This window comes from Geotrypetes seraphini, chromosome 6, assembly GCF_902459505.1.
Source record: "Geotrypetes seraphini chromosome 6, aGeoSer1.1, whole genome shotgun sequence".
Classification (NCBI taxonomy): domain Eukaryota; kingdom Metazoa; phylum Chordata; class Amphibia; order Gymnophiona; family Dermophiidae; genus Geotrypetes; species Geotrypetes seraphini.
This window is the reverse complement of record NC_047089.1, coordinates 91,812,867-91,884,955: the sequence shown is the minus strand read 5'-3', so window position 1 is coordinate 91,884,955 and position 72,089 is coordinate 91,812,867. Positions and strand designations below refer to the sequence as shown.

The window sequence follows — 72,089 nt, the reverse complement described above, 5'->3', positions numbered from 1 at the left end:
ATCTTTTAAGAAGTGGGCTTCGAGTTTGGATTTGAATACCGCCTGAGACAGTGCCTGACATATTTTTTATTTTTGTTGTGTCGTCCATTCTCCTTTCTTTCTCCATGACCACTGATTTCTCCATGACCACTGATTGCCTCCCCACTCCTTCCCTCCCTCCGGTTTCTCCTTCCCTTCTTGGTAATTGAAATTGGTTTCATTATACTTGTCAATTAATTCTCTGTATCCTTGCTATATATGTAGTCTTTTGCACTATATCTTCGCTGAATATGTACAGTCTCTTTGCATTGTAAACCGCTTCAACTGCATTATACAGTCTCTTGCATTGTATCTTCGCTGTATATATATGTTCGCTGCTTATGTACAGTCTCTTACATTGTAAACCGCTCTCAATTGCATTGTTCAGTCTCTTGCTTTATATCTTCGCTGTATATGTACAGTCTCTTGCATTGTAAACCGCTCTGAACTGTTTGTGGTATTACAGTATACAAAAATAAAGTTATTATTATTATTATTAACTGTGTTTGTATAATTATATGCACCATGCCTGCATAAGTGCTGAGATAACTGGCCCTTACTGCCTCTTTTACAAAGCCGTGCTAGTGTCTGCTGCGAGGCAACAGCCCCAAAGCCCTTTAACTCTCTATGGGCTTCGGGGCCGTTAGCGCGGCTTTGAAAGAGAGGCCATTAATGTACATGTGCACTATGCATTATCCTACAAAGTAGCACATAACTGCACAGAAATGTACAAATGATTTTTTATTTCACTTGATATGCTGCCTTACCTGAGGACGTAATAAGGCAGGTACAAACTAAAGGGCCCTTTTAACAAACTGTGCTCATTCCTGCGCACTAAGGCCATTTTAACTGCTGGAGTAAAATTGCTGATTTTTCTATTTTCCCTATTAATGGTCTCAGTCTAATTTTCCCATTAGTTGTGGCCATTAGCTTTTGAGCCCTTACCACCACCCATTATGTAGACGGTAATGCGGCAATGTAGCTACACTAACCAATAGTCCAGAACATACCCATTCTCCACCCTCAGCACTAAAAAATAATTGTTATTATTTAGCACATGGGTAGCACATACTAATCGCCAGGACGTCCAAGTTCCGATAATCAAAACCATCTCTCTGTATATCTAGGAAGGTGTTCCAGCCTTTGTATATTCAGAGTATGAGATGGGCATGGTGGAGGTGTGTTATGGCGGGCTTTGGGCAGTATCAAGGGCGGGTTAGACATGGATGTCTTGCTTTGATAAAACATTTTGTAAGACATCCTGGACAGAACTTATACGTTTGGAACTAGACCTGTTTTAGAAGGGTCTACGTGAACAAATAACCAAACAAATAAAGGGTCTACTGACCAGATAACCACTGCATGCATCAAGGTAAGATACCCACACACTCCCCAAGTGTTCATGGACTCACTCACACCCACAAAGATCAGAATACTAACATACATACCTGTCTCCAGAACATCAGCACCTGGAATAGGAAAGCCTAGTAGAGCTCCACACAAGTGTCTTAAGTAGCCTCGTGGGTGGACTAGTTACATTACATTACATTACATTACATTAGTGATTTCTATTCCGCTTGTGCCTTGCGGTTCTAAGCGGATTACATTAGAAGATGGCTGGACATTTCCAGGCGATGACAATACAATTATTTGTATAACTTTACAAACTTTGCAAACCTAACTTTACTTAACTTTTCGTACATAACTTTACATAACTTTACGTACATAACTTTACATAACTTTACGTGGAGTTACTTTGTGTTACTTTACATTGTCCTTACCGTGCTTGCATAACTTGCATTAAGTTTACATAATTTATCTTACATAATTTCTTACATAACTTTACAAGACTTTACGTAGAGTTATTTTATGTTATTTTACCTTATTATTCCAGTACATTGCATAACTTACATTACATGATATTACAACGCATAACCTTATGTTACTTTACATAATATTACAACGCATAATCTTATGTTACCAAAAAATCGTCTGTTCCTAGGTTGCTATATCTGATTTTTTCGGTATTTGGGGAGACTGTGTTTCTAGATATGAATTGGCTTTACGCCCGATGCAGCTAGATTAGATGTTGCCTATGGGGACGAAGTTGCAGTTGGTTGTGAGTTGCAGTAGGTTATGAAGGGAGAGAAGATGATGGTAGATTATAATATTGGGATGTGTTTTTTGAATAGTATGGTTTTTATATCTTTTCGAAACGCTTTGTAGTCCGTAGTTGTGGTCAGCAGCTTGGATATGGTGGGGTCAATTTTCGCGGCCTGTGTAGCAAGTAGGTTGTCATATAGCTTTTTGCGTTTTGTGCCTTTGAGTGAGGGGTAGGTGAATGGAGTCTGGGTTCTCCTTACTCTAGTTGAGAGGTTTCGGGTTAGGCGGCTGTTTAGGTAGAGAGGTGCTGTTCCGTTTAGTGCTTTGAATAATAAACAGTATAGTTTGAATTGAGTTCTTGCTTGTATCGGTAGCCAGTGTGAGTCGAGATAGGCATTAGTGATGTGATCGTATTTTCCTAGCGAGTAGATAAGTCTGAGTGCTGTGTTCTGTACTGTCTGTAATTGTTTGGTCATGTAAGCGGGGCAGGGTAGATAAAGGCTGTTGCAGTAGTCTACAAGTCCTAGTACAAGTGATTGGACTAAGATCCTGTATTGAATTTTGTCAAAGAATTTTCTTATTTTTCGCAGGTTGCGCATGGTGTAGAAGGCTTTTTGGATGGTTTTGTTAGTATGAGTCTGCATTGTGCATCTCCTGTCTATTGTTACTCCCAGGATTTTGAGTGCTGGCTGTATTGGGTATGTGATTGCATTTGTCGTCAGATCAGTTAAGGTAGGTTCTTTGTCTTTTTCTAGCAGCAGGAATTTGGTTTTATCCGTGTTCAGTTTCAGTTTGTGGTTGGTCATCCATGTTTCTACCGTTTCCAGAGTTATTTTCAGTCGTCCTGATGAGTTGGGGTCTTGGGTATTGAAGGGGAGAAGGATTGTTATGTCGTCTGCGTAGCTGAATGAGACTATATTTAGGGAGTCTAGAGTGGTGCCCAGTGAGGATACGTAGAGGTTGAAAAGTATGGGTGATAATGGAGATCCTTGTGGTACTCCACAGGGGTTTGACCAAGGGTCAGATATGTGGTCTTTTGTCTTTACTTTATAAGTTCTAGTTTTTAGAAAGCCTTGGAACCAGTTGAGTACCAAACCTGTGATCCCTATGGCGTCTAGTATCTGGAGTAGTATGTTGTGATCCACTAGGTCGAAAGCTGCTGAAAGATCTAGTTGGATAAGTAGTATCCTGTTCCCTTTGCTGAGGTGTTGGTGGGCTATATCCATTAGAGATACAAGTAGTGTCTCTGTGCTGTGGTTTTTTCTGAAACCTGATTGTGATGGGTGTAGTATGTTGTGGTCTTCTAAGTAGTTGGTGAGGTATTGTGCTACAAGACCTTCTTGTAGTTTGATATATAATGGGATTGAAGCGATGGGTCTGTGGTTGGCTGGATTATTGTTTGGAGCTTTGGGATCTTTCGGTATGGGGGTGATAATAATCTCGCCTAGTTCTGGTGGGAAGTGACCATCTGTGAGCGTGGATTGTAGCCAGTTCATGAGGTTAGCTTTGAACTTGATGGATGCGGTTGTTAGCAGGTACGATGGGCAGCTGTTTAGGTCACAAGAAGTTTTACTATATTTGTTGTATAGTCGAGTCATGTCGTTCCATTGTATTTTGGGGAAGTTAGTCCACGTTCTGTCAGCTACTAAGGCTTCATCTATTGTTGGTGTTGTTATAATCTCATCGAGGAGGGTTAATGAATTGTTGAATGTGGATCTGATATTGGTGATTTTGTGCTTGAAGTAGTCTGCTAATTGGTGAGCTGAAGGAGATTGGTTTCCTTGAGTAGCTAGGAAAGGTTTGGTGTCTGTGAGTTTTCTTACAATATTGAAGAGTATTTTTGAGTCTGGGTTTTCAGTGCCTATTAGTTTGGAATAGTATGCTTTCCTTTTTTCCTTTAGTTTGATGTTATATTGTTTGATTTGGATTCTCCATGCTACTTTTGTTTGGTCTTGTTTCTGTTTTTTCCATATTCTTTCGAGGTGTCTGCATTGTCTTTTTAAATGGAGAAGTTCAGCGTCGAACCATTTGTCTGAAGGTCTACAGATTTTGTTTTTTGTTTTTATTGGTGCTAGCTCGTTCAAAGTAGCTTCGCTAATGGTACGCCAGTGAGTTACAAATTCTTTGGGGTTGATTTGGTCGAATGCTGGATCTACCTTCTCCCAAAATGTAGTAGGATTGATTTTCTGTCGTGTGTTGATGTGGATTTTTTGGGGTGCGGGTTTGTGGTTGTTTTGAGCCCAGTTTATGGTGAAAGTGTATTTGTAGTGGTCTGACCAGAGGGAGGGGTGCCATATACCGTTGGATGTGTGTATGTTTTGCGTGTCAAGATTATGGGTCGTGAATGCTGCAATGTCCAGTTGGTGGCCTTTTTCGTGTGTGGGTTCGGGGTTAAGTATCTGATAGGATAGGGTATCGAGATATGAGAGTATTCCCTCTACTTGTTTGGAGGAGTGGTCTTCTAGATGGAGATTTAAGTCTCCGAGGAGTAAGTTGTGGGTGGAAGTTAGTGAATTCTGGAGAATGAATTCTTCGAGTTCTTGTTTTGATGTGGACCATTTCCCTGGTGTGACATAGCATAGAATGCAGGTCAGGTTTCCAGAGAGAGTGTTATCTGAGAGTTGACATGCTAGAAGGTCCAGGTGAGGGGATGAGTTCTTGGCTAGGACTTTTAAGTTAAAGTTGTTTTTTACTATGATGGCTAACCCTCCCCCTCGTTTGTTTTCTCGACAGACAAGCTCTAATTTATATCCTTTTGGGCAGAGATCTATTATGCTTGGGTCGGAGTCTGAAGTGATCCAGGTTTCAGCTAGGAATAGGCATCCTAGATGATCTTTGATTAGCCAATCTTTGATTAATTCCACCTTTGGATTGATTGATCTTATGTTCATGTAAGCACATTTTATTGGTGTGAAATTTGTGAAGGAGAGTTGTGAACTGATTGAGTTGAGGAAGATTCTTGGGGGTGTCAAGTGTTTATGGTTGTTTATCTTGGGTTTTGGCGGAGGTCGTTTACCCCAGAATGTTGGGATGCTTTCTAGGCTGGAATTAGGACATGGTGTCAGAGTTCTGAAGGAGTGGAGTTTCCTGGCTGGTGGAGTTTGCCTGAGGTCTGTTGTAATGATTGGGATGGAGTAAGTATGGAAGCCTGCTGTTTTCCAGTTGGATATGAGGAGGGCGAGCAACAGAAGGACAAGCAGGGTTTTAGGAAGGCGGGTTGCCATTGTTGGTGAGTAGGGTTGCTGGGGTGTTGGTTGCTAAATAAACGATGTGAGTGATCTGATTGAAAGGATTATCTCTTAGCTATTGCTTTATCCTATTTAGGGGAGCTGGTGAGCTGCTTGTTTCTAGTTTGCTTCACTACTGCCGCTTCACGAAGGCGCTCACTAAGGCGCATGCGCCTTTGTCATGCGCCTTTGTCGGCGCGCCGAACGGCTGCGCGCCGTGGGTAGTCCAAATTTCACCCGATCTGTCCCTCGCTGGTCACGGGAGAGGGGCGGAGCGGAGCTCGCACGCTCTCCTCTCCTCGAATCTCCGTCGGCTGAGATGGCCCTGCAAAATGGCTGCGCGCCGTGGGCAGTCCAGATTTCACCCGATCTGTCCCTCGCTGGTCACGGGAGAGGGGCGGAGCGGAGCTCGCACGCTCTCCTCTCCTCGAATCTCCGTCGGCTGAGATGGCCCTGCAAAATGGCTGCGCGCCGTGGGCAGTCCAGATTTCACCCGATCTGTCCCTCGCTGGTCGCGGGATCTCCCTTCCCCTTCACTGTGCTGGAACAGGGAAAAAGGCCCGGTCTGCAAAGCCCTTAAGAGGGCTGGAAAAGCAGGCCAGGTGCCTAAGTGGCTGCTGGGGGCGGGGCAAACCGCCGAACGCGTTGCTCCTCCGGTGCAGTGAAGGGGGACGACTCGATCTCCCTTCCCCTTCACTGTGCTGGAACAGGGAAAAAAGGCCCGGTCTGCAAAGCCCTTAAGAGGGCTGGAAAAGCAGGCCAGGTGCCTAAGTGGCTGCTGGGGGCGGGGCAAACCGCCAAACGCGTTGCTCCTCCGGTGCAGTGAAGGGGGACGACTCGATCTCCCTTCCCCTTCACTGTGCTGGAACAGGGAAAAAAGGCCCGGTCTGCAAAGCCCTTAAGAGGGCTGGAAAAGCAGGCCAGGTGCCTAAGTGGCTGCTGGGGGCGGGGCAAACCGCCGAACGCGTTGCTCCTCCGGTGCAGTGAAGGGGGACGACTCGATCTCCCTTCCCCTTCACTGTGCTGGAACAGGGAAAAAAGACCCGGTCTGCAAAGCCCTTAAGAGGGCTGGAAAAGCAGGCCAGGTGCCTAAGTGGCTGCTGGGGGCGGGGCAAACCGCCGAACGCGTTGCTCCTCCGGTGCAGTGAAGGGGGACGACTCGATCTCCCTTCCCCTTCACTGTGCTGGAACAGGGAAAAAAGGCCCGGTCTGCAAAGCCCTTACGAGGGCTGGAAAAGCAGGCCAGGTGCCTAAGTGGCTGCTGGGGGCGGGGCAAACCGCTGAACGCGTTGCTCCTCCGGTGCAGTGAAGGGGGACGACTCGATCTCCCTTCCCCTTCACTGTGCTGGAACAGGGAAAAAAGGCCCGGTCTGCAAAGCCCTTAAGAGGGCTGGAAAAGCAGGCCAGGTGCCTAAGTGGCTGCTGGGGGCGGGGCAAACCGCCGAACGCGTTGCTCCTCCGGTGCAGTGAAGGGGGACGACTCGATCTCCCTTCCCCTTCACTGTGCTGGAACAGGGAAAAAAGGCCCGGTCTGCAAAGCCCTTAAGAGGGCTGGAAAAGCAGGCCAGGTGCCTAAGTGGCTGCTGGGGGCGGGGCAAACCGCCGAACGCGTTGCTCCTCCGGTGCAGTGAAGGGGGACGACTCGATCTCCCTTCCCCTTCACTGTGCTGGAACAGGGAAAAAAGGCCCGGTCTGCAAAGCCCTTACGAGGGCTGGAAAAGCAGGCCAGGTGCCTAAGTGGCTGCTGGGGGTGGGGCAAACCGCTGAACGCGTTGCTCCTCCGGTGCAGTGAAGGGGGACGACTCGATCTCCCTTCCCCTTCACTGTGCTGGAACAGGGAAAAAAGGCCCGGTCTGCAAAGCCCTTAAGAGGGCTGGAAAAGCAGGCCAGGTGCCTAAGTGGCTGCTGGGGGCGGGGCAAACCGCCGAACGCGTTGCTCCTCCGGTGCAGTGAAGGGGGACGACTCGATCTCCCTTCCCCTTCACTGTGCTGGAACAGGGAAAAAAGGCCCGGTCTGCAAAGCCCTTAAGAGGGCTGGAAAAGCAGGCCAGGTGCCTAAGTGGCTGCTGGGGGCGGGGCAAACCGCCGAACGCGTTGCTCCTCCGGTGCAGTGAAGGGGGACGACTCGATCTCCCTTCCCCTTCACTGTGCTGGAACAGGGAAAAAAGGCCCGGTCTGCAAAGCCCTTAAGAGGGCTGGAAAAGCAGGCCAGGTGTCTAAGTGGCTGCTGGGGGCGGGGCAAACCGCCGAACGCGTTGCTCCTCCGGTGCAGTGAAGGGGGACGACTCGATCTCCCTTCCCCTTCACTGTGCTGGAACAGGGAAAAAAGGCCCGGTCTGCAAAGCCCTTAAGAGGGCTGGAAAAACCATAGTTAACCATAGAGAGGAGTAGCAAGTTCTATAAGCCACTCTAACCACTACATTCATGGTGGAAAATGTAAGCCCACCAAAATCCCTTCCTGCCATATAGGTGCCACCTGCATCCATAAGGGCTATTGGGGTTGTAGACAGGCGGGTTTAGTGGAATTTGGGGGTGCTTTTTGGTGGGCTTACCATAACTTATAAGGTAGTTCTGGTGAGATGTTTATATGGAACCCTTTATGTGACATTCACAGCAGTGCCCTCTAAGGTGCCCCACTGCTCTGTTGCCACATCTAGGTGGCCAGCCCATTACAGGACTGGGCCCCCCAATGTCCAAATGGTCTTGTTCTAGACATTGGGGACATCGATGAAATTTTGGTTGAAAATGTGGTATTTATATGGATGTCCTGGTGGTCTGGGCACCTCAATGGCCTGGACGTCCAGATAGAGGATTAAAAAAAAAAATTATTTCTAGACTTTCGAAAATAGTCATTTTCTTACTGCCGACTTTGGATGTCTAGCACCATTCATCCAAATTGGACTTAGACGCATGTTTTGAAAATGCCCCTCCACGGACGGAGTTCAAAGAAGCGTGGGATGAACACAGAGGATCTAGAATTGGAAAATAATAGTAAATATTGAAGAACTAAGGCCAGTACTGGACAGACTTGCATGTGTCTGTATATGGCCTTTTGGTTGAGGATGGGCTGGGGAGGGCTCAATGGCTGGGAGGGTGTGGATGGGCTGGAATGAGCTTTAACGGAGACTTCAGCAGTTGGAGTCCAAGTACAGTACCAGGTAGAGCTTTGGATTTTTGCCCAGAAATAGCTAAGAAGAAAAAAATTTAAAAAAATTTAAATTGAATTAGGTTGGGCAGACTGGATGGACCATTAGGGTCTTTATCTGCCGTCATCTGCTATGTTAATATAGAGTTTACAGGTTACAATTTGCCATAGTTATCCTTAACAGTGCAAGATTTTTCAATACAAGTTTTTATCCTAACTAGACACACACTAGGGATCTAATACATGGAGGGGCATAATCAAAACATAACCCCCTCCTTTTCAGACTGAGGTAAAAGGTATCCCTCTTGAAATAAGATTTGTTTTGTAGTCGTGCACACCGAGGGTTAAACTGATACCTTTCCCAAGGAGAAGGGGTGAATTACATAAACAAAATAATAATATATAATAATATGGAATAATATATAATAATATTGGAATAAATATAGTTATTAAACATATAATAAAATAAATATAAAGAAGCACTAAGGATTCAAAATTGAATATAGAAATAAAATTTAATAAACAAATTCTGTAAATCAAATCTAAGCAAAGAGATTCTACTTCCCCTCTGAAAAGTTCCTCTTTTTCCTCAGATTTGGTATTTGAGGCTTTATGTTCTTTCTATGTAGGGGTACCATGTAGGCGCGCTGTTGCTAGCAGACTCTCTTTTGCTGGAACCAACCTACTACTCTGACTTAAACAAACCTATAAGGGAAAACCCTATCCTAATCTAATAACCCCCAAATTGCCTAAATATACTTTCTAAGCTAAAAAAAAATAGATAATTGATGTTCCTTATACTTTTTCCCTCCCCAGAATTTCCTATATCTAAAATAACTCAACTTTCCTATATCTCAAATCACGCAGATTCTCAATAAACTTTACAACAGAAGTTCTCAGGAAAAGGTTCCCAAAACAGTTTACCAATTTTCTTTCATCAATATTTTCTTACACCATTTCACAGGAATCTGTCACAGGATCTCTCATAAAAATCTCTTCCAAAAATCAGCACCACAGAAGTCACTCAAAGATCCTCTCAAATATTTCCCAGAAGATTCTCACAGAATAGCAGACTGAAACTTTATTCAGAACTCAGCACCATATATTTCTTAGACAGGGAATCTCTCAAATATTCTGTACAGTAGCCGCTGCTTCCCATTACTTGCAAATCTGTAGAAGGGTGTCACTCCAAACCTCTGAACTCTTTCCATTCTGCAGTGGAGAACAGCTCCCTCTTCAGTTTGTACCAAAGCAATCAAACACCACAGAGTTCCGCAGAAGAAGGGGCACAAGGAACTTTCCCAGCAACAATTTGGACGTAGGATGCTAGTTTCCCAAAGTTGGCAGCGGGAAAATGTCCATTCTTGAAAAGTACATCTAAAAAATTTTTGTTTGTTTGTTTTAAAATCATCTATCTGGACATCCAGGCATTTGATCATCCAGACCACCACTATGTCTATCTTTATACCACATTCTTGACCAGAAATTCATCCAAGTCCCAAATGCCCAGAACAAGACCTTTTGGACGTGGGAGAGGCCAGCATTGTGATGGATTGGCCACCCAGACATGGCAACAGAGCAGTGAGGCACCTTACAGGGCAGTGTTGTGAACTTTACAAAAAGGGTGCCAGATAAATGTCTCACCAGAACCCCCTTATAGGTTATGGTGAGCCCCCCCGAACACCCCCAAAACCCACTATACCCACCTGTCTTCAACCCCAATAGCCCTTACAGCTGCAGGTGGCACCTATATGGCAGAAGATTAGGGTTTTTTTTTTAGGGGGGAGAGTTGGTGGGCTCACATGTTCACCATAAATATAGTGGTTAGAATGGCTTATGGGCCTGGGTCCTCCTTTCTATGGTTCACTAGCCCACCCCACCCCCAAGCTATTTAAGACACCTGTGTGCAGTTCTACTAGGCTTTCCTATACTAGGTGCTGATGTTCTGGAGACAGGTATGTATGTTTTAATTCTTATCTTTGCAGGGGTGTGAGGGGATCAGTGAGCATTATGGAAGTGTGTGTGGGGGTCTTTACTTTGTCTCTGCAGTGGTTATCTTGTCATTTTGGATACCTTTTGGGCACTTATACCTGTTGTTATATCATCTGCGTCACAACATATAAGTTCCATCCAGGAAGTCTTGTAAAACCTTCAATTATCCCTGCAGGACAACTAGTCTAGGTTGGCCCACATTCTGTCCTAACCACTCCTCCAGATATGCCTCTTTTAGCTTTGGACACACAGCAGCATTCAGAGGCCTAAAAAGTTCCTGGATATATCCAAAAAATAGGTTTATCATAAGAACATAAGAACATAAGAACATAAGAACTGCCATCTCCGGATCAGACCTTCGGTCCATCAAGTCCGGCGATCCGCACACGCGGAGGCCCCGCCAGGTGTACACCTGGCGTAATTTATAGTCCACCATATCTTTATATGCCTCTCTTAAGGAGATATGCATCTAGTTTGCTCTTGAAGCCTAGGACGGTCGATTCCGCAATAATCTCCTCTGGGAGGGCATTCCAGGTGTCAACCACTCTCTGAGTGAAGCAGAACTTCCTGACATTAGTCCTGAACCTGTATTGAATCAGCATTTGGATGACCCGTCTTTTAGGTCATCCAAGTGCCGACTTGGATGGGTTTTTAGATGTGTTTACATTTTGATTATGAGCCCCATAATATACAGTTACAGGTTAAATCTGCCATAGTTATAGTGGAAGATTTTTCTATACAAGTTTTTATCCTAATGTGATGCATACTGGAACCCAGTACCAATATACGATTCTTTGTAATCCATTGGTCATGGGCAGTGGAGTTAGGTGAAGAGATGTTTTTATTGCCTTCCTAAAGCTGAGGAGTCCTTCAAGGGATCTGATCTGCGGGGGCAGTTGATTCCAGTGGCTTGGTACGAAGTGGGAGTAGTAATGCAATTTGGCAGTTTGCAGTTGAAGGGCACGAACAGGAGGCATTTTGAGGTGTATTTCATCCTGGGAGTGGAGGGACCTGTTTGGCATGTACAGAAGAAGCTTTGCCATCATGTAATCTGGTGCTGTCGTGCAAAGATTTGAACACTAGCATCAGGTCCTTGAAGACACGTTTGTCTACTGTATGCATGTATCCTATTTGGAACAAACCTATGGTTTGTTTATATTTATAAAGCCACAAGTGGAGGAGTAGCCTAATGGTTAGTACAATGGCTTGGGAACCAGCAGAATCAGATTAAACTCTCACAGCAGTTCCTTGTGACCCAGGGCAAGTCACTTAACTCCCCATTGCCCAAGGTCCAAAAAAATAAAAGATTGTAAGCCCACAAGGAACAGAAAAAGTGCCTGAATATGTGAGAAATAAAATGCTTTGATTGTACTATAAAAAGGCAGTATATCAAATTCCTTCCCCCTTACAATAGATTCTGAGATGTTCAGCAAAGGGCTTTTTGAAGCTCCTTGCTAAATTATTTAAGAAAACAAAGAGTATCTTAAGTTGAGCAGAGGTTGTGAGAATCCCTTGATTTTAAAAAAATGAATACAATAATAATAAAAAAAATATTAGCAGTGGTGAGATATTGGCAGCTCATCCCTGATTAAATTAAAGCCACAAGGAATGTTAAAATCTATAATGCAATCAAGGCAAGCACAAGTCTTCCTACACTACCCACATCAGAAATACTGGAATGAGATGGACCACCTGGTCCCTGACCTGACCAAATTTCCTCTCTGTGTTCTTTCACTCCTCCTTGCCACTCTGTCTTCCCTTATCCATCCATTGCCACATTTGAAACATGAAGGCAGGTATTTCATGTACATGAAAGACACAGGAAATGCTTGCCCTCTGCTTTGAAATACATTCAAAGCGCTGGTGGCAGCAGGCGATTGATTACAAAAAGAGGTAATTTACTAACTTTGCATGTTAATTCAATTAGAGAACATTATTTACCACAGGCAGGGCCAGTCAAAGGTGTATCAATTTTGGCAGATAGGTGAATATCAGCTAAAACAATTGCTGAGACACTACAGATATCCAGGAAATGTATTGCGTGTATAATTCACAAGCATCTGGGTATGCAGAAACTGTTAGCCAAGTGTTTGAATGCTGATGAGAAATGACATTGAGTTTGCACGTTGATTTTGCAGCATTTTCAGCAAGCTGGTGTCAACTTTTTGGAATGACTAGTTATTGTTGAAACATGGTTATGCCACTATGATCATGAGACATACCAACAGTCCATGCAATGGCGGAACTCAGGTTCTCCAAGGCCAAGTAAATTCAAGATCCAAAAGTCAGCAGGAAGGGTCATGGCCATGGTGTTTTGGGATATGACTGACTATCTTCCAAGGGGTCAAACAGTTAATGCACTACTACTGCAACTTGCTATGCCAATTAAAGGAGGCATTAAAAGAAAAAAGGAGAGGGTTGTCTTTTTGTAAGACAATGCACCTGTTCACAAGGCTAGCAAAACGATGGATGTTTTGACACAGTTGGGGTTTTGGTGCCTAGACCAGCCACTCTATTCACCAGATCTTGCTCCATCTGACTATTTTCTGTTTCCAAACCTTAAAAGAGTTGGAAAAGGCAACAGTTTTCAAGTGATTCAGAGGTGATTGCAGCAGCAGAGCAGTATTTCAGTGACCAGACATTAGAGTATTTTTTGGAAGGATTACAGAAACTTCAGATATGATATGCCAAATGTGTTGAACTTAGGGGTCTGACATTGGCTGGCTCAGAACTTCCTCTCCAATGTCAGAACTGATATCGGGGGGGGGGGGGGGGGGGGGGGGAGGAAGGCTTGTGCAGTCACTGCATGAAGATGATCTGTTAGTGCGGCGGTGTCTTGGAGAAATAGGCAGTGGTGGCCCATTTTTAACTCGCCTGTTCCGTTCCTTCTGAAAATGGGACATTTTGGTGTCCCGAAGCTCTGCATGGGTTCAACGGGACAGGTGAGTTAAAAATGGGACGGTCCCATTCAAAACGGGACTTATGGTCATATTAACCATACTGAACTGAGAGAGACAGCAGAGATTGCTACTGCTACCTGGATTGATGCAGGTCTCATCACTTACTTGGACACTGCTATGGAGATTGATCAGAACAAGGTGAAGAGGACTCGGGTGAGAATCATGAAAAAACTGGATGTATAGTTTGAGGAGAAACTGCAGCAGAATAGCATCAGTTGCATTTTCTTTTATGACCGTTGTGATGATATCAGAGTCATGATAGAGACAGAAGAGAATGGCAAAATGTATCCAGGTATGGTGAAGGAGGAACATTACACAGTTTGTATGGAGCCAGGAGGCAGATATCTGTGGCATTTTGTTCCTGCAAAAGCAACTAAAGAGAAGACTCGTGCAGAAATAATTGCTGACAATTTGGTTGCATGTCTGAGAGAAAGAGGAGCAGACAAAACTCTTCAAGCTATTGGAGGTGATTCCTGTAAAGTAAACACTGATTGGGAGGGAGGAGTGATGTATTATGTTGAGGAGGCTGGTGTGGATTGTCTGTAACCTGCCCACAGGCGAACTACCATTCTGGCACTCGGTGACTGCTTTAAATGGCAAGACATTAAGCAACAAAATGTAGAAGAGAAATTCAGAATACAAACCACAAAGAAACGCAAAAGAAGCACAAAGGGTCTTCGAGTTCCGGGCAATTCTACAGGTTCAGAAAGTCTTGTACTTCAGTATAAAATACTTCTGTATAAAATACCGTAGCCACAATTAAAACAAAAAAAAAAAACAACTTTGCTCAAACTAGCTCAGTCTAACAGTTAAGCTACAAGCATACATTCTGCTGTGCAAATAAAACTGTCTTGCTAAAGGATCTGGCTTTGTTGGAAATAGAAAATAGCAGATGGCTCACAACAGCAATAAGGTTCATGAAAATATGGATTTCCAAGCATAACCTGAAAGGACAGAATCTTAACAATGTATGTAGAGGGCTGTATTGAGGTTTACGTGGTAAACTATTTCAATTTGAAAAATAAATATGAATTGGATACAAAGCCTCGGGCATCTCCTCTTCTATCTATACAATTGTTAAAAGAACAGTGTGAAGAGGTAAGGGAGACAGTCATACCTACTACAGCTTGGTATGGTTATAGCTAGTCTGTTCTGCAAGCTATTCTGTGCAGTGAAGAGGAACAGGAGAGGAAAGATACAGTGGAGAAGATATTAAAGAACAGAGGTGAAGGAGATGAGAAAACACAGCTTGGAGACAACGGGATGAGACCCAGGAAAACAGCATCCATCAACACTGAGGCAATTACACTCACCCAATTACTTGACTGGAGCTCCAGAGTCTCTGAGCCTCCTTTTATCTGCACCATGACAACAGCAGAGATCAAAGCATTTCTGAGCAAGCACTTGGTAGTTCCACACTGGTCATCACACCCAAGTCCATAGAAAGGTGTGTAAAAATGACAACTGAGGCTGCTGGTCATATGTATGATCAGGAGAGAAGAGAACATTACAGTAACAGCTCTGACGCTCATATGAGCGTCAGAGCTGTTACAAGTTTCAAGTTTATTATATAATTTGATTAATCGCCTATTCTGAATTCTAAGCGATGTACAGATTGATAAAAGTTACAAAGTTAAGGAAAACAAACATAACTGACAAGTGCTAAATTTACAAAAACATATAAATAAGTCAACTTGCACATACAATCAAAAACACAGGGAAAACTAGGAATGAAATACAATCTGGTTATAAAGAAAAACAGTTAGGGTTAAAAACAATAGGGAAGGGAAATAAAAACTATCAAAAAGTCAAAAATAGATTAAGAGCCATAAGCAATTCATTTAATCATTGAATGCATCTTTAAAAAGAAGACTCTTGAGTTTGCTCTTAAATTTTTCAAAATTCTGTTCCTCTCTTAGATAAATTGGGAGGGCATTCCAGGATTGAGGTGCCGTGACTGAAAAAAATAGACTGCCGCCACGTGTTAATAATTTTAAGAGAAGGGATGACCAATAAATGTTGGTCATTTGACCTCAATAATCTAGATGAAGTATAAGGGATTAAAGCTTGGGTTTTAAATGTCAATGACTTAAAAGTGAACAGGTATAATTTGTACATGATACAATGAGCAACTGGAAGCCAATGTGCTTTTTTAAGTAAAGGTGTGGCCAGCGCTAAAAACTGCACTATGGTTTTGTAAAAGGGTGCATAAATTAACTGCATAAATTACATTTTAAAGACAATTATGTGACTACAGATGTAGTTCAGACTATTTGTACATTCACATAAATATTAATTTCTACTTATTTCAACTGTGATTTGTTGTAGGTAAGATGCACTTTAAGCAGTTTTTGAAGATAGATTACGATTCAGCATGCAACACTCTTTGCAAGCTTTTTGTAATTTTTGTGTAAACCGCTTTGAATCCATTTGGAGATATAGCGGTATATAAGACACCAATAATTTGGTCACTAGTAGTTTGTGAAGTTTGAAAAAATAATTCTACCTCTAAAATTGGTATGCCTTATCAAGGCATGGACCAGGAAAGGCACTAGATCAGGGTACCAAAAGCCTACCTCACCTGCTCCTCTGCAGCAGCCAAAACCTGCTCCTCCAGCTAGCAGCAATGTGTTTCACACCTCCAACATATTTCTCTCTGTCTCTAAGTTCAGCTTCCCCCCCACTTACCTTTAAAAGCAGTTTTCCCCTTCGCAGATTCAGCAGCATTTCACTTAACGCTATCTGCACCAATCCCGGCATCTTCCCTCTGCCATGCCATGTCCCCTTTTGACAACTTCCTGTTTCTGCAGGGTTATTTATTTATTAAAAAAAAAAATTATATATACCACCTGGGATCTCGGCAGTTTCCATCCAACAAACATACATAATTACACATAAGTCTTACAATTGACGACTCATTTACATCATCCTGGAGCAATAGCTCCATACATCTTAACAAATAACAAAATACAACCTGGGATATCCTACCTCAATATTATAAAAAATTATGTTCCAAAAGAAATGAAATAACTTGTACAGAAGTAGTTTTAAAAATAAGCATCAACAAACAGCTTATGGCAGAGGGAAGATGCTGTGGCTGGTGCAAGTAGCTTTAGGTAGTGCTTTATTGATAAATGGGGGAGGGTGACCTGAGAGAGAGAAGGGGGTGCATGCTGATGGGGGTGGTGCCTGGTATCTAACCAAAAGTTGACCCAATACACTGAACCAACAGTTGAGCACTACAGTCCTTAGAGCTGGCCCTGACCACTGGTTCCATTTTGTGCATTGGTTTTCTCCATATCAGTTCAGACTCAACTTGAAAGCACCCATTGTTCTGCTTTTTTATTTTCTCTGGGACCTGAGTCCAACTTAAGAGATTTAATAAAATATTTTCAGCATTTGAGGATCTGCTTTAGGGATTGGTGGAACATTGAGACACATGGAGTAAGGACTATTGTAACCTCAGTCTCTACCTTAGCTTTCTTCTCTTTCTTCTGTTATTTTAGTCTTTCCTGTGCTTTTATTATGTTTTGCCTGAAATTAACATGAAAACCATCTTGATTCTAGTGAGAAAGGCAGTATAACAAGAAAAAAATTTAACATATATACAAATTATCACCTCTTTTACTAAAATGTGTTAGAAGTTTCTACCATAGCCCAGACCGCTAAATGCTCCAACTCTGTTCTGCCATTCATAGAATACCTATGAGTGTCAGAGCAGCGTCGGAGCATTTAACCCCCCAGGCCATGGTAGAAACCTCTACCGTGGCTTAGCAAGAGGGTCTATAGTAATAAGCTTGCTTTAAAAGATCTAGCCCTAAGATTGCATAGCCAAGTGACTGAAATGCAAGGGACCTGGGGAGAGGAAGAAGTGATATGGATCGCTCTAAAAAGAGAAGATGGAACTTCTATCTACGTGGGTGTAGTCTACGGACCTCCGACTCAATCGCAGCAAATTGATAAGGATCTGATTGTGGATATCCAAAAGTTTGGAAAGAAAGAGGAGGTGCTGCTGTTGGGAGATGTCAACCTGCCGGATGCAGACTGGAAAGATCCATCTGCGGAATCGGAAAGAAATAGGGAGATTGTGGATGCCTTTCAAGAGGCTCTGCTCAGAAAAATGGTGATGGAACCCATGAGGGAAAAAGTGATATGGGATCTGGTCCTCACAAATGGAGAGAGTATATCTAATGTACGAGTGGGTGTTCACCTGGGAAGTAGCGATCATCAAAACGGTTTGGTTTGAAATAACGGCTAAAGTGGAGGGCGACCGCATGATACTAAAAGTCCTAGATTTCAAACGCACGGACTTTAATAAAATGGTAGAGTACCTGAAGAAAGAGCTGTTAGGATGGGAGGACATAAGAGAAGTGGAAAAACAGTGGTCTAAGCTGAAAGGAGCTATAAAAAGGAGAAAAAGGAAACCGACATGGTTCTCTACACTAGTGACGGAGAAAATAAAGGCACAAGAGTTGGCGTTCCTGAAATATTAAAAAACCCCAAGAAGAAGAGCAGGGCCGCCATCAGAAATTTCTGGGCCCCTTACTGAGCAATCCTATTGGGCCCCCCACGCACCCCTTCCTCCCCCCCGACCCCCCCCCTTCTTCTATGGGCCGAATACACACATACTTTTCTGCTAATGCTCCACCTAAGCCAGTCCCTTAAAATCTTCTCACGTCCATTGGGTGATTTGGCATAGAGGAGATATTCATAAAAAGAACGTCCGTCAAGATCTTTACTCATAGACTGTGCCATTTGCTTTAAATCATCTTCCATCATTAATCCAAATTGCACAATTCTTTCTCTGTCTTTGTCCTGAATGACATCTGGCCACATTGCTGGATCCTTCCAGTCAACAAATTTATGAGCAGGCACGGAGAACGCATTTTTAAACAAATGTAGTTTATCCTTGTACTCCTTATGTAATTTTAATCATCTATGGATATGTTTGTATGTTTATTGTTCAAATGGTTTTATTTATTTCCTCAAATTTATTTTTGTTATACATATTTGATATTGCGTTTAAATCAAAATCTCAATAAACTTGAAACGAGTGCCCGTGAGATTGTGGGAGGTTAAATACTCAAAACTTAGAAGAATAACAATTTACTTAAAGTTTTTGCTACGCCAGCTTTCTGGTATCTTTACATACAGTGACGTACGTAGCATATGTAACACCCGGGGCCCATCATTTTTTGGCACCCCCCCATCTGTAAGAAAAACATGATTTTTAGTAACAAACCACAAGTCACACATGAGTACCTAGGAAAAGGCAGCATCTTACATATTGCAGTGAGCAGTACATCAATACACCCATTGTAAAACTAAACAAGCCAGACCAGCACAGATCAATCCTACACCGTCAATCCTAACAGAAAACCATGTCTTTCGAACACACAGAACACAGAAAACACCTTCGCCTAGTATGGAATATATCATCACAAACTAACCCCTTTAACAAAACTGTAGTGTGGATTTTAGCCACAGAAGTAACAGCTCTGATGCTCATAGAATTCTGAGCATCAGAGCTGCTACCACCACGGCTGGCGCTAAAAAACGCTCCACAGTTTTGTAAAAGGGGGGATAAAATAGAAATACACAGTTTCAACGCTCTAGCTCAGAGGTGCCCAAACTTTTTGAGCTTGTGAGCTACTTTAAAATGACCAAGTCAAAATGATCTACCAACAATAAAATTAAAAAACACAAAGCACACTATACGCTGAGAAAATGTTAATTATCATTCCTATTCTGGGTTTTTTTCAAAGAGGTCAAGGCAGATGACTCTATGCATTGTCACCTCAGTAACAACCATACAAAAATAGACAAATATACCCCCATCCTTTTTATTAAACCACAATAGCAGTTTTTAGTGCAGGGAACTGAGCTAAATGCCCAGCGCTGCTCTTGACGCTCATAGGCTCCCTGTGCTAAAATCCACTATTGCGGTTTAGTAAAAGGGGACCATATTGTAAAATATAGACAGCAGATATAAATTCAGAACTATGCATAGTAAGTGAAGGGAAGTTTTCATCTCTGGGAATTTACCCAGTTAACTATTAAGTTATTTGGGCAAATTCCTTTGAAAACTGTGGTAATACTGCCTCCACTTTGCTAAATTTAAAATAAAATCATTTTTCCTACCTTTGGTGATTTCATGAGTCTCTGGTTGCACTTTCTTCTTCTGACTGTGCATCCAATCTTTCTTCCCTTCTTTCAGCCTGTATGCTTCCTCTCCTCCACACCTCATTCCCTCCCCCAACTTTTTCTTCCTCTCTTCATGCCCCCTTTCTTTTTTTCTGTTTCTCTTCTTTCCTTCTGTCTCCCTGCCTGCCCCCTTTCTTTTTTTCTGTTTCTCTTCTTTCCTTCTGTCTCCCTGCCTGCCCCCTTTATTTCTTTCTCCCTGCTGTTCCCCAAGCCACTGCCACTGCCGCTGCCATCGGGGAACAGGACCCACCAATGGATAACGGGCCCCAAAGCCGACGCCGACGCAACGCATGCTCTCCCTGCTTCGGGCCGACCAGCATTCCTCTCCCCGACGTCAATTCTGCCGTCGGAGAGGAAGTTCCGCCCAGCCAGGCAGCGATTGGCTGGCCCGAACTTCCTCTCCGACTGCAGAATTGACGTCGGGGAGAGGAAGACTGATCGGCCCGATAGATCACCAAGGCAAAGTGAGTCCTGGGTGATCGATTCACTTTGCCTTGGCGAGCTACTGGCGCCCCTGCCTTAGAACACTGCCTAGGACCCTGGGGGAGCCCGGGCCCCCTGTCAGCTCCGGGCCCCTGAATGCCGGACCGGTAGTACTGCCCTGATGGCGGCCCTGAAGAAGAGTACAGAAAGGACTACCGGGTGAAACTGAAAGAAGCCAAGAGGGCAATGCACCTGGCAAAAGCACAGACGGAAGAGCAAATGGCTAAAAATGTACAAAAGGGAGACAAAACTTTTTTCAGATATCAGTGAAAGGAGGAAGATGAAAAATGGAATTGCTAAACTAAAAGATTCTAGGAACCAATATGTGGAGAGTGGTGAGGAAAAAGCAAACGTGCTAAACAAATACTTCTGCTCTGTGTTCATGGAAGAAAAACCTGGAGAAGGACTGAGATTGTCTGGCAAAGTTACACAAAAAAAATGGAGTAGATTCTGCGCCGTTCACGGAGGAAAGTGTTTATGAACAACTTGAAAAAATGAAGGTGGACAAAGCAATGGGACCGGACGGGATCCATCCCAGGATTCTGAGGGAGCTCAGAGAGGTTCTTGTGGGTCCTATTAAAGACTTGTTCAACAAATCTCTGGAGACGGGAGTGGTTCCTGGGGACTGGAGAAGAACGGATGTGGTCCCTATTCACAAAAGTGATCACAGGGATGAAGCGGGAAACTACAGGCCGGTAAGCCTCACTTCGGTTGTTGAAAAAATAATGGAAGTGTTGCTGAAAGAAAGAATAGTGAACTTCTTGGAATCTAATGGGTTGCAGGATCTGAGGCAACATGGCTTTACTAAAGGTAAATCGTGCCAAATGAACATGATTGAATTTTTTGATTGGGTGACCAGAGAACTGAATCGAGGCCATATGCTAGATGTAATTTACTTATATTTCAGCAAAGCCTTTGACACGGTTCCTCATAGGAGGCTATTGAACAAACTTGAAGGGCTGAAGTTAGGACCCAAAGTGGAGAACTGGCTTAGAAACTGGTTAACGGACAGATGCCAAAGGGTGGTGGTTAATGGAAGTCGTTTGGAGGAAGGAAAGGTGAGTAGTAGAGTCCCTCAGGGTTCGGTGCTGGAGCCAATCCTGTTTAATATGTTTGTGAGTGAAATTGCTGAACGGTTAGAAGGAAAAGTTTGCCTTTTTGCAGATGATACCAAGATTTGTAACAGAGTAGACACCAAGGAACATGAAAAAGGATCTACAAAAGTTAGAGGAATGGTCTAAAATCTGGCAACTAAAATTCAATGCAAAGAAATGTAGAGTAATGCATTTGGGGATTAATAATTGGAAGGAGCCGTTTATGCTGGGAGGGGAGAGGCTGATATGCATGGATGGGGAGAGGGACCTTGGGATGATAGTGTCCAAAGATCTAAAGGCAAAAGAACAGTGCGACAAGGCAGTGGCTGCTGCCAGAAGGATGCTGAGCTGTAAAAAGAGAGGCGTAACCAGCAAAAGAACAAAGGTGTTGATGCCCCTGTACAAGTCATTGATGAGGCCCCACTTGGAGAATTGTGTTCAGTTTTGGAGACCGAATCTGGCGAAGGACACAAAAAGGCTTGAAGCGGTCCAGAGGAGGGTGACAAAAATAATAGGAGTTTTTCGACAAAAGACGTATGAGGAGAGACTGAAAGCCCTGAATATGTATACCTTAGTGGAAAGGAGGGACAGGGAAGATATGATTCAGATGTTCAAACACTTGAAAGGTATTAACGTAGAACAAAATCTTTTCCATAGAAAGGAAAATGGTAAAACCAGAGGACATAATTTCAGGTTGAGGGGTGGGAGACTCAAGAGCAATGTAAGAAGATTCTTCTTTACGGAGAGGGTGGTGGATGCCTGGAATGTGCTCCCGAGAGAGGTGGTGGAGAGGAAAACAGTGACAGAATTCAAAGAAAAGTGGGATGAACACAGAGGATCTAGAATCAGAAAATAATAGTAAATATTGAAGAACTAAGGCCAGTACTGGGCAGACTTGCATGGTCTGTGTCTGTATATGGTCATTTGGGGGAGGATGGGCTGGGAAGGGCTTCAATGGCTGAGAGGGTGTAGATCAGGGATGTCAAAGTCCCTCCTCGAGGGCCACAATCCAGTCGGGTTTTCAGGATTTCCCCAATGAATATGCATGAGATCTATTTGCATGCACTGCTTTCATGGTATGCTAATAGATCTCATGCATATTCATTGGGGAAATCCAGAAAACCTGATTGGATTGAGTCCCTCGAGGAGGGACTTTGACACCCCTGGTGTAGATGGACTGGAATGAGCTTTGACGGACACTTCAGTAGTTGGAACCTAAGAACAGTACCAGGCAGAGCTTTAGATCAGGGGTGTCCAACCTTTTGGCTTCCCTGGGCCGCATTGGCTGAAAAAAATGTTTCTGGGGCCGCACAAATGCGCAAACGCTGCAGAAAGACAGAGGAGGGAGCCGGCAAGACAGTAAACACCCGGGGGCAGCAGAGGAAAACACTGCATCGTCCTTGACCGGGGCCGCACAAAATACTTCATGGGGCTGCATGTGGCCCTCGGGCCGCAGGTTGGACACCCCTGCTTTAGATTCTTGCCCAGAAATAGCTAAGGAGGAGAAGAAGAAGAAGAAAAGAAACAGCAACAAATTTTTAGATTGAATCAGGTTGGGCAGACTAGATGGACCATTCGGGTCTTTATCTGCTGTCATCTACTATGTTACTATGATTTTAAAGAAACAAACATATCAACAGAAACCAAAATACCAAATGAAATATCAGAATTATATACCTCCTTTGAAAAAGACAAGAAAATTAACAATGATACTCACAGGCAGTGTAATGTCTACCAAAGTATACTAAACATAGGCACTCAAATAGGAAAAAAAACATAATATTCTGCTATATATTAGTTAAATAAAGTTTAAGAGGCTGCCAAATGTGATTACCTGCTGATTCTTCAAGGCAGCTATTTCCTCAAATTTATGGCACTACTATACAGTATACCACCAAAAGTAACAGGCTGTACAGGTATATCTTCTACGAGACTGAATTTTTAGGCTTTGTTTTTCATTTCATTTTAATGGTCTCTCTTTGCCTCTCTAGCAAATTTTTGTTTTGCTTCATTTTCTAATTTTAATCCTAGGGTTTGTATAAAAACTGCAATTAAATAGCTAGCAAACTAACAACAAAACTATCTAATACAGGATTTTTTTAAAAAAAATTTGTTATCAATTAATTACACACAAAGAATTAACTTTGAAAAGAAAATTAGAAACAAATACAATCAGTACCATTGAAATAAAACACAAAAAGTTCCAACTTAATATATAGTCCACAATTGGGAGAACAAAGTAAGAAAATGGAAATCCCTTCCAGGAAAAAGGGTAAATACTAATATAATTATAAAGAATTGAGCAGTCAACCTCTGCTAAATACTAACATAAGAACATAAGAAATGCCTCTACTGGGTCAGACCTGAGGTCCATCGTTCCCAGCAGTCCGCTCACGCGGTGGCCCAACAGGTCTAGGACCTGTGCAGTAATCCTCTATCTATACCCCTCTATTCCCTTTTCCAGCAGAAAGTTGTCCAATTCCCTCTTGAACCCCAGTACCGTACTCTGCCCTATCACGCCCTCTGGAAGCGCATTCCAGGTGTCTACCACACGCTAGGTAGAGAAGAACTTCCTAGCATTCGTTCTGAATCTGTCCCCTTTCAACTTTTCTGAATGGTAACTGTCAAACCAATGTCAGTAACAGCTTGGACACTCATAGGAATTCTATGAGCATCCGAGCTGTTACCGTGGTGGCCGGGGCTAAAAATGCTAGCACGGCTTTGAAAAGAAGGGGGGGGGTTAAGGGGTTAGACACACAAAGTACCATTGTAACTTATAGTACTTTGTGTGTCTAAGCGCTTTGAAAATGAGCCCCATAGTTCTTTAGAATTGTAGGATAGTGCATATTCCCCTGAGGTTTTTGAGAAAAACCTCCAAAAATCGGGTGGAGAAAATGCCCATTTTTGAACCTGCAAGATGTCTATCTTTGTTTTGTTTTTAATGGCCCAGCTAGACGTTTTGTCTAGCTAGACGTCTAATTTTTTTTTTGCCGTTATCGAAAAAAACCTGTTCAAATGAAAAACAATCGATTTGCATGTAGGAGGGGCCATACAAACATGTCAGCAGGGCAGTGGGGCACCCTAGGGGGCACTACTGTGAACTTCACATTAATGGTGTCAGGTACACATCTCACCGTAACCTCTGTACATTATATGGTGAGCCCTCCACAACTCCCTCAAAACCTACTGTTTCCGCCTGTCTACCAACCCAATAGCCTTTATGCCTGAAGGTGTCACCTATATGGCAGTACAGTGGGTTTTGATGGGCTCACAATTTCTACCATAAGTGTACTAGTTAGGGTGGCATATGGGCCTGGGACCCCCTTCTCTGCAGTTCATTGCACTGCCCATCAGGCTACTCCAGAGACCTGCTTGCAGCTGTACTAGGACTGGCCACAGTACCTGCAGCTGTCATAGAGACAGATATGTACTATCTCATGCAGATATCTGGAGATGAGGGATGGGAGGGGGTCAGTGACCACTGGGGAAGTGTATGTGGGCTATATTTTCATCCCTTCAGTGGTCATCTGGTCAGTTTGGATACCTTTTTGGCCATTTTATGTTTTAAAAACAGGTGTAACCCAAAACATCTAAATTGTGCCTTGGACATTTTGTAAAATGTTTGATTATCGCTGGAAAACATCCAAGTGCTAAACTCACCCTAATCCCACCCAAAATAGACAGACTGGAGACAAAACGACCAGAAAGATGTCTAAAACATCATTTTCTAAAACATCCATGATGGCAGATAAAGGCCAAATGGCATTCCAGTCTGCTCATGCGCAGCATCCACTATCCCCCCCCTCTCCCTAAGCGATTCCTTGTGCTGGTTTATGTCGTCTTTTGGACATCTATCTTTTTTGAAAACGAGTTCCATAGTTATAAAATAAGGGAGGATTTGTGCCTAATTTAGGTGCAAGGATTTCCACTTCATTTCAGTTGCTGTAAATGGCCACACCTAAAGTTAGGCGTGGTTCCCGGCACTAAGCGCTATTCTATAAATGGCACCGATTTTTTTTTTAGGTGCCATTATCTTATCTGAGCGTGAACTTGGTAGTCTCCTCACTGCTCGGGCAGCAGCACGTGAAATGAATGTGCAAGACAGCTTTGGCAGCCAATTCAAGGAATGGGCAGAGGAGTTTATTTCTGGCATAAGGATGCTCTGTGCTGGTTCCTTGCTGTGTTCAATTTTGAACTAATTGTAGCGGTATCCTCCTTGGTAATAGTTCTTTAGCCTAGCTGCATAGTATCCTGGCAGGGCTCCTGAAATTTAAAAAGATCTGATAGCCAGCAAGATTATTTTGGCAGCCAGCTAAACTAGTGTATCAAAATTTTCTCTTTAAGCTGTAGAGCAAGGTTCTTGTTAGTTATTACCTTTCAGCAATTAAAATGGTACAAAAAATGATAATTTAATACTTCAACATGTTACATTGTCCAAAAAATAAAAGCTGATTTTCTATCATTAGCTTTTTACTCTTTTCAATTATCTTCTGAATGTTTTTTCCTAGTACTCAGTCCATTTATCTTATATATACTTTCCTGATTCTCTCTCCCAACCCTCTTGCCAGGTTTCTGGTTTTCATCACATATCACTTTTCTCCACCTCCTTTTATTTATTTAACTCACATCTTTTCAGTAGTAGTTTTTTTGTTGTTGTTGTTAGTGAATCTTTATTCATTTTAAAGCCAAAAATAAGTACACCATAAACAATCATTTACACTTTAACAGCACTTAAATTCAATCAGAATTATATTCTTTTTTTTTTTTTTTTAATAATTCTTTATTCATTTTATAACTTACATCAAGTACATCAACATTGGTATTAACATTTTAACATAGATATTTTGGTTGGCCCAGGCGCCTCAGGCCCCACCTGTGGGCGGGGTTTGAGCCGCCTGGGCCAATCCGGCCCCATTCTGAAGCCGGCTGGCCTGTTGGACGGGCGGGCTTGGCACCTGTCCATCCAGCCAATGTTTTCAAGGTATGGGGGGTGGGATTGGGGGTGGGGGGGTCATGGGGTCAGCTGGGGGGGTTGCGGGTTGGGCCGATAAGGGGTTCGGGGGCAGTTGTGGGTGGGGTCGATTCGAGGGCAGGAGGGCCTGGGATCCCTCCTGCCCGTATTTTAGTGGGGGTGGTGGGTAGGGGATCCACATGGGCAGGAGGGATTGGGCTCCCTCCTGCCCGATCTTGTAGGGGGTGGGGGTCACATGGCCAGGAGGGCTTGGGCTCCCTCCTGGCCGGATCGGGGGGGGGGGGGTTGGAAAGTGCAGGGCCAGGAGGGCTTGGGCTCCCTCCTGGCCTAAACGTAATCGGGGTGCCGCTGGGGCAAGAGGGCTTGGGCTCCCTCTTGCTCCGATCGAGTCGGGAAGATTCGGGGTGCCGTGGGGCTAGAGGACTTGGGCTCCCTCTTGCCCCGATCAAGTCAGGAAGGTTCGAGGTGCCGCGGGGCAAGAGGGCTTGGCCTCCCTCTTGCCCCGATCGAGTCGGGAAGGTTCGGGGTGCCGTGGGGCAAGAGGGCTTGGGCTCCCTCTTGCCCCGATTATTGTCGGTGGGGCCAGGAGGTCTTGGGCTCTTTCCTGGCCCGATCGTTGTAGGGGGGGAGGTGGATTCTGTAACCGGTGTTGTTTTTGACAGACACCGGTTACAGAATCCAGCTTTTAGGTGAAGGACTGGCTCCTCCTTCGCCTAAAAGCCCTTGTTTTGGACGTTTGGGGCTTAGGCCTTTTTTTTAGGTTGATTATAGTGTATAAGTTTAGACGTGGTGGTGGTCTGGGCATTTAAACAGCTGAAAGTAGAGGCAGGCCATTATAAAAAAAAAAAACTGCTTTTGGACGTTTTTTTTGATAATGGATATTTTCCCTGCTTCTACTTTCAACATTTAAAGCCTTAGGCCAAAAGGGGACTTAGACGTTTTTTTTTATTATGCCCCTCCATGTATATACTCTTTCAATAATCTACACTTATTTAAAATAATACAATATTACAATAACACAATCCCATCCCCCCCCTCCTTCCCACCCTGGATGTGCAAGGAGATGGCACAGAATTAAAGAAAAAAACAACTACAGAGAAGTAATATAAGATGTCAACGGGCCTCAAACCAGCCCCAGCATTTCAGCATTCATTTTTTCATACCTATAACTAGAGCATAGGTTCGCCCACCAAAAAGGAAAATTCAATGCTTGGAGTAAATTTTTCAAAAGCCAGTGCTGTGAAATGGCACCAATAAGACAGCCATGAAGAAGTAAGACAACAAACACATGCTGCTTCAGAAACCTTGCCACCAGAGTGGGCCTTATCCTTAGGAATATTTTCAGTTACTGCCCCTACGCTTTGGAACACACTTCCTCTATACTTACGGGAAGAGACAAATCTTGAAAAATTTAAGGGAAACTTAAAAACCTTCCTATTTTTAAGGATGCATACGACCTCTTACATCCTTATTCCCACCGATTCCAACAAAGGAAGAGCATAGCTACCCCTCCTTAATGTTCTATTTTCTGCAGTTCTTCTATCATATTTTCAATTTGTAGTTCAGCCCTCCCTTCCTTTTGTTCCTGTATGTCATGTTATGATTTGTGTGTTCACTTTATTCCCCCAAATTATATTTTTAAAACTTTTTATATTGTAACCTTGCACACCGCTTAGACAGCTATTATAAGTGGTATATCAATTCTTAATAAACTTGGAAACTTGGGGCTCCTTTTACTAAGCTGCGCTAGTGGTTTTAGTGTTTGCTTAGCAAGCACTGCATTGCTACACGCGCTAGACGCTAACACCAGCATTGAGCAATGCGGCAATGCAGCCTATGCTAAAAATGCTAGCACACCTTAGTAGAAGGAGCCCTTGGACTAGGAAGGCAGTTACAAAGGTCAACAACTTGTAGAGGGCGCCAAAGAGTACTTGCAGTCAAAGCAGAACAATAGATCTTGACAACAACATAAAAAACAACAGGTGCTACTTTTACCAGTAAAGAAGGGTGATGTTGGGATAATAGTGACTGTTGGAAGGGAGCTTCAAGGGGACTGAAAGTAGGGTGTCTTATATCTGTGCACCAGTCCCTCTTTCCACACACTCTGTCAGTCACAACCCACTGTTAATTTACATAAAACTGAATATTTCAGCTTCAAGTTTCTGACTGCATTTTTGCAATCCTTTGCCTAACACTGAGACTTGCTAATTCAGGGCTTTAAAAAAACATAAAATTAGGTCATGGGAACTGGGAGACTGTGCTTATGCTCCTGCTCTCCAGTTCATACACACAGCATGGATTTCTAATGCAATTTTTCTAGTTTATTTTAATTTCATATGGTGTTTAATATGTATCCTTGTTTAACTACCTCAAACTATTAAGATTCAGAATACGTATTGGCTTTGTTTGCCATCTTGGCATTTTCTGCTGAATTCAGACTGGTGCAAATGTTTTATTGTATATGCCCTAGGTGAGCATTCAGACTTATATTCCCCCCACCCCCACCTTTCAGACCCCTAGGGCCCCAGTCCTGATATACTGATATTGTAACAAAATTTTATTTTATTTTTGTTCCTGAGTAATATGTATTGTTTCTTAATTGACTAAACCACAAAAGTATACGAAATGACTATCATTCCCCTCAAACTTTTCTGATCAGGACGTTGATATTTTGAAATGTATCTTTTTTTTTTTTTTTTGCAGAACATTCCAGATTGATTCTAAGCTGAGTAAACTTAGGTACCCTTTTGACATCTAGGCTCAAGCAATGGAACTTGTTGGATGAAAGTATGCAAGTCACAGGTCAGAGGAAGCATCACAAAGCTTTGTCCACCTTCTTTACCCATCATGATGGGCTCTGTTTCTACCACAATGTGACCAGGCTATTTGAAGCAATTGGAATCTGGTAACTTTAAGTTTAATTTCTTATCGTAATGTTTTACTTATTGCTTGTGATGCTTAATTTACTAAAATAAGTTCTAATCAAGTCTTATCGAATCTTTGGTCTTTACCTAATTGTATGGCTACATATGTATATTTAAAATTGTCTACATAGATGCTTTTAGTCTTCTCTGCATCTATGGGCTCCTTTTACAAAGGTGCGTTTAGGCCTTAATGCACGGAATAGCATGCGCTAAAATGCCGCATGCACTAGCCACTACCGCCTCCTCTTGAGCAGGCGGTAGTTTTTCAGGTAGCGCACGCTATAGCACGCGCTAATCCGGTACGTGCACTAAAAACGTTAGTGCACCTTTGTAAAAGGAGCTCTATGTTTTACATTTATAAATCATTTGTTCTGTAAAATCTCATTATTTTATTTAATCACTTGTTATATGTTAAACTTCAATAATATTTTTTTTAAATGAAAATGAAGCAATTAGAATCGCATGTAACCCGAAAGAGTAGCATCTTTTCATTGACAGCTCATCCAGGAGCCTCAAAGTAGTGCTGCTCCATAATGACACCACATACCAGAGCTTATGTATAATTATCTTACTGTGAGATCACCTGTTTTGGCAAAAAAAAAAAATTTTAAGATTTTTATTTTGACTTTTCAAAAAAAAAAAAAAAGGAACCCAAACTTGTTCATTATGGGGATCTGCATTTCTTACTGCACTACCTTGAAATTTTCTGCTGTATAATTTATTGATCTGAATTATAAGGAATCACTCTAGGAAAACATAGCAAAAGGTAGATAGTGAGAGTGTTGAAACAAAAAAAAATTAACAGATGAATGAATAACTCTAATGGGCTATTTGGAAAGAGAGTAGCTGGACCCTAGCTTTTGATTTATCCACACTCCCTGTCCCTGCTCTTGATATTTAGATACAGGCTGGTTGTCACTACCATATGTATTTTGGTTTTCCTTTTTTTTTCCCCTGGGTGAGGGGGAATTTGTTGTGAGTTATGAGCTGAGCACCCTCAATCATTTTCAAAAGTTGGCTCCTATGCATAACCATAGGGTTAGATGTGCATTGTCCTTTTATATCTCAGGTTCTTGTATATTTGCTAGAAAGTGTGCCAAAATAAGATATGCAGAGAAATTAGAACTTCATAGGAATCTAGTAGGTAGGTACCATATTGTCAATATTTTGGCTATGCTCTCTGGAACTGAGTTCAGCAACTCATTTCAGAGTTGAAGATTCCCCACTGGCTTGCTGAAAGGCTTTGTCAATTCTTTTGAATCATCTAGGAAGAATGCAACAATTGAAGAATGACTTCAAAGAAAGATAGGTAAAAAAATCGGGGGATGTGGCAACAATCAGAATTGCATACCTTTCAATACAAAAATCAATTTATAGAAAAAACATCTTTGGTATAAATTAAGAGAGCGAGAGAAAAAAAGAAGGGGAACACGAGCGCAGAGGCAAGAATTAGGGCAAAAGTTATGCTGGTGTTCATATTCTCTTATGCATATGTTACCTATTTAACATAATACTGTAATTTTTCTTCTATATCTATGCTGGGACTTTTAACTAAGAAAAAAATGAAGTGTTCCCTGAAAAAGCAACTAGGGTAGACATGCATCTCCCTGATCGATGAAGATGCCAGTGAGTGGCACTGGAGATCACAGGCAGAGAAGGGCAAGGGCGTCTACTTTCCCCTTAGGTTGTTGAGAGTGCTGTGACCTTTCGCACGGATCAGCTTGCCTCGCGGAGGAGCGGCTCCATCTCAGCAAGAGAAAACGAGGAGCAATAGGAGCGAAAGAAGTGTTGGGAAATGAAAGTGCCAGTTCCCAGCGCTGCTTGCCCATCAGCTATGGCTCAGTCTTGGTCTTTGGCACTGCCTTACAAAACAATCAGTGAAGTTATGGATCAGTACCTGACATCTCCCTATATGCCACGACTCCATAAAGCGGTGTAAACACACTATTTCTATTTACGTTTTCATATGTATTACTTATATTTATTTCGCTTTCTTCATATTTCTATTCTAGTATTCTGGCTAGCAGGAGAGCAAAAAAAATAGGGAGAAATGTGAGCCCTAACAGCTGCGCACACCCCCACCTCTAGCCGTCAAACCCCACCCTGCGCCGCAAGAGTTTTCAGGAGCCGCCCCCGCAGGCTGCTCTCATTGGCCGCGTCTGGCGTCGCTCGGGCGCGGAGGCACCGCCCAGGGCCGACCGAAGAGACATAGAACGCGGCGCGTGTGGCGGGAGCCACCCAAAGCCAGGTGAGGCGGCACGTTGGTGTAGTGGACTCGAGAGGTAGCCATTGCTCTTTGGACTCGGCGCGAGAGACCCGCGCGCGACTCCTCTCCTCCCGGCGGCCTTGCTTTTCATGGCTACTACGGTGCTGGCGATGAGTGCCAGGCTGGGGCCGGTGCAGCTGCCGCTGGACGAGCCTGTGTTCGCGCAGCTGAAGTCGGTGCAGGGCGGCGCCGGGGGGATCGCCGGTAGGGTGCACTTGCAGCCGGCGGCGCTGCCCCTGTATGGGCAGGAGCTGAAGACCACCGCGGAGAGGATCCTGGCGGATGACGGCTTGCTGCAGGTAAGACTTAAAGAGCAAGCGTTCTTAGAAGAGCCCCTTTCTTAATTAAAGAGCTACTGCAGTGGAATCGGGCGGAATCAAAGTCTACCTAAACTTTTCTAAGTGGCTGCAAATCATGTCAATATTGCTTATTTCCTCATCTCGCTTGCAAGTTTCCTGGCCACTTAGGTTTAGCTCATAAGGACGCGCTTTACGTTTGAATGACCCAAAGCTTTAGTATTATTCAGTACCCAGTCTCGGGCACCTGATGCCGAGCGACAACCTATCCCAGGGGGCAACCAAAAAAAGGGGGGTATCGAGACTCGCGGGAAAGGAAGAGGAGAGGGCGTTTTGCTGGGGTAGTGTTAGAAGCTGCGGATTGGACTTGGCATTGCCCAACAGTGGACTGCTCCCCCCCCCCCTTCCTCCCACGCAGAGAGCCCGGGCAGTATGGCCCAGAAAAGTCCCTGCAAAGAGATCCAACAGCTGGAAGAGCTAAAAGCAGCCGGGACTGGCCGCGATCGGGAGGGGTCTCGCTGCTGCTTCGAGGGCTTTGCTTCACTGCCTTGGAAACTGCTGCATTTGGCCGAAGTAGTACCTCCGCCTTGTGCCATGTGTTCTTCCTCTGGGTACTAGAGAGGGTGATTTAAGGCCAGATTACAATCGGTCAGCCAGGTAGCTGTTTGGGGTTTTCTGTTGGGATGTATTTATTCCTAAAGTTGTGTATGTATGCTTCATGAAAACTTGAGAGGGAATTCAATAGTTTCAGTAGGTCTAAAGTGGATGCACGTTCAGAAAGTAGCAAATAGACTGAAGTTGTAGAATTATGCTGGTACCACATCTTCAGCCTAGCAGCGACTGTAGAACTGAAGAATGAGGTGTTTTATGTTTTCAGCCTGAATCTCCACCTCCTCCCCTCATGGTTGGGTTATGAACTTCCTTCTAAAAGCTGTCATAAATTTACCACTACCCAGGCACAAGTGAGGTATTCAGTAAATGGAAAGGACTCGGGCTTTATTTTTGGAAACAGTTTGAAAGATCATGTTAAGGGCAGCATGAATGTGGTTTTCCATTTGCCAGCTGGTTCTGTTTTAAGGGTGCTAAAGGGGTATGGTATGACTTGAGATTTTGACAGTGTGAGGGGGAATGTAGCATTTGGCCACTGAAGACTACATGATAAATGTTTTACTGATGACTCTTCTGGTGATGTATCAGCCTGTAGCCACCCACGGCTCCCTAGCACCACTATTCTAGAGTTGATTCCTGGCTATTTAATTAAATAGCTGTTTTAGGACAGGGTTATGAAAAAGAGCAAAATACTTTGGGTACCCTGCTATTAAGTTATGAGCTTAGCTTTGAAAAAGCTTACTTCATTTGAGCTACTTCGCTTCCCTTCCCCTCAAACACCCTGCAAGACACTGCCATGTCCTGTACAACACCGCTTACATGTTTGCCATTTAAAAAAAAAACATTTCAGCATTAAAAAGGAAGACACCTGCTTAATGCAGAAAAGCAAGCATGCTTAATGTTTAAATCAACTCATGTTTAAGCAGACCCATAGTAGTAGTGGAAACAACCTATAGAAGCTTCTAGTTGAGGTAAGATTTTAAGCACAACTAGTAATTTTCCAAAGTCAAAAGTAATTTTTCCATTCCTGGTTTGTAGTCTGTTTAATCTGGAACACCCACGGGATTCTGGACTGAACACTGATCTCCGAAGTGCTTCTTATTTCTGCCCTAGGCAGCCTGCCAAGCTTTATTATAGTCCTGAACAGCGATTATGAACAAGTTTTCTCTCTCTTTTTTTTTTTTTACCTGGGTTTATAGAGGGATAACTTTTTCCAGATACATAGGGTGGTTAATGAATATATTGGCCAGCCCTATGTTTATCAGTAAAGAACTAGAATCTAAGGCATGCTGACTATACAAGATTGTGCATAGTGAGTCTACTGTAAATAGGAAGGTTATACCTTGTTTACAGCAGTATCTCCTATATTTCTGTTGCACTGGCATGATGGATGACTCTGCAGGCCTAAAATGATCCTCTTATAAGCTCCAGAACCTGTTCTGCCTAGAAATATACTTGCGGACTAGAGCGATAAAATGTCAATTTAGTATGCTTTTAATCAATGCCACTTCTGCTGTAAGAATAGAAGTTTTTTAGTTCTAAGATTTTTAATCTCGCTATTGTCATTTTTGTTTGATCCATTCATTACCTTTGTGTTGTGTCTTTTGTTATATGTGCTTGTTTGCTGTATCAATTAGATTGTGTGAATTCTGTTTTCATTTAGACGAGATGTGAAATGGACAAGTATCTGTCGCCACAGCCTCCTTCAGTTTCTGTCATCGCAGAGCAGAAAAAATACAGACGAGACAGCGCGTCTGGGATAGATCAGTTCTTCAGTGATGATGATGGGTTGCCTTATAGCATCAACATGAACGTCTTCCTGCCTGATGTTAATCACCTGAGAACTGGCCTCTTCAAGTCCCAAGGACCACCAGTAACTCATATCAAGACAGAGCCAATCTCTATTTTCAACCACCAGAGTGAAACTGCCACATCCCAAACTCTCCCAGACTTTACAAGCATATTCAGCTCTCCCCAGAGCACAGACGTAAGCAACATTTTCATTAAGCAGGAGCTTCCATCGCCTGAGCTTCAGCTTCCTGTCGGCCCTCAGCAGGGCCAGTTGTATCAGCTCCTGAGTTCGCCGGATTTAGATATGCCCAGTTCAACAGCTCAGACAGTAGCAATGAACACAATGAACAGCGTTTCCATGTCCACGGCCATGGCCAGTTTCAGCACACACCCTTCAGCTGTTGTACAGACTGCAGTGAAATCCTTCCGGGGAATCCCCTCGTGCCCCTACACTATGACAAACCAATTCCTACAGCAGCCACAAGAGGCTACATACTTCCCTCCTTCGCCTCCAAGCTCTGAACCTGGAAGTCCAGATAGACAAGTGGAGCTTCTCCAGACCTTAAATCCTCCGCCATCTTACGCTGCAACTATTGCTTCCAAGATGGCAATCCAGAATCCAAACTTGTCGGCATCGGCCTTGCCTATCTTGTCACAGACCATTCAGCCAGTCCGGTACAATCGAAGGAACAACCCTGACCTTGAGAAGAGACGGATTCATTATTGTGATTACCCAGGTAAGCATCTGACACATAGGTTCCCCTCCCATAAAAAAGGGGAGGGGGAAATTTGTAGCCTGTGGCTTTTGACAGTATGTGGGAGAACGAAGGCTAATCGGTTTGCTAATTCTGGTCTTGATTGGTTCTTAAATGTAATTGATTTAATAAGCTCTTCATCCATTGTGCCACTGGCAACCTTTGACTATAGGAAAGCTGCATTTTCTGGATGAATTTATACATTGTGTTTAAAGGTGAGATTTCAATATTTTCAGTCTTGCATAAAATGCATGGAGTAGAAGTGGTGCTTACAGATTATTTGTGTCCATCTCCCCTTAGGTACTCAGCTATCTAGGGACAGATGCCGCTGTCATTCTTTTAAATACAGCATGTGGCTGCCCTTAACTGAATGCAGCTTCCAGTACTTACATGTAGTGTCTAAGGTTTGTTGCTGTATCCTTTCGAGCAACACGTTCAGTCAAGCATTGTCAAAAAAATTGTTGCTCAGATTTGAAATTTTCATGCTTATGTTAACACTGCTAGTTTTACGAAGAAGTAAGGTTAGATTTTATACATTACTGTCCCTATTCTTAAAAAAAAAAAAAAAAAGAAAGAAAAAGCACTTAGATGTTAGCTTAGCATGCACCTGCCTTATTGGTATAACCTACATTTTGTGACATGTGCTTGCAGGAAGTGCCACGTACCACAGCTTATATATAATTGTTACCTTACTGTGAGATCACCACCTGTTTTGGCAAAAATTTTTTTAAAGATTTTTATTTTGACATTTCAAAAAATGTCTTCATTTTTTTACTGCACTACTTGAAATTTTCTCTTCTGATGTATATAACTTATCTGAATTTTAATAAATCTTGCTAGGAAAACTAGCAAAGGTAGCTAGTGAGAGCACTGAAACATAAAAAAAATGTATCAGATGAATGAAGTGATAACTTAGGTTACGTGTAAGTAGGCTATTTGAAAAGGTAAAATCCACAAATGTACTGCCAATTAATTTCGTTTCTCATAGACCTGAGTGTTGAAAGCAACTAAACTTTGAGCTGATCTGGCTCTTCAATTTAAAAAAAAATATATAACTTTTTTTTTTTTTTTTTTCAGGGTGCACAAAAGTTTATACAAAGTCTTCGCATTTAAAAGCTCACCTGAGAACACATACCGGTATGTACTTTTTCTATGTAAATATTGGTCTTGAGCTACCTTTTTGTTAGAAATTTACTGGTCTCTCCAAGGTCTGTTTCTAATGGTAACATATTTCAACATGTGTTTACTTGAGTAGATTTCATTTAAATTTTTTTTTAAATCCAAAGTGGTGTGAACATCTTGGGTATAATACATGTTTTATAAACTCCTTTCTAGGAAAGATATCTTTTTCATGGGAGGAGGAATATTGTGTAATGCACACTGCTTAAGATTTTGAGCAACAATAATGGTCGGCTTCACCACGGGGGCTCTTTTACTAAAGTTTAGAGTGAGTTAAGTGACTAGCTCACGCTTACTATTCAAACAGCTTGGTTGTCCATTTCCTTGCCATGCACTAGAAGAGACCAAAACTTAGAGCAAGCAAATGAGTCTTGTGAGAGATTGGCCCTTCAGATGTTGTCAGCTGACCCAGTATCCCATATAAAATTTTGGCATAGACCAGTGGTCTCAAACTCGCGGCCCGGGGGCCACATGCGGCCCCCCAGGTACTATTTTGAGGCCCTCGGTATGTTTATCGTAATCACAAAAGTAAAATAAAAGTTTCTTGCTCATATGTCTCTTTAGCTATAAATGACAATATTATTATTAAGACTTGGCCAAAAGGAAAGATTTATAAACTATGAAGAGTTTTACCTCATGCAAAATTGTTAATTCTTTAATAAGACATTAACTATTTTTTTTGCGGCCCTCCATGTACCTACAAATTCAAAATGTGGCCCTGCAAAGGGTTTGAATTTGAGACCACTGGCATAGAACAGTGGTGTGCCTCAAAGAGATTCTGGGTGTGCCACGAGAGATTCCAGAATTTTACTTTATTTTTTAAAATTCCCTTCTTGAGTAAGCACTAGAATAGATGACATGTGTGCTACATACACAAGTTTTTCAGTATTATGAGCATCTGCATACTTAAGGATACAACTGCCAGACAAACATGTGTGATTTGTCCTTGAAAACTAATGGCAAGTAATTTTATTTTTATTTTTTATGCAGTAGTTATCCTAACTTGAGCAACAAAGCAATCAGGACTTTGTTACCATATGGATCTTCTTATCTTTGCGAGCTTGGATTTTCAGCTCTGACTGAAATTAAATAAAAAGAAAAGAGAATGACTGATGTGGATGATGTTCACCCCAGACTTGAAGGTTGCAGGCTGTCAATAACATGTAAATCTAACATGCAGAAACAATGCAGTGTGCTCCTGTGCATTCTTTTCATGGCTGAACTGTGAAATAGGGTTTTGTTGGGGTTTTTTTTTTTTTGGGGGGGGGTACTTATTCTTACTAAATGATCCAGCCACAACAATGAGCCTTCAGTGGTCTCTTCTACTTTTGATGGCTTGTATTTTGTATGAGATGGGGGAAGGGGGGGGGAGTTTGATGGTTCTTATCACTTCTTTATTCTAGCATCTTAGTTGGATGGCTGGCACCATGAGCCTTCATTTTACAACTACTTGGGGGACATATTTAATCTCCTTTGCCCTACTCATTGCAATGATAGACCTGGAAAGGGGTCATGTACCACGGCTCATGAAACGAGAATCAACATACTAGGTGTAACCATTCATTCAGCAATTATAACTCTTCAATTCCCTCTCCTCCCCAAGTTCTGCACCCTTAGAGCGGGCTGTGGGGTACTCCAACCTCATTCAGGGAGTGGAAGAGCAGACAAGAGCTCAAACCATGCCAGTCTGTTTTTTTGTGCAGCACAACTGTTGATGCTATATTTTTACAAATGGCTTTTTGGTTTACATCAAACACCACTTAGAATTGTAACTGTTTTTTCCTAAATTAAAACAAGGCATTTGCCCTAGTCATATTGGACATAATATATTAGTATTGAAATAAAAAAATTTTTTTGGGGGGCTCTAGGTTTTCCTTTGTAGAAACACAGTATCTGCATATAATAATGTAAACTAGTTTGGTTGTACCACAGAAAGGTGGTATATCAAAACCTTAATTTCCTAACCCTTCAACTATTTTGGAGTTTGCAGAATTGTTGTATTCTATGTTTGTAGAAAGGGAGAGAAATATCACTGACTGAGCTAGCTTGGGTTGTGACTTCAGCTTGAGCATTTGGTTGCCTTATCGTCTATGCTGCTTTAATTTGCATATTCCGGTATGTCTCAAACTTTTTTTTTTTTAGTTCCAGCACACTAAACGGAGCAAATGTTTTTTAAAGCACATTATAATTGAAATTATAAAATTGCAGAACCAAGAAAAAAATTTGAGACTTATTTAAAGTTCTTTAAGCTATTTAAGCTATGTATGGGTAATTGTAACAGTTAAACTAAACTAGATAGAATAGAATTGCTAATCAATGTGATGCATGTGCTTGGTTTTGAGTGCAAATTAATATGGCTTGATAGTCGACAAGCAAACGCATGTCATCATCCACTAGCTGCAGTCATTCTCTTTTTTTTAATTTAGTTTGTCGGAGCTGAAAATTCAAGTTCGCAAAGATAAGAAGATCCAAACGCTAACAAAAGCCTTGATTGCTTTGTTGCTCAAGTTAAGATAACTACTGCATAAAAAATAAAACTAATTGCATCAAATAATGAGACTGATGCTTGTCTGGGCGGTTGTATCCTTATGCATACAGACACTCATAACATTGACAGTCTCTTGCGTACATGGTGTATATGTAACCTATTCTAGTGTGTGTGTATATATATATATATATATATATATATATATATATATATATATATATATATATATATATATATATATATATATATATATATATATATATATATATATATATATATAAAGGGAATAAAGTTAAATCCTGGAATCTCACTATGGCATACAATTTGAGAGACACTGGCATACTCCAAATTTTTTCACCTTGGCTCTATGGGATTTCAGTGGGGAAAATTTAGCACTTGCATGGGTTTTTAAAGTGGGTGTGTCTCGAGTGGCGAGTTTTGGACACTAATAAGCAGAACTCAACTTTCTGGCAACTGGCAAAATAGACTTTTCAGCACTTTTAAGCGCACTTGGGTACTTAGCCTATGCTAACTGCTCTCCTAACACTAAGATGTATTATGTTACAGTTTAGCCACAGTTTTTTTAGTAACTAGGACTTATTGCATAAAATGGGACATTTAATGGTGAAATAACATGTCTTAATAATAGCCTGCATCAAACTTTGCCCTTAAATGTGGTTATACTACCTTTACTGGTAGAATGGAGTTGAAGCCACTAAGAAGAACCATGATCACCCTACTAGCACACAGTGGTACGCTCTTTAAATGCCAGCATTACATAATGCAGCTGTGTATGTGATGAAAAAAGGGTATGCGATTGTACTTATTCAACCCCAATCATACTTTTCACTGGTTCCAAGCCTTTTTTTTTTTCAGTAAAACCATAGTATAATTTATCCATCTGTCAATAGTTTGTTGCCAGCCATATAGCACAGGAGTCTACGTTAGAGAATGACATGGGGAAAAAATTTATCACCGTTCCCGCCCCATCCCCGCAAGCTCGGTCCCCAATCCCTGCTCCGTCCCCGCGAGCTCAGTCCTCGTCTCTGCCTCATCCCCTTGAGCTCAGTCCCTGTCCCCACCTCGCAAACTGTCAAATCCCATCCGCATAAGTCTTGAATAGTTATGATTTTATACTGAACTTATTTTATTAAAGTGTAAAAAGAGACAATATTCTGTTCAATTATCATTTCATAAACACAAATAATACAGAGCAAGGATCCACAAAAAACCCCTGTCTCTCCTCCCTTTCACAAATATCCCCTCCACTATTGTGAAAACTGAACAAACCAAATTACTACATAATGCTACATAGAAAAATCAAGCTAACAGAATACTTCAGTCACACATGGTAGGAATAATATTAGGGGAGTGCAACTAGGGCAACTGCCCCCTGGTCAGAGAGGGAGCCCTAAGCTTTGCGATCCCCAGTTATGTCTAATACCAGCTCTAGCACGAAACATATTTCAAATCTGAAATATTCTAATCACAAAATATAAAATTTATTTTTTTCTACCTTTTGTTGTCTGGTAATTTTATTCTTCAAATCACATTGGTCTCGGGATCAGGCTCTGGGTTCCTTCTGTCTTCATTGTGTCATGGCTGGCTCCTGAAGGTAAAATAGGTGCAAGAGGCGCTGTGGAGATGCCGAGTGACATAGGTGCAATTTTTTTACCACAGGAGCAAATCTTGTCCCCGCTCCCACGGGGCGGTAAAAGGTCTTGTCCCCATTCCCACGGGGCGGTGAAAGGTCTTGTCCCCCATTCCTGCGGTAAACCAGTTGCAAATGTCTCCATTCCTGCGGATTTACTTCGATGACCACGGTTTACCGCGGTAAACGGTTTCCATGTCATTCTCTAGTCTATATAACTATAAAGGTCATAGCAAAGTGGGCTACTCAAACTGCTTACTGAGTTTTGTTCTTTGTCTCCTGGCATTCTTTTAGATGTTTGCTCTAGAATACGCTTTCACAAGTGAGGGACTCTAGGTGCTATGGATTCTGTAAAAAGATGTAAGCAAGATTCTTGGTGCAATATTACAAATTGGAACATGTGATTCTTCTGGGGATATTATACCTTATTTTTATGATACTTTTTTGATAAAAAATATTTGGATATTGTAAACTGCTACATTTCCTATGGAAAGAGTAAAGAGATTTATTTCTTTTTGACTAGGAGAATTCCTGGTCTGTATCAAGTGCATATAGAAACAGGACATAATTTTATCTCGGGGTATTATGACAGGAGCTGAAGCAACTAGATTCCTTTCACAACATCCATCAACAGTACACCTGTAGGTGCCCGAAGGACTGAGTTAATTAGGCCTGGCCTAAGGTGATCAACTGCTGACCACAATGGGATCAGCTCATAAAGTCCCATCAGTTTTTTTTCTGGATATCCACCATGAATATGCATAAAACTGGCATACATATCTGTTTCATGCATATTCATTGTGAATATTCAGAACCCAGTGAAACTTGGTGTGTCCTGAGGACTGATTTGAGAAGCCTTGCTCTAGGCTTTACCTTACTGGCTAAATTCCAAATCTGAGCTTTAATTTCTATTTAAGGATATAGAAGCAAATGCAATATGGTGTGTGATATGGTCAGCTGCTCCAAAAGAGTTTGAAACAATCTGGAATCTTCAAGTCACTACTAATGTTCTGCCTGGCAATGAGACTTGGAACAGTTAACTTTGAATGTATTTGTGTAAAATTTGACTGTGCAAGCTAAATGTTCAGTGGAAATGTAGCTATGATAAATGAAGCTGGTTAACTAGCAGATGCACAAAGGCTATTTTAACAGAGCTGTACTTTTTCTTTTCTTTTTTTTTTTTTTTTTCATTTTCCTTTTAGGGTTGAGAATGTAAACAAGGCCCACTTCTAATCCTGTTATCTGTGTATGGCAGTGCTTCACAACTCTCTCCTGGAGGCACACCTTGCAAATCCAGGTTTTCAGGATCACCACAGTGAATATTCATGAGAAATGTACCTATCGCCAAGGTCCTTTGTATGCAAATCGGTGTCATGAATACTCTTTGTGGTTATCCTGAAAACTTGACTGGCAAGGTGTGCCTCCAGGAGAGGTTTGAAAGGACCCTGTGTTCAAATTGCCATTAATTTTAAAAATTAGCAGTGTTAAAACATACACTTAATTTTTTTTTCTACCCAGATAGTACGCTGCTAGCATGTAGCATGACGTATAGATATATTAAGGGCCTTACCTGTTATGTTCAGTATGCACAACCTAGATAAAGCCAGATGCATATGACCAGAGCTCCACTTTATGCATTTTCTAGGCAATTCTGGCCTTTCATACACAGAAGGATAACTCTTTCTTCTCTCTCTCCCCCACTACCTGCAGGTTGTGGCACTTTATTTATGGAAATGGCCTAAACATCCAACCAGTGGCGTACCAAGGGGTGCACAGCTGGCCAGGTCCCGGATTAAAGGAGTTCAGGGGGGCCCAATGCGTAGGGGTAACCATATGTCCGGATGACTCGGGACGTTGGGGCAGATTTTTAATTTGCCCTCAGAAGGTCTCATTTGTCTGGGTTTTAGCGTTAAGGGGGAGCAGCAGGAGAGCAAAAATTAAAAATCGGCGCTACGCTGCTCCAGAGGACCCAGCTATAGCAGTCATTGCGCTGACGCACAGCCTTGTCAGCACATGCTGGCTGGTAACCCGATGCTGCGCTGGAACCTCCTCTCTCCTCTTCGCCCTTCCACCTCGTGCACACACAGTGCAGTGCATGCCGGACAGCCAAAAACATAAGTTCTGAGATCGGCGAGGACTCTCTTCCTCCCCCTCCGGGCCAGCGTTAGAGGGGAAGGCAAACTGGACAGATTTCCTGGGCCCTCTGTTTTTCCACTAATTTCATGCCTTTCAATCTCGGTAGTTGTGCTTTATTCTCTTGGTGCAGTTGTTTCCCCCACAATGGACAAAACAGGCTGAGGGTTCGGCCTTGCCACCAGGTTTTTCAGAGCAAAAGTAAGGGATACCATGTAAGAGAGGTGAGGCAAAGAAAATGAATAAAAGGAATAGGAAAAGCAAGATGGAGAATTAAGTACAGTTGTATCAGATAGTCCAGTTTTATTGCCCACTAAGTCAGTGTAAGCACATGTTGGGGTAGTTTCACAGTGGTAAGCAGAAATTTTTGTTTCCTGTAATTACTGCTACTCCTGCTGTCCAGTTTTTTTACTGATGGGAGGTGGCATCAACGAAGGTGCATATTTACGTTCTAATGTATAAAACAATAACAATTCAATTCCCCAGTGGATGGAGAGAGGATGGGTTGGGCTGTGGAGGTAAGGGGGAGAGGGAAATTAAGATAACAGGCTAGGAAGGAAGAATTGGAGAGCAAACTTCTAATGGGAAGATACAGAAATAGAATAAAGAGAATACAGTATAAACAGATAAGAGGAAAAAATAAAGAGGTAGAGTTGAAAGTCTGAGAAAAATTACTACTATTTGGGTTTCTGACTAGTACTTGTGACCTGGATTGGCCACTGTGGTGGCAGGATACTGGGCTAGATGGACCATTGGTCTGACCCTGTATTCTTATGTACAGATCCAGGGGGCCCCGCAGTCTGCACTTCTTTTCCTCTTCTCTCTATCTCCCTCACTTCCCAATCTGTTACTTTTCACTGGGACCCAGACATAGCAGCCATCTCTCGCAAGCTGCCGGTGGCTGCCCCGAAGCTTTCCCTCTGCGGCGATCTGCCCTTCTGGAAAAGGAAAGTTGTAGCAGAGGGAAAACTTTGGGGTAGCTGAAAAGTAACATTTGGAAAGTGGCATACTGGGGGGATGGGAGAGAGAGGAGGAGAAGCAGCCTGCTCCGGGTGCTCCAAGGCCTGGTGTCATTAACTTCTTCCAGCAGCAACAGAGTTTACAATTCACTGCTGTTGCCGGCTTCAGGCCTTCCTCTCTGCCGGGTCCTGCCTACTTCCTGTTTTCCATGAAGGCAGGACCCGAAGGAGAAGAAGGCCCGAAGCCAGCGACAGCAGCAAATTGTGAATGCTGCTGCTGCTGCCCGAGAAAGTTCATGACGCCAGGCCTTGGAGCACCTGCTTAGGTGCTATACTGCTGACCGGGGATAGGGTGACAGAAAAAGGAAAGGAAGCAACGGGGGAGAGAATTGCTGCACTCAACTGGAGGGAGAGAGAGAGGGGGAGAAAGAAGATGAGGAAGGAATGAAAGGAGGGAATGAAAGGAGATGCCAGGGCATGGAAGGAAAGAGGAAGGTATGCCAGACCAAGGGAAAAGGAAGGAGAGCAGATGCCAGAGCAGGGAGGGGGGAAAGGGAGGAGACCGATACCAGACCTGGGAGGAGTAAAGGAGGAAGGAGACAGATACGAGATCTGAGGGGAGGAAAGGAAGAGAGAGATATGCTAAAATCTGCTGGGAGAGATGGAAGGGAGAGGCAGACAGTTTCTGGAAGAGGCATAGAAAGAGAGCAGATGCCATATGGAAGAGGCAGAGAGAGGGCAGACAGTGGATGGAAGGAAGAGAATGATAAGAAGATGAGGAAAGCAGAAACCAGACAACCCAAGGTAGAAAAAATCTCTATTTGTTTTATTTATTTATTTTTGCTTTAGGATAAAGTATTATTGTAGCTGTGTTGATAATCGTTTATTAATAGAAAATGAAAATAAGGTGATCCTGTTAACTAATTTTAATACATTTTATTACTAATTCAGAGATCATAACTCCTTTCCTCAGGTCACGACAGGGATACTCTAACAGCAGTATAGTTTACTGACCTGAAGAAAGAGGTTTTAACCTCTGAAAGCTAAGTGAGAAATGTATTAGGCCAATAAAATGGTATTTTCTTATTTCTCATTATTTGTTTTATTTTTATTTTAATTTGTGAAGTGGTGATTGTTATGTATCAGTTTTTTCAAATTTACATCTACTGTCTTTATATTTTGCACAGTATTAGAGGTCATGTGTTACTGTTGTGGTGTTGCATTGTATGCAGAGTCTGATTTCTTGGCAGTTCAGTTTAACTTTTGTCTACATTTCTATTTTTAGTTTGTGATTATTCCATATTGGGCGAGGCTGTATCTCTGTTCTGTGTGTATGAAAAGAGCATAGTTTTCAGTTGGCATTGACTGCAGGATCAATTGACTGTGCGGGATCTGGCTTGTTTAGTTTTACAATGTATGTGTTGGTGTTCTAGTGCTCACTACAGTGTTTAAGATGCTGCCTTTTCCTAGGTACACTCTTGTTGTGTGATATGTAGATTGTTACTAAAAATCATATTTTTCATATAGATGGAGGGGGTGTCAAAAAATGATGGGCCCCGGGTGTCACATATGCTAGGTACGCCACTGCATCCAACCTCTAATAGAGGTAACCCTTTATATGTACAATAGTTCTTGCAGCTCTCCAGGTGGTGTCGCATCTGAGTTTGCTTGATTAATGATTCAGCCACAACAAAGTAGTGGACTGAGAAGAAGATTCTCAAAACTTATCATGCCCTTAATGATGGTCGCTAAACCTGTTCAGTTGGTTTAGCAGAAAACAAGAAAACACTGTGGGATGAAGATGATCCTGAGATGGACTTTAATAAAAAAATCAAAAGGACCTAGTCCGCTAATGATGCAGGACCCAACACAGTCCGCGTTTCGACAAGATGTCTTCTTCAGGGGTCCTATGGATGATAAATTTCAAAATTGTGTGTCGTGCACAAAAAATAATAATGATATGGTACAAAGAAAAAATGAAATTGATAAATTCAAAAGATGAAATAATGGAAAAGATTAATAGAAAAATGTGGTTACTAAACAATCTCAGCGCAGTGAGTGAATAAGTGAAATTGATACAGAACAAAGAGTGAGAAATGAAAACCTCTAATGGTGTAACATAAGTGACCATTATTTGTAATGTAATGCAAAAACTATATAGTGAAATCAATATACAACAACACAAAAAAGAAAAAGTAAGAGGGGGAGAAGAAAGAAGGAAGAAAACAATGCTGGATAAAATACCCTAAAAGTCCTATGTATTTTGTCCAGCATTGTTTTCTTCCTTCTTTGTTCTCTCCCTCTTTTACTTTTTCTTCTTTGTGTTGTTGTATATTCATTTAACTATATAGTTTTTGCATATACATTACAAATAATGGTCACTTATGTTACACCATTAGAGGTTTTCATTTCTCACTCTTTGTTCTGTATCGATTTCACTTATTCACTCACTGCGCTGAGATTCTTTAGTAACCACATTTTTCTATTAATCTTTTCCATTATTTCATCTTTTGAATTTATCAATTTCATTTTTTCTTTGTACCATATCATTATTTTTTGTGCATGACACACACAATTTTGCATTTACTGTATAGAATCTCCTTTATAGTTTACATATCACTCCACTGAAATTTATCATCCATAGGACCCCTGAAGAAGACATCTTGTCGAAACGCGGACAGTGTTGGGTCCTGCGCCATTAGTGGACTAGGTCCTTTTGATTTGTATGTGGATTATTAATTTTTTATGTGGATTATTTTATTGTATAAATGGAATTTTGATTCTTTTATTAAAGTCCATCTCGGGATCATCGTCATTCCACAATGTTTTCTTGTTTTCTCTTGGACTTTTATCTCTGTAGATTCTTCGAGGTCAATTCTCTTTGGTTTATCTAGTCGGTTTAGCATGCATGTATTTTAGCGGCCGATTTATCAAAACAGCTCACCAAAATCTTTTCTGAGCTTTTTAGCAGTCTCTTTGCCATGTGGATGTAGTACACCAAGGTTATTAACATTAAAATGGGTTCATCAGTATTCAAAGGAGTACTCCGGGCGATTCTCTGTCATTGCCATACCCCCAAATGCAGGGCTGGCTTTTGGTGACCAAAAACCACCAACTGCCGGGGGTGATTGTACTGTGAAAATCACATCTCGGGCATGTGTTTCTGGCTGTGGCTCATGATAAAACTAAACAAAAAAATATTACAAAATTCACATAAACTATAATAGTTTGGGGGGAAAAATCAAAAGCATGCTTCTTGAGCATGTGTATCTTATGCATGCTTGTTTAAAGCCGATGCATGCATCCCCCTTCCCTTCCCCTTCATCCAGTAGCATTGGCATGCCTATAATTAACACACTGCTCATCATATCCACTCATGCCATCCATGGGTGCAGTTATATGGCGGCATTGTTGCTTTTCCCGAAGATGATGGCATTGCCTTTCCTGGCTTATGTGCACGTTTAAGCCTCTCTTCATGGTGAATTCTGCACAAAACTCTGCAAACCTCATTTACATGAGTAGTTTTTTTTTTTTTAGAATGACTCATCTTTTTGAAATCATTACAACAACGGCTCGATAGCAGCCCGCCAGATTTTTCCAGCGATATTAAAGAATCTTCCTCAGTCAAGCAAATTTTAGATATGGCATCGCCTAGACAGCAGCAAGAACCAGGGCATCAGCTGTAGTAGTCAGAAAACTAGTTGCATGTATTTCATAAACAAATCAATTAACAGAAAATTTGGCAATATTTCATTGAAGAGGTAATCTGGGGCTATGGTTAGAAGGGGTTGCTCTTAATTGCATAAATTTGGATTAAAACCTATTCCTATAAGTTCTGCATAAACATATTGGGGTAACTTGTGCCTGGGGTTATTTGAAAGTGAACAGACTTCATGTGTATATTTCCAGATTTTCAAAATGAGAGTGTGGTGACCAATAGCCTTTTTTTTTTTTTTTTTTGTAAATGTGGCAGTTGAAATGTTTTACTCTTGGAAGAGAGGCTAGTGATACAATCCTTGTGTGGTTCAGAGCTGGGCTGTGCAGCTTCAGCCATAAAGGTGCTGCATTTGGTAATGAGAACTAGATAGTTTGAATGCTACCCCACCCTCTCGCATCCTTGCCCTTTTGATTTCCCAAAAGCAGGCACCCATGAGTTATAGTTAGCTGAAGAATCACAGACATACATTCTTTACGAGTAGCTCGTGTAATGGCAGCTATAGAACTTTACCTTTAGCGAGGCCGTGGGAATGTGTTCTTTTTGGAAGAATTCTGAAGTCTTCTGTTTGCCTGGGCATATTGATGATTTATTAAGACAAGCAGTAAAGTTATGACAGTGGAGGAATATGTCCCTTGCTATTTATACTACAGTTTGAGGATAACTTCATAAAATTTCACAGAAGCAATGACTGTACTGATGGGTATGCATGACTTGGTTTTATCTTATACAGTAAAACCTTGGATTGCAAGTAACTTGGATTACAAGTGTAAAACATTTTATTAAATTTTAACTTGATATACAAGCAAAGTCTTGCAATACAAGTACAAACAGTATACGCGCGTCACATTATCACAACTGAGCCAATGGTTCTTCTCTTTCTGACACTGCGGGAGTATAATGACTGTTCCAAATGAGCGAGGTCTTGCAATACAAGTACGTATAGTATTTTGTATTAAAGTTTTTGGGTTGTGGAACAAATCGTCTGAGTTTCCATTATTTCCGATGGGGAAATTCGCTGTGATATACGAGTGCTTTGGATTACAAGCATGCTTCTGGAAGGAATTATGCTCGCAAACCAAGATTTGACTGTACTTTTGCCTCTGTAGCTATAATCTATGCTTCATCATAATGCTGCCACCACTTTGCTTTACTGAATGGTCACTGCTATGGGTGTTAGGGTGATGTAGCACTGATGCCAAGAATGTCCACTTCTGTATTATCTAAGCAAATCTTCTGCCATATGCATACAGTGTCCCATAAGAGTTGCTTCACTTCCTCCTAATCACTTCTCTGTAAAGAAGACTGTTGGTATCACTATGGATAAAAAGGGGACTTTTAATAGACTAACTCATGGCTGTAATGCTGTGTAAGACATGAGAGCAGTTTGATATTGCTCTTATTCAGATCCTGACATTGGTATTTGATATATCATTGTACTCTTAACATGGCCTGAGGGTGAAATGCGGCCATACCAGGTTTTAATATAGGATCCCTCTTCTTATCTGTGATATTACTGTTCTTTGTCTTCTGGAATTCTGTATCACCAAGCCTCTGGCTTTCACTCTCCCACAAAGGCCACATTTGTGGAGTAGACTTAACAGTTTCAGATCAGCTTTTATCTGAACCTTCTTCTCCACTGCCAGTTCCAGACTTCGTTTTTTCACCTCGCTGACCTGTATGCCTGGAATAGACTACCTGAGTCTTGTGTGTCATTCCTCTTCCTTTTCCTTGTTCAAAAATAGATTGAAAGCTCACCTTTATGAGATTCTCTTCAATGCATAACCCTATCTCTGCTCATCACCCTAGTCAGCAGTTTAACCATCCCCTGCTAACTGTAACTCCTACCCTAACATCCTGTTTGTCTTGATTGATTAAACCCAAAGACACTGTGGAGAAGATGATCAAGATGCAGGCTTTTATTAAAAGTTCAATCCTTGAGGAAGACAGTTTTGTCAAAACACGGACCATGTTGGGTCCATAGTTCCCAACATTTTGGGTCCTAGATATTTCTTTCCGTGGATTATTGGATTGAACTTTGAATAAAGCCTGCATTTTGATCATCTTCTCCACAGTGTCTCTTGGTTTTATCAAAATTTTTATTTCTGTGGAGCACTTAGGGTCAACTTTTGGGTTGTCTTGATTGATTAGACTGTGAGCTCATTCGAGCAGAGATGGTCTCCTTCATGACTAATGTACAGCACTGCATTTGTCTGGTAGCACTCTAGAAATAATTAATAGTAATAGTCTGTTGATCTTCCTAAGCAATTTCCTTAAACTATGGCCACTGACTTGGAATGGCAGCCCTATCAATGTAATATCTTCATGGTGCCAAACTGTTCTATTTTATAATGATGGACTTGATAGTGCCCCAAGAGAGTCAAGTAAGTTTCAGTTTTTATAGCCTTCTCTCTGGTCTATATTTAGTTTTTTATTAAAATTTGATATACCGCCAAATCATAATACAAGGCGATTTACAAAAATAAAATAGGGTAACGTATACTAATATATAATCGGACAAAAGACGAGTAACGATAGACAATAATAAATCACAAACAGGAATGAAACGGCAGGAAAAGGACAGAACTACAACATTTAAAGAGAAAGGAAGAAGGGCAGAACAGAAAGAGATCAGCTAATAATAATATGAGATTAAAATGCATCTAAAAAGAAATGCCCTTAAAAGGACGATTACCGTATATACTCAAATATAAACTGGGATTTATGGCCCAAAAATGGGGTTCCGGTTTATATTCGGATCAATGCCACCTCCCAGAATTTTTTTAAGGCCGCCGCCAGGCTCTGCCCCCCTTCTCCTCCCTGTCCGATCATACTTCTGATCCGTGGTGGAGGTGCAGGTGCAGTGGGTCCTCTGCCGATCCGTGGTGAAGGTGCAGCGGGCAAGCTTTTCAAACTCCTGCCCCACTGCTAACTGGCTGTGTGATCTAATTTCCTCATCTGAGCGGCACGAGCAGCAGCGTGATTTGAAGCTGCTTCTTGGCACTCAGCGGCTTCCTTGCTGGCTCCTGCGAATTCGCGCTAGAATTTGCTGAAACTGCTGAGCGTCGAGAAGCAGCGTCAAATCACGTTGTTGCTCGTGCCGCTCAGATGAGGAAATTTGATTGCGCAACCAGTTAGCAGTGGGGCAGGAGTTTGAAAAGTTTGCTCCTGCCCGCTGCACCTCCACCACGGATCGGCAGAGGTATGAAGACAGGGTAGGGAGGGGGGACACAGAGGGCAGAGCCTGGGAGGAAGAGTGCAGAGTCTGACAGGGGAAGGAAGGAAAGGTGCTGGGTGCATAGCCTGTCAGGGGAGGGGAGGAAGGAAGGGTGCTGGGTGCAGAGCTAGGGAAGGGAGGAAGGAAGGGGGCTGGGTGCAGTACCTGACAGGGGAGGGATGGAGGTAAGGGGGCTGGGTGCAAAGCTTGGTAGGGAGAGGCTGGGTGCAGAGCCTGACAGGGCAGGACACTTGAATATTAAGCCACCCGACTTATATTCGAGTCAACCATTTTTTTCCTCCTTTTGGGGGGGAAGGGAGTCTCGACTTATATTCAAGTATATACGATATAATCCAAAGGCATCTTTGAACAGAGTTTTTTTTAAATTAATCCTGAAGGAGTTTAGAGATGTCTCCTCTCTTAGGTGGTTAGGTGCAGAATTCCAAAGAGTAGGGGCTGTTACTGAAAAGATACTAGATCGCATTGTATTAATCCAGAGTGGTAGAAATCTGGAACGCTCTTCTGGAGGCTGTTATAGGGGAAAACACCTTTCAGGGATTCAAGACAAGGTTGGATAAGTTCCTACTGGAGTAGAACATACGCAAGTAAGGCTAAACTCAAATAGGGCACTGGTCTTTGACCTAAGGGCCGCCGCATGAGCGGACTGCCGGGCACGATGGACCACTGGTCTGACCCAGCAACGACAATTCTTATGTTCTTATTCTCTTTTGAAAGCAAAAGATATTTAAAAAAAAAAACAAATTATAAAAACAAACTTTCACTTGGCAGTATTCAGATTGATTCACTTAGTATGATAGGTACAAGTAGGCTGTAGTTGATTTATGTGCAATAAAGACAATTTTGGGAAATAAAACTAATTTGCATTTTTGGTCATGAAAAGTGTGAAGATTTATACAATCACAACTTCTTGGTTTATTTTACTTTTTTCCATATGTCCATAATTTTCTTGTTGGAAGTGTAAGTTTCTGTAGATCAATAAAACTCCATAGTGAATTGTCTGGGGTTTTTTTTTTTTTTACACAGCGGTTTAACTAATGCAGAGGTGCGAAGACTCCCCACTCCCCCTTGTTTTTAATTACAAAAACACATGAGATCTTTAGCGCCAGCCAGCGTGCCGAGTGCCTATGAGCATCGGAGCAGCGCCCAGTGCCCACCGCTTTAAATGTCAGCTTTGAAATGCCAAAGCCACAAAAAGGTGGTATACAAGTCCCCACTCCTTCTTCCCCCCCCCTATTTACTTTAGATGACCACCACACCCCCTGCCCATTTTATTTGCTGTGTTTACAATCTAGTTTCCTCTCAACTATACTGTTGAATTTCTTTGAATTTATTGCTTGAGATTTCAGATAACTACTTCTTGTTTATATATTTATTTACATTTGAAGAACGATTGAAGCAACTGAATATTTTAAGATTTATATTTGGCACCATTATGAATTTCATTTCATTGAGTGGGGTAGTCAACCATTTGAAATGTTGGGTTATCATATGCTGAAACCATATCTTATTTCAGCACACTGTGGATGCTAGTAACATGTAATATAAATATAAATTGTCTTAGCATACCCTCTCCCCAGAGAAAAAGAAAACTTGAACTGATTGGCTAGAATTAAGCACTTGATGCCAGGTGATTTGGGTTCAAATCCTGCTCTGGTACTCGGCTTCATAAGCAGATCTGTAACACCGGTTCTCTTCTCCTCCCCCCCATTAGTGTTAATTCATTTGTGTGTATCAGGAGGCGCCACTCTGGAGTTTAATCTTGCCTTACCCTGAATGTTGGGAGTCCATATTGCGTGCTTTTTGAAGCCATTTCCATACCTTGACTTGAAATGGAGGTAGATTTTTATGTACATATCTTTTGTCTCTGAGAAAGCTCATTTGTGGCAATCTTTTGGTCAGGATATAGGAAAGAGTTCTTTTCAGTTGCTGTTTTGAAGCGGAAGGGCACTTTTTGTAATGATCTGCTGTGGAACTCACACTTCTATCCATAAGCTGATTAAGCAGACCATTAGAAAAGCAGAACAAAAAATCATTTCAGGCATTTGAAATAAGGCAATGAGAGAAAATGCAACTGCAGTGAAGAGCTGCACAGAAAAATCTCCTACCTAATCCAAATGTAGCCAGTTTTATTTAAACTAAACTAAACCTTAAGTTTGTATACCGCATCATCTCCAAAGAAGTAGAGCTCGACACGGTTTACAGGAATTACAAAAGAAAGGAACTCCAATGGGAAGAAGAAGAGCTTGTGTGAAACTTGTTTAGGATTGCATTGTGAAAATTCCTGAATCAATATTTATTAGATGTACATATGCAGGGCAAAACATGTCGGGTTTTTTTTATTTTTTTTTATTTGAGCTTTTCCAATTTTTTAATGAAATTTCACATTAGAACTTTGTAACATGCATTAGCTGCTTAACCTATGAATGAATATATTTTAATATGTGACAAATCAATTAGCACATACTAATTGATAAGGCATGCTAATAAATGCACGTCCCTGATGTGTTCAGTTACAAATACAACAGTTGCTGCCATGCATGCTTAACATGTCACTATGCATTCTGGCTTTGGTGCACTGAAACACTCTTTGTAGTAATTCGTAAACTTTGCTATTTTGTATTTGGAGCCCGCATTAACTTTCTCGAGTAGAATTTTTGAAACTCAAACATAGATATAGGCTAAAAATGTTCTTGTACATTCACTTCGTTCAGATTTCTACTTCTTAAATTTTTGTGATTTTTTTTTTTTGATAATATAAAGGCAAAGGATTGCAATTGCAAAAAGATAAAAAACTAAAACCTCTTATTTCATGTTGAAGACCTTTTAAGTTGCACTTAAGGCACTGATTATAGGTCAAGATTCATAGTGATCCTTCTTTATGGTGGTTTTGCCAGCCATTCAGGATATCTGTTAACATTGACTGACGCATGTTATATATAAGTCTCTTCTGTCACCATAACACACAGTATACAGAGAAGTGAAGTGTGGTATGTTTTATGGCTGCTGTGCACTCTGTCCTTGGTAAAAAGATTAGAAGCATTTAAGTAATGCCATGCTTTAGAGTCCAAGCATCTTGCTAGAATTCCTTTCCCCGTCTATCTGTGGTGTTTATACGCCACACTGTGAGACAGCTCTATAAAAACTTTGCTAGCATAGGCTGTAGTTGACCAAGGAGGTTTTTTTTTTTTTTTTAAATGACTTCAAGATTACCAAATTTAATTGCCAGTAACTGGCAAACACGCATGCTTGTTTGTCGGGCTTAGTGCAAGAGTATTGGGTACCCTAAGCAAAAATTTCAGCCTTGTAGCCTTATTCCCCCTTGACTTTCATGCCCCTAAGTCCCTTCTAAGATTCAGATAAAACTTAATCACCTCAACACCATCCCTAACTACACTGTAAAAATGCACAATTACATTCATAACCAGTATAATACATATGAAATGTTTTTCACCCTTGGATAAAGGCAATATTCGGGTTTTTTTGGTTTTTTTTTAAATCAACCAATAGATAGAGAAGTTTAAATACCTATGTAATGTAAATGCGCATGAGTCGCGTCTGTAAGGAAACTCTGCAATGAGAGGGCATAGGATGAAGTAAAGAGGTGATAGGTTCTGGAGTAATCTAAGGAAATACTTTTGTACAGAAAGGGTGGCAGATACATGGAACAGTCTCCCAGAAGAGGTGGTGGAGATAGACTGTGTCTGAATTCAAAAGGGCCTGGGATAGGCATGTGGGATCTCTCGGAGAGAGAGAGAGATAATGGTTACTGCGGATGGGCAGACTAGATGGCCTTTATCTGCCATCATGTTTCTATGTTTCAATACATTTCAAGCACAAACTTGATACAGAAAAGTACAGTCCTGCAAAAAAAAAAAAATGCAGAGATTCAATAAGCATCACAAGGAACATTTTAAGTGCTGCAAAGTCAACATGTAGGAGAGATCCACATCAAAATAAATCCCTGAACTGGGTTAAGAGGCAATCTAACCAAAGGAAAAATGGCAAATTATATTCATTTCCAAAGCTGTTTACCAGAGTAAATAAGGGGAGAGTGTGGCGCAGTGGTTAAAGCTACAGCCTCTGCACCCTGAGGTTGTGGGTTCAAACCCATGCTGCTCCTTGTGACCCTGGGCAAGTCACTTAATCCCCCCATTGCCCCAGGTATGTTAGATAGATTATGAGCCTGCCGGGACAGAGAGGGAAAACTGCTTGAGTACCTGAATAATGCATGTAAACTGTTCTGAGCTCACCTGGGAGAACGATATAGAAAATTGAATGAATAAATAAATACATAAATTTGAAAAGGGTACACCCTCCTTTGCTGATTCTGAATTTAATGCTTTGATTTGACTCAGCTGCTGTTTGCCATCCATTAGAAACTGTTGGCGTAGGTTGCCATTTAATCTACCTAATGGTTAAGTCAGTCCTGGCGATCGCTACTGCTGGATTTACTCCTAAACTGTCTACTTATATGACAGCTGTGACCATTTTCTTTTTGCATCAAGTACATTCTGAAGGGATTTTAAAAAAGTTAGATTCGGTGACGCTGAACATTAAAATCCAGTTGATTTATAGGTTGTTGAAGAATCTTCAGCACAGACATGGGGACAGCCTTGCTTAACCGCCATTTTGTATCCGATTCATGTGTTCCTTTAAGACAGGGGTAGGCAGTTCCAGTCCTCGAGAGCCTTAGCCAGGTCAGGTTTTCAGGATATCCACCATAAATATGCATGAGATAGATTTGCATCTCAAGGAGGCAGTGCATGCAAATCCATCTCATACATATTCATGGTGGAGATCGTGAAAACCTGACCTGGCTCCGGCTCTTGAGGACCGGATTTGCCTACCCCTGCTGTAGCCCTTTCAGGACCAAGGGACATATTTGTCCCATAACTTTAAAATCCTATAAATTTTGATTGGGATAGTCTACAGTTCTAAATTTGATATGTACGGATTCCATATGATACTGCCTTTATGTAAACAAACTGGTTCCGACATTCATTCATTAGCGTCGTTGCTAGATTGACGAGAAGATTCACTTGCCACACTGTCCATAAGCCAGAAGTGTGATTTTTTTAAATAAAAATAATGATATTTCACAAAAAAAATCAATTTTTTGGCATCTGCAAGTCCTTTTTACCATAAAAATGTCGTCAAAACCACAAAAATTGGCCTACAATCCTTATGGTCCTGAAAGGGTTAAGAGAATAACCTAGTATGAGAATAAATTGGCATTTGAATGGAGTTGCTGAGGTATAGCGCATGTCCCCCAGTGACATTACTGGACAACAAAGTGACCCTTGCCAGATTAAGTGGGTGGGGCAGTTGCATGTTGCATAACTCAAACGCAGAAAGTACCTTCTAAGTTAGTCTGTGGCGGTATCCAATCTTTAAGAACATGCCCAACAGTAATGTCTGGATAAAACGGTTAAGGCTGAGGGATCAGGGCAGCGTGTGTCAAAACGTTCACTATGTTTAATTGTTTGAGGCTAATTGATTGAGGTTGGCTTAGCTGTGTGTCCACACATTTGTACTAGGATTAGATCAGAATATTTGACTAACCAGTACTTCATCCTTTTGTAGTGAGGAAGGAACAGGTGTGCCCTTTCTCAGGTCAAAAGCCTTATCGTCGTTTGATAAAAGTATTGTTATGCATCAGTTTTGAACTAATCTTCAAATATCCTGTATAAAAATGTAAGCTTATTCAGTGTTTGTAAGTGTATTACACAAATCTAAGACTCTGTTGTTGTTGTTGTTGTCATATTTTACAAAAATATTTGGCAGAAGTATTGAGTTTCTTTTTTGGATGCTGAACTTTTAGCAAATAGAGAATTTTTCTCTAATGCCTTTTTCCAGATACAGAATAAGGCTCATTCATTAGAATCCAGGACTACCTGTTTCTTTAGTTTCATGTTTACCTTTCACATACTTTACTTTCTTAACTGGCTTTCAAAGCTGATCTGTGCTTTTCTGTTCCTTTTATTGTGTAAAGATAAAAACAGGTTATGCTTATACACAGTTGCTTGAACAGCATTTGACGAATGTCAATAGTATTTGTACCCCTCCATTGTTGGTGGGGGAGGGGGGTGGTGCAGCGGCATTGGGTTCCTTGTTGCTTTGCTGTCTTTTGTTGGCTAACTTTAGAAAAGCTATAAAAATCTGCCTTTTTGCCTAGTTACTACCTCATCCCTTCGCCAGCATCAGTAAGTAATCTTATATAATATATTGCAACACACTATATGTAAACCCTATATTGTAACACTGTGAATGTAACCCGTTCTGAGCTTTTTGGGGAGGATGGGATATACACTTCCCCCTCCAAATCCACAGTTTCAGTATCCACGGATTTGGTTATTCACGATTTTTAAACAAAAAAAATTTTTTTAAATTTTTGCGGGCTGTAAGCCTCCCCCCCCTTAAGCCTTACCTGGTGGTCTAGCGGGTTTTCAGGGCAGGAGCGATCTTCCCACGCTCCTGTCCTGTGCAGATCGCGCATAGGAAATGGCTGCCTTGAGATCACGTAGTCTCTCGAGACTACGACGGGAGCTCAAGGCAGCCATTTCCTATGAGCGATCCGCATGTGACCACCAGGTAAGGCTTGGGGGGGTGGCTTACAGGGCTTAAAATAGCTGGGGGGAAATGGGGGGTTAGGGGCAGAACCGGCCCGAATATTATTCGCGGTTTTTTAATATTCGCGGGCCAGCTCTGCCCCTAACCCCCGTGGATACGGAGGGAGAAATGTAAATAAATAATCCTGCCTTTACAATGGGGCTAATCAATTCCAGTCCACAGGCAGGCCAGGTTTTCAGGATATCTACAATGAATGTGAATGAGATTTGCATGCACTCACTCCCTCTTTGGTATGCAAATCTCTCTCATGCATATTGTGGATATCCTGAAAACCTGACTTGCCTGCAGCGAACTGAGTAGCTCTGCTTTACAATATGCCCTTGAGTAAAAGGGTATCCGAGGCAGTTTTAAGATTTGTTCAATGAAATGCTGCAGCAACTCTGTTGGAGAAAGTGCAGAGGCGAGCCACGAAACTTGTCAAAGGAATAGAGCATTTGAGCTACAAAGAACGACTCGGGAAACTGGGATTGTTTACCCTCGAGAAGAGAAGACTGAGAGGGGATTTGATAGAGCCTTTTAAAATATTAAAAGGATTCGATATAATAGACCAAGAAGCAGCATTGCTAACATTCTCGGATGTGACACGGACAAGAGGTCATAGCCTGAAACTGAGCGGCAGCAGGTTCAGGACAAATGTCAGGAAGTTCTGTTTCACACAGCGAGTGGTGGGTGCTTGGAATGCACTCCCAGAGGAGGTTGTGGCGGAGACTACTGTACTGGGGTTCAAGCGCAGGTTGGATGCACACCTTCTTGCATATCATATTGAGGGATACGGTAAAGTCAGGTCTCCAGAAAGGAGTACCTAAATGGGCCGCCGCGTGTGCGGAGCACCGGACTAGATGGACCTCGGTCTGATCCGGTGAAGGCATTTCTTATGTTCTTATGTGCCATCTACAGCAGTTTCTGAGCCTCGCAGACTCATCTCCTCCTTAATTTAATCTCTGTTCCATATGTTTTGCTTGCTTACAGGAGAAAGGAATAGTGAACTCAAAACGTTTTGTAATTGTATCCCAATAGAAATACAGAACGGGGCAAATTCTATAAGGAGCGCCCAAAAGTTAGGCATTGATATAAGAACATAAGAATAGCCTTACTCGGTCAGACCAATGGGCCATCAAGCCCAGTAGCCCATTCTCAAGGTGGCCAATCCAGATCACTAGCTCCTGGCCAAAACCCAAGGTTTAGCAATATTCCATGCTACCAATACAGGGAAAGCAGTGGCTTCTCCCATGTCTTTCTCAATAACAGACTATGGACTTTTTCCTCCAGGAAATTGTCCAAACCTTTCTTAAAACCAGCTACGCTATCCGCTCTTACCACATCCTCTGGCAATGCATTCCAGAGCTTACCTATTCTCTAAGTGAGAAAAAATTTCATCCTATTGGTTTTAAAAGTATTCCCGGTGATTTCAAGTGCCCCCTAGTCTTTGTAATTTATGACGGAGCGAAAAATCGATCCACTTGTACTCGTTCTGCTGTTTAGTGAATCGCACTGAGCGGCACCTATTTGGAGGCGCCCAATAAATAGGCCAGTTCTAGTAACAACTAGAGAATGACATGGTGACAAAATTCATCACCGTTCCCGTCCCCGTGGATAACCGCAGGAAACCATCTTCATGTCATTCTTTAAGGAGAGAGGGAAGAATCAGAGTATGAATGGCCACAACCACTGACCCTCAAGCTTTGCGTTGAAGAATGCTGGTGTAGAAGGACTGAGGTTGAAACAGATACTACAGAATGACAGTCTCTGGTATCCAGAGCAGATATTGTGATGTCATAATGCCTCATTCCACCAGTGCCTAAGAGCCAATCACATCAGTGATGTCACAATGGCTTCAGTATCCTTGGCTCACATAAGAATCAGAGTACGAATGGCCACAACCACTGATCCACAAGCTTTGATTTGAAGAATGCTGGTGTAGAAGGACTGAAGTTGAAATAGACACTAGAAAATGACATGGGATTATTTCCCGCGGTTATCCGTGGGGACGGGAACGGTGATGAATTTTGTCACCGTGTCATTCTCTAGTAACAACTAAGTTAGGCGGCCATGCGAGCACTTGAGGACACTTAAGAGCAGCGATTTTGAGCTCCCCTGGGAGAATGGTATAGAAAAGTGAATAAATAAATAGCACCTTTTTTTTTTTTTTTTTTTAAGGCTGCCTAAATTTTTAGAAGCACCTTGTTACAGAATTGCTGTTTCTTGATAGGTGCCTAAGTTTCAATTATTGCTAATTAAAAAGCTTAATTGAACTTGTTCAATTTAGATAGGTGCCTAACATTAGGCGCCAGATACAGAATTTGGGCCAACATGCCTACTTGGAAAGTGTTAGTTTTTTCTGTATTTGTTTAAAATTTCTTTTGCAACTTGGCTAGAAGGCTGCACTAGAATTTGTTTTCCCCTTTTACACAGAGAATGCAACAGCAGAGCAGGGACTGAGCTAGGTCAGGTGGCTGAAACATAGCGAGATATTCAAAACAAATTTGTGTGTAAGGAAATTCTCCAGAAATGCAATTGAACCTCTGAAATACATTTCTGTTGAAATGCAACTTAAGGTAAGGTTTGCACAGCTTCCCAGAAGAGCTTGTGTATAATATTTCTGGCTTATGAAGAAAGGACTGGCGTGTAGTGTTTGGCTGGGAATTGGTACCAGCTTCCTGCATGGTGTGCGATTTGAGCAGTGTTGACGCTATTTTTTTTCCCAGATCCTGTAGAAGTTCCCCCTGATGTGGAGGAGTAAATGAATTCTGCCCTTATGATTCTGCAAGCCTGTAAATGAACTCTTCGAGCTTTTTGGCAGGGAGAAAAAAATAAAACCCAGGCATCCTTTTCTACACGACACCCTTAAGTTCTAAATAGCTGGGGAGTGGGGAAAGCCTTTGCATTCTGAAACTTTGCAGCAACACTATTTATTCTTTGCCAGCACTTTGCTTGCCTTACAGTGGATAATACAGTTCACTGCCTCCTGTGAGTAAATATTCCTTTAGTCAATCTGAATATGGCAAATAAATTAACTGATTAAAACAAAGTAAATGATGATAATGAACTTTCAGATCAGGCTCTGTTATACGTATTTTTCGTTCCATAAGACACACTTTTTCTCCCCAAAAAGGGTGGAAAAGTGGATGTGTCTTACGGATCTAATACACCTCCGCCCCCTGCCCCGGTACCTTTTTTTTAACTGGTGGTGGTCCAGTGCGGTCTACTGCTGGATGGCTGCCATTCTGTTGCAGAGCGATGCACGATGCAGGAGTGCAACCTTTGCGCTTCCTGCCTAGTCCCGCACCGCTCTGTAATTGGCTGAGGTCCATTCTGAATCGAGGACTGACCTCAGCCAATCATGAAGCGGTTTGGGACCAGGCAGGAAGCGCAAAGGTTGTGTGCCACTCTGCAACAGAAAGGCAGCCATCCAGCAGAAGACATCGCCAGTTAAAAAAAGATACCGGGCTGCTGCGGGCTTCCCAGCACCAGATGCACCAGACCAACCTATGTATAGAGGAGGAAAAACCAAGAAAAAATTCTGAACCAAATTTTTTTTTCTTTGGTTTTTCCTCCTCTACAGGGGGATGCATGTTATAGCCAGGTACGTCTTATAGACCGAAAAATACAGTGAATTCCTGAGTACACAACTTTTTTTTTTTTTTTTTTTTCATAAGACATGCCTATGCCCCTTGGAAAACCTGCTCTACCCTCCCAAGACGCTTCTTGTTGAGCTTGTATTAGTAGGATACTAATGAAGCTATCCTCTCATTCCCCTTCAGTATGTTAATATCTCACATATAAAGCTAACTTATGCTGGCACAGTAACTTGGAATATGGTAAATATACACAATTTTGAATTCAAAGCTAATACAGAATGATGAATCGGTAGTGGAGTATTAATTTCTTTAATCTTACCGAAGGTCTGAACGTTTTATCTTAAACATATGGTATAGTATGTCTTGCCGTTTTAACCCTGTCTTAATGACTTAGGCAGGGCTCCTGGTTTTAATACATAGATCAGATCTGCTTCCTGGATCAGCTAAGGCTGATTGAACTGTGAAAGTTGCTTCTGCATCATTGTGTGTCCGTCCGCCCCAGGCCTGCCCATCCCCACCCTGTAACATCCTAGCCACGCTCCCCACTGCCTGTTCTTGTCAGGCAGGGAGGAAGTGCATGCAGGGAGGAAGTGCATGCATGCACGGATGATGTCACGGTGTCATCACGCGACATCCACGCATGCGCGGACTTCCTCCCTGCCCGATGCGATTTGAAGAGGCTTTTCAAACCTGGACAAAGTGCTGGGATTTGAAAAGCCAACCGGACCCCCGGCCATGTCCTCAAAAGGAACATAAGAAGATAAGAATTGCCCCTGCTGGATCAGACCAGTGGTCCATCGTGCCCAGCAGTCCGCTCCCGCAGTGGCCCCTAGGTCAAAGACCAGTGCCCTAACTGAGACCATCTCTACCTGTGTACGATCCGATTCAGCAGGAGGACATGTCCTCAAAAGGAGGACATCTGGTAACCTTACTGTCACTAAACCATGACACTCAGTGGCTGAACTTAGAATCTATGTTGGGTTTCGGAAGGAGCAGAAGTTCTCACGGTGGCCAATCCAGGTCACTAGTACCTGGCCAAAACTCAAGGAGTAGCAATATTCCATTCTACCAATATAGGGTAAGCACAGGCTGCAGGCATTTCTTCCTTTGAATCCTGGCCTTCACCAGAGCACTCTGATAACTACTTACACGATTGTGGCTGTTCTGCCTTAGTTTTCTGCATAGGAGCTAAATAGCTAATAGTTTAATAATATTCATTTCAATATGCTGAGCACTAATATCTACACGCGAGTTCAAACAGCATTATCTTCTGTGGGAAATCTCTGCATCGCATACCATAAAACTGCATGCAGATATCTCATGCTGTCTGCAAAAGCTTTGTGTAAGTCCCTCCATTTTGAGCTCTTCTCTTCCCTATGTTTAGATTTTTCAAACTACTACATTTTATTGGGTTCCAAGCACCAAACCTTGGTACTAAGGCTTGTGGGCGCATTGTGTTTAATACAAATATATGTAAATAGTGTTGAGCAAAGAGAAACTAAAGCAGTCAAATAGAAGTCAACAGCTTGATTTTGCAGATAGCATGGTTGGCTTTCATGCAAGCTTTGGTAGGCTGTAGAACTTGGGACTGGAATTGTGGTTGAATCTTGGAGGGGAAAATGAATTGCAGAGCCAAAAAAATTTAGGCCTTTCAGGGTGCTGCAGGTCAGCATATTTGATGCTGTAATTTGGTTGCAGAAGTTATTTTCTTGGTACTGGCCACATACTTTTTCAAATCAACGGCTAGTAATCTAACTACTTTTATAAGCATTTATTGCTCTGGTTCTGTTTTGGTGGTAGAATTTGTTTTTTTGGCTTGGGAAGCTGTAGCAGAAAGTTCTAGAAGTTAGATACTAGTTTGGGGCTCCTAGTTATAGATATTTAGAGTTGCCTATGATCCTCTTTATAAGAGATGTTAACTTCTTGAAGAGGCCAACCATTTATCAAAAATTTTTCCATAGTTTTGTGTACCGATTACTCATAGAATAACTATTTTGTAAAAAAATCTGAAGATATCAAAACATTTGTCCCCATAATTCTGTTCAGCAGCATGTGTATGCCTTCATGAGCTAAGTGTAGAATTTGACTTTAGAGTTGACGGGAGCTGCACCAATATGGTCATCATGATTTATCTGTAGTCCTTGACTTTAGAAACAGACTTTGATCCACCCATTCCATCTACTATCCCTTTTCCTTCATAGGTCATATATAATTGTTTTCTTAATTCAGATATTCTTGTCTTACATTTGATTCTGTCCATACAGATGCATCTCCTTGGTTATGCCTTATTGCGGTAACTTAGATATATAAACTAGTTTCAAGATGTAGAAGAAATCAATTTATATCCAATAGCTCTTCCTAAAGTATAAATGCACCACGCAGGCCACTTAAAGGTATTACCTAACTAGAAAAGAACCAACTTTGGGGGGGAGGGGGGGCTGGGGTGTTGGGGAAAGACCTATTTTGGGTACCTCAGAAAGGGTGTCTGTGTTGGAGTTTTGCCTAATTTTGTCTTATAAGATCTCTTACATTTTGCCATTTATGCTCTATCAGTGTGGGACCTGCAAGGGGGAAGTTCAGAAGTAACTCTTGTGCCACACCCTCCTAATTTTCTTGAGTTTCATAAGGTGGGTGGCGGGAGATCACATTGATCAGTATGTTTAGGAAAATGCAGTAAGTGATCGAAACAGTAGATTAAATTTACCAAGTAAGTTAGCCCCTTCAATGATTTGTTTTTGTCCTTTTCAACTTGCTATTTTGTCTTGTCATCTTAAAAAGAAAAATAGACATGACTCCCTCATTTTACCAGTCTTGAAAATGGTCATCTGTGATTTGGCTGCTCTATTGTCAAGACAAACGGCTACTTTAATTCTTTATCAGAGGTTTTTTTTTTCTTTTGTATGAATATTTGCAAGTTATACTGTAATGGCTGTGCCAGAACTTTTCATGACCATGAAAGGCATGTAAACAGTGTTCACCTGCTGAAATATCAGATAATTAATTCTGACAGCTAGTTGGAGGTGGCCGTGAATCAGCAGGAAACGGCTGCCAAGTTTGGTCTTGTTCATCTTTGCTGAAGTCAAATGCCAGTAATTAATGATAGCCTTTTGAGCATTGGTTTGATTTTTGAAAAATTTCTTTTTTCCTTTACCCAGGAGAAAAACCATACAAGTGCACTTGGGAAGGCTGTGACTGGCGATTTGCGCGCTCGGATGAACTGACACGCCACTACAGGAAGCACACAGGGGCCAAGCCGTTCCAGTGTGCTGTGTGCAACCGCAGCTTCTCCCGCTCTGATCACCTGGCTCTGCACATGAAAAGGCATCAGAACTGACTCGCATGCCTTTTGGGCCCTCCAGCTATGCACATTTCTCTTCTGTACTGCCTCCCAAAGGACTTGAGGTCTGTAATACATGCACAGCCTCCTCTTTTTATACAGTGCCCATGAAGTTTCAGAAGTTAAAACTGGAAACAATGCATATTCCTTCAGGCACCAGGAAATATGCTGTGTAAAGAACACAGTCGCTAATCTAAACCATGTCATTTTTTTGCTATTTAAATCTGCTTTCTTTATCAGATTTCATCTCATTTGGGGGTATTGTCATCTCAGCACACGGTGTTATTGCATTTTGTTTTGACCAAAGCACTATCGTGGTAGTGTTTAGTAAATGGAAAAGTTGCTAACAAATGCACGCGAAGGACTTTTTTTTTTTTTTTTAAACCTGGTTTTGGACAACTTTGTTTAGTGCTTTTTTTTCTTCTTAAATATATAAACTGCATAGTCTTTCAGTGTCTAACACTTATATATGGCCTTGTAACAAAGATGCTATCTTTAATATATTTTTATGGTTACAGGAGCATCAGGACTGCAGTTAGCTTGGACATTGGGTTCTAAACAATGATGTATGCAGCAAAATTGTACAGCTAATAGCACATAACTATTCCCAAACAGTGTACTACTCTTGTGTTGGAACTGTTGACAAGTCAGAAATGACCAAACTGGCCATAGAAATGTTTGTTCCCATGAAACAAATTGCACTGATTATCAAATAAGCTTCACACAGTATTTAAAAAATACTAACTTCTAGGAGCTATAAAGGTGACTATCTGCAAAGATTTTCATCTTTATATGGAATGCAGACTTGTTTTATAATAAGCTAAAGGTGGAATTGCTTTGACAAGAAGGATCTTGAGGAGCATTCTCATTTTCCAGGGAAAGTTTCTTAAACAAGCCACTTATGACTCTTGTTCCATTCTGGGTCTTGTCCTACAGAAAATTCCTGTGGTACATAAACCCCCCCTCTTTTACGAACGCTTAGCGTGGGTTTTGGTGCCGGCAGCGGCAGTAACTGCTCCGATGCTCATAGGAATTCTATGAGCATCGGAGCAGTTGCTGCTGCTGCCGACATAAAAACCCGTGCTATGCGTTCGTAAAAGAGGGGGGGGGGAGTTACCTCTCTGGTATAGAACTCTTCAGGATTTCTTGTTAAGGATTATTAGGACTGCTGAGCAGTAGAGTTCCTGCTAAAAAAAGCTCTCGGTACTCCAGGAACAGATCACTAGTTTTTTCTGATTCCTTAACCAGACCAGGTCGGTATTCTGTGTGGAGCCAAGGAAACCCCCCTCCCCCCAAAAAAACTTTTTATCACCAAAGAATCCAAGTACTGTATTGATTTAGTCTGCATTTTCTTTCTCAATTTGAATGAAGGCAGGGTAAAAACAAAAAAAAATTGCACTTAATTGCTCTTTCACCCTTTTACCATATCAGTGCTGCTTGAGGTTTAACACTGTGGCTGTTCCCTAGTTACCATGCAGTGCTTCGGCCTAATAGATGTAACACCTATCCAAATCCATGAATGGTCATTGGGAGGGAGAAAGACTGGTACACTGACATGGAAACAACCAAGTTTCCTAAATCAACATTGGGGTCTGTGGGTGACACTTTTTTTGTTCTCCCCTGAACAGCAAACAATTATATTTAATAAAAACTGAAAATAGCCATGGTTATGGTGGCTTTCCCTGATGTCTAAAAGTATATATAGAACTAGATTAAAGGACACAGTAATTTTCTTAAATTACAGTGCATTTGTTTGAGATCTTGTTAGATTTCCATATCTGCTGTATAAAAGGCAGCAACAGCTTCAACCTTGTATAAATATACCATATAAACCAGAATGCTGTGGATAACGCAAGGGCAAAATATTAAAAGCTCTCAACAAAAACCAGATTTGTTAAACCATGTTTGTTTCTATTTATTTTTGTGGTATTTGGTAGCTTTTTAAAAAGACCAGTTTTTACTTGTTTGATAAATTATAGTTTGTTTTTTATAGCCTAGGTAAACTTCTTTTAAAAACAATTGTACATAGTTGACAATGATGTAAATAGTTTTGTAAGAAGCTTAAAATGTTTATACATGGAAATGTGCAAAATTTTCACTTCCTTGTGATTTTTTTTTTTTTTCTTAATTTTATATTGTACTACTGTGCAAATGGAGCAAACAGCTATATGGTTGTAGGATCTTTCCAAGAAAATCAAAATGTTTACTGTATCTTGAAACAATTTTGGAAAATAAACCAAAAGTGCCTAGAAAATAAAATGTTTCATTCATTGCTTCTCTTAGAACTACAAACAAATCACAGCTGTCATTCTGTTCATATGAGCTTGTATCAAGTATAGCAGTCTGAGGCCTTATTTAGAAATCATAGATTGCTACACTGTCCTTATAAGCAATATATTGTATACCTAACATTGGACTATAATTGAGTGTGTCTAACATTGACTCATTACCAACTGTAGGATTGAAAAGCCTACCTTTTTTTGGAATGATAGGAAGCAGAATTTAAAAAACCCCTCCCCCACCTTAGTTGTATTGGATGCTTCATCACCTTTCTTGGACAGTAAAAGGTAGTAAATATGACCTTCCAGAACATCTGTGATAAATTCTATTGAGCCTTTCAATTATAATATTTTCCTGCTTTCTAAAATGATTTTAGCTCCAATATAGGATTAAAAAAAAATTTGGATGGGCCATTGAGTTTTCACCTAGTAAATTTTGATTTCTGGCAGATCTTCCCTCCATACCACCCCAGCAACTTCATTCATCAAACCTGACACAATATTAATTAGAAGCTGGCACATTAAATGTGTAAAAACAGGGGAGGGCAAGTTTCAAGTTTATTAAAAGATTTTTTTAAACCGCTTAATCAGGTTTCTAAGCGGTGTACAATGTAAAATTTACATAAATCATTAAAACGGGATGCTGGATAAAATCTAAGTGTCATAATAAAGCACTGATAAGATGTATAGACCTACTTCAGATAATGGGAAAAAGGGGAAGAACTACAATCGTAAAAGAAAAGTGCAACAAAAAAAGGGAAAATACAATAGGTTAGGGTAAAAAGTAATAATTTTAATTTTAATTTTTTTGTCCTTAAGAGGACAGTTGTCCAAAAGCATCCTGGAACAAGAATGTTTTTAATTTTACTTTAAATTGTTTTATATCGGATTCACTGCACAAATAGGCAGCGAATTCCAGAGAGTAGGAGCAGTGACGGCAAAATTATTGGAGCGCAACGTATTGATTAATTTTAAAGAAGGTATAATGAGAAGATCCTGAGACATTGAACGAAGAGATTTTAAAGTATTATAAGGAATTAAGTCTATTAATGAACTCGTTGATTGTTTAATTTTGTTGTAAATGTTAAAAGTAAGATTTTATATCTGATTCTATGTTCGACTGGTAACCAATGTGCACTAATCAGAAGAGGTGAAACGTGATCATATTTCTTTGCGCCACAAATGATCTTAATAGCTGTGTTTTGTATAATCTAAAGCTGTCTAATTTCATTTTTTGTAATGCCCTTATACGGGGCATTACAGTAATCTATACAAGAAATTACTAGGGAGTGGATCAATGTGTTCAAAGAGGCTGGTTCAAGTAACTTTGCAAGGGAATGTATCATCCTGAGTCAATAGAAGCATTTCTGAACGACTGTGCTAATGTGAAAATGATAAGAAAATTTACTGTCAAAAGTAACTCCTAATAGTTTTAGAGTAGGGACAATTTTGATGGGGAGGGATTCAAGCTTCAGGGGGGCCTGCTTCAAGCAATGTGCTCTCTAACAATATGGATCCTGGTCTTGCACAGAAGCATAAAGGGTGGGAGCTGCCAAGCACTCTGGGAGCATGAGTCCACAGAACACTGTTTATACGTGTAAGAATTCCTCTGCGTTGCAGCTTGTACTCTTGAGCAGTGGTGTAGCAAGAGTAGGGGGTGCCCAGGGCAGAGGCGCACTTCCCTGACTCCTCCGGCTGTGCATGCCCCCCTTTCCCAAACTCTCTGTACCGCCAACTGCAAATACATTGCTAGGAACTCGTTAGTATTTAAATGAGCTTTCCTTGTAGTGCACAAAAGGGAACCCCCCCCCACTCATTTTCAGTTGCTAATTATGGCAGTTCTGGAGCTGCCAGTAACTGTTGTATGTGTGTTGTGCACATACAACACAGGCACAACAGCATTAAAAAAAACAAAACCACAGCTCTGCCGGCAAGGAGGACCAAAACCAGGACACCCAACACCAAACCCCACTTTCAAATCTGCCCTGATCTCTCTCACCACTCCAAAACAAAATCCTGGTGGTCTAATGGGCGTCAGGTAAGACCCCCTCCCCCAGCTCAAGGATCCTCCACCCCGTCACTGCTCTCCCATACCTTATGTTGAAAATCAGGCAGGAGGGATGGCCACTCTTCAAAATTGTGGCCCTTCCCCCCTCCCAGTGCAACCTTGGATGCACTGGGAGGGGCCTAAGGTCCAGATTGGCTCAAGTACATAAGGCTCCTCCCCAGGGAAGAGCCTTAGGTGCCTGAGCCAATCAAAACATTAAGCCCCTCCCAGTGCATCCCAGGATGCACCAGAAGGGGGAGAAGGGACATCATTTTGAAGAGGTGACCTTTCAAGACAAGAGTAAGAAGGCATCCCTCCTGATTTTTGACAATAGGTTCTGGGAGGGTGGTGTTGAAGGAGGTGGGCTCTTGAGCTGGGGGGGGGGAGGTCAGTAGGACTCAGATGATGGATTCCCCTTCCCCAATCGGCTTTACTGGCAGGGAGAGCAGGGGCTGCTTTTATTTTTTTTAACAAGGCAGGCAGGAGGAGGAGCAAGCACCAGGCACAGTTCATCCCCGCCCCCATTTTACTGGCGATTCTCTGCCTGAATAGCATGTATTTAATTTACATGCTATTGTGCTGAGCATCGCTGGTAAAAGAAAAAATGCTCCCACCATGGTATTTTTTTCCCTGGTTCGGAGCTTTGTGCATCTGGCTCTAAGTAGGTATGAGGAAGGGAAGGTGTATGCACAGCAGCGGGTCGGAGTGGTGCAGACGCCCCACCTTACTACGCCACTGCTCTTGAGAGCTAGGGGCTCCATTCATTATGTCCTGAACAGTGTACATTATATCTTAAAACAGTACTTTGATCACATAAGTATGGGATCATAGAAACACTGTGGCAGATAAAGGCCAAATGGTCCATCTGTAGTAACCATTATCTATCTATGGACTAGATTCACTAAGCTCACCGATCGTGTCCCAACCAGTTTGCGAGCCTTTTCCGACCCCGACCCAATTTACTAACCTGCTCGATCCGATCCGCACATGCAAATGAGGGGAAATGGCATACATAAGTAGGAAGGCACTAAACAGAAGATGGAACACCAATTGGGCAGCTGAGGACCCGTCGCTCACTTCCTTGCCGACTGTCCTCTCTGCCGCCCTGAAATCCAGCCCTGCAGCACTGAAATCCCAGTATCAAAAATAAAACCATCAAAACATCTCTCTTGTGCAAAAAGCACCCTGCCTTTCTGCGAGCCTGTGGTTTTAACCCTTTCAGGACCAAGGGACATATTTGTCCCATAACTTTAAAATCCTATAAATTTTGATTGGGATAGTCTACAGTTCTAAATTTGATATGTACGGATTCCATATGATACTGCCTTTATGTAAACAAACTGGTTCCGACATTCATTCATTAGCGTCGTTGCCAGATTGACGAGAAGACTCACTTGCCACAGTGTCCATAAGCCAAAAGTGTGATTTTTTAAATAAAAATAATGATATTTCACAAAAAAAATCAATTTTTTGGCATCTGCAAGCCCTTTTTACCATAAAAATGTCGTCAAAACCACAAAAATTGGCCTACGATCCTTATGGTCCTGAAAGGGTTAACCCGTGGGTTTAAAGCGGGGCTGCACTAATGTTCTGTGTTATTCCAGTCTGGCTGCTTCTGTTCTATTGAAATGATTCTCGTGGGGCCAGTGAGTTCAGCCAAGCTTTGACCTCAAGCTTGTGCGGAGAGCAGGCACATGTGCGGATCACATCTACAGGCAAAGAGGATGGTCTAACATAGAAACATAGAAATAGACGGCAGATAAGGGCCCACGGCCCATCTAGTCTGCCCACCTTAATGTCCCTTCCCTACCTTTGCCCTGTGAATAGATCCCATTTGGCCTTAAAATCAGGCACGCTGCTGGCCTCAATCACCTGTAGTGGAAGACTATTCCAGCGATCAACCACTCTTTCAGTGAAAAAGAATTTCCTGGTGTCACCTCGTAGTTTCCCACCCCTGATTTTCAACGGATGCCCTCTTGTTGTCGTGGGACCCTTGAAAAAGAAGATATCTTCCTCCGCCTCGATGCGGCCCGTAAGATACTTGAACGTCTCGATCATGTCTCCCCTCTCTCTGCGCTCCTCGAGCGAATATAGCTGTAATTTGTCAAGCCGTTTTTCGTATGGTAGATCCTTGAGTCCCGAGACCATCCGGGTGGCCATTCTTTGCACCGACTCCAGTCTCAGCACATCCTTGCGATAATGCGGCCTCCAGAATTGCACACAGTATTCCAGGTGGGGCCTCACCATGGATCTATACAATGGCATAATGACTTCCGCCTTACGACTGACGAAACCCCTTCGTATGCAGCCCATGATTTGTCTTGCCTTGGACGAAGCCTGCTCCACTTGATTGGCAGACTTCATGTCCTCACTGACGATTACCTCCAAGTCTCGTTCTGCTATCGTTTTTGCTAGGATCTCGCCATTAAGGGTATAAGACTTGCATGGATTCTGGCTGCCCAGGTGCATAACTTTGCATTTTTTGGCATTGAAGTTGAGTTGCCATGTCCTAGACCATCGCTCCAGTAGGAGTAGGTCGTGCATCATGTTGTCGGGCACTGAATCTTCGTCTGTTGTGCATTTGCCCACTACATTACTCAGTTTGGCGTCATCGGCGAATAATGTTATTTTACCTCGAAGCCCTTCTGCCAAGTCTCTTATAAAGATGTTGAATAGGATTGGGCCCAAGACTGAGCCCTGTGGTACTCCACTAATCACCTCCGTCATTTCGGAGGGGGTGCCGTTCACCACCACCCTTTGGAGCCTACCTCCAAGCCAGCTCCCAACCCATTTCGTCAATGTATTACCCAATCCTATAGAACCCATCTTGCTCAGTAACCTGCGGTGTGGTAAGCTTTCGAATGCTTTGCTAAAGTCCAAGTACACGATGTCCAGGGACTCCCCAATATCCAGCTTCCCCGTCACCCAGTCAAAGAAGCTGATCAGGTTGGATTGGCAGGATCTCCCCTTAGTAAATCCATGTTGTCGGGGATCCCGTAGATTCTCCTCATCCAGGATCTTATCTAATTGGTGTTTGATTAGAGTTTCCATTAGTTTGCTCACTATCGATGTTAGACTCACTGGTCTGTAGTTTGCTGTCTCCATCTTTGAGCCTTTCTTGTGGAGTGGAATGACGTTAGCCATCCTCCAGTCCAACGGGAGAGGTTGAAGAGCGCGGACAGTGGCTCCGCCAAGACATCACTCAGCTCCCTAAGCACCCTGGGGTGCAGGTTGTCCGGCCCCATTGCTTTGTTAACCTTGAGCTTTGACAGCTCACCGTAGACACTGCTGGGCGTAAACTCAAAGTTACTAAACGGGTCAACTGAGCCAACCCTTGTCTGTAGCTGAGGGCCGAGCCCTGGCGCTTTTCGGGTGAAGACTGAGCAGAAGTATTCATTTAATAGTTGGGCTTTTTCCGAATCCTTTTCCACATAGTCTCCGTCTGGTTTCCTAAGACGTCCAATCCCGCCTGAGTTTTTTCTTCTATCACTGATATACCTGAAGAAGGATTTATCTCCCTTCTGGATGTTCTTTGCTAGAGACTCCTCCATGAGGAATTTAGCCTCCCTGACTGCTGTTTTGACAGCATGTATGTCTGTGCATACATCTGGATCACTGTGCAGCGATACGTGGGGTCACGAAGGGGCGTGCATCTGATCACTTCATTTTCATGAGGATGCTGTAGTGAATTGGTCCCCTGGCAAGACTCAGCCACAGATAGCCCAGATCGGTGAGCTTTAGTGAATCTAGGCCTACCTATCTATCTCATGCCTTCTTGAATTCAAACAGTCTCTGTCTCCAATACTTCTTCCGGGAGACTGTTCCATGCATCTACCTTTCTGTTAAAAAGTATTTCCTTAGATTACTCTGGAGCCTATCATCTCTTAGCTTCATCCTATGCCCTCTCATTCCAGTGCTTCCTTTCAATTGAAAGACTTGACTCATGCACATTTATGCCACGTAGGTATTTAAAAGTCTATAATCGTCTCTTATCATAACACTTCGTCTGGGGGTGG

The 72,089-nt window shown here is 42.0% G+C and overlaps 1 protein-coding gene across 2 annotated transcripts; it reads left to right on the top strand.

Moving 5' to 3' along the window:
• The first annotated feature begins 31,243 nt into the window (after window positions 1-31,243).
• KLF5 (Kruppel like factor 5) lies at window positions 31,244-64,742 on the top strand. 2 transcript variants are annotated; one of them, XM_033947551.1, is made up of 4 exons: window positions 31,244-31,370; window positions 33,957-34,821; window positions 35,917-35,976; window positions 63,566-64,742. In XM_033947551.1, exons 2-4 carry the CDS (start codon window positions 33,969-33,971, stop codon window positions 63,742-63,744), a joined length of 1,092 nt encoding a protein of 363 aa, XP_033803442.1. In that variant the 5' UTR covers window positions 31,244-31,370; window positions 33,957-33,968; the 3' UTR covers window positions 63,745-64,742. The 2 variants fall into 2 exon arrangements, with proteins under 2 accessions (XP_033803442.1, XP_033803441.1); XM_033947550.1 differs by having other exon boundaries at window positions 31,318-31,687.
• The last annotated feature ends 7,347 nt before the right edge of the window (window positions 64,743-72,089 follow it).

Coding starts and splice junctions, on each gene's coding strand:
- KLF5 (XM_033947550.1), top strand. CDS start 31,478: ATGGCTACTACGGTGCTGGCGATGAGTGCCAGGCTGGGGCCGGTGCAG. Junction 31,688..33,956: donor CGGATGACGGCTTGCTGCAG/GTAAGACTTAAA, acceptor GTTTTCATTTAG/ACGAGATGTGAAATGGACAA. Junction 34,822..35,916: donor TCATTATTGTGATTACCCAG/GTAAGCATCTGA, acceptor TTTTTTTTTCAG/GGTGCACAAAAGTTTATACA.